The sequence below is a fragment of the Filicampus tigris genome, chromosome 8, assembly GCF_054856515.1.
Source record: "Filicampus tigris isolate MCC_2025a chromosome 8, RoL_Ftig_1.0, whole genome shotgun sequence".
In the NCBI taxonomy this organism is placed as follows: Eukaryota; Metazoa; Chordata; class Actinopteri; order Syngnathiformes; family Syngnathidae; genus Filicampus; species Filicampus tigris.
In genome coordinates, this window is record NC_141224.1 from 15,947,136 (window position 1) to 16,019,224 (window position 72,089).

The 72,089-nt window shown below is 39.4% G+C and overlaps 1 protein-coding gene across 1 annotated transcript; it reads left to right on the top strand.

Annotated features, from left to right (window-relative positions):
* Window positions 1-19,085: 19,085 nt before the first annotated feature.
* LOC147143911 (fucolectin-like) lies at window positions 19,086-22,951 on the top strand. Its single transcript, XM_086038174.1, has 4 exons — window positions 19,086-19,103; window positions 19,364-19,428; window positions 21,279-21,558; window positions 22,467-22,951. Exons 2-4 carry the CDS (start codon window positions 19,365-19,367, stop codon window positions 22,642-22,644), a joined length of 522 nt encoding a protein of 173 aa, XP_085894300.1. The 5' UTR covers window positions 19,086-19,103; window position 19,364; the 3' UTR covers window positions 22,645-22,951.
* The last annotated feature ends 49,138 nt before the right edge of the window (window positions 22,952-72,089 follow it).

Here is a 72,089-nt window from a genome sequence, read left to right on the forward strand (position 1 = left end):
TCCTTCAAGCGTTAACGTCCTCTTTCCCTCCACACAGGTGTCTTTCCTGTCTGCTTCTGTTTGACTGAGTCAGTAGCACCACAGCAGGAAGTGAAATAGCGCCAGAGGCAGGTAGAGTGGCAGATGGAGGGAGCGGGTGCAAAAGTGCAGCATAGAATTGCACCTGACAGCAGAGATGGGAGAGAAATATGTGACACTGCAAGACAACATACTGTGACACATGGGAGTCCACCTGGCCTTTTTGATGGTATAAGACCAGATTTTCTTCCTCCTGCAGGAAGATATGTGCAGTATTCTGCACCTCATAACAATTGGCAATGTGTGTCATACCACGTTTGAGGAACTCTGCAGGATATGAGTGTATGGTCCTTTGAGGTGATGGAAACACTGCGGCTGTGTTTGTTTGTACCAAGAGAGTGCCATGCAGAAGCAGCTGGAAAGACCTCCCTCTCTTCTCCTGTCATCAATAAATGATCACAGGCCATGTGGAGGGAGGGAACCATCAACCACCTAGACCTGGCAACACAACTAAAGATACGAATAGAAAGAGAGACAGGTAAGACAAAAATGAAGACATGGCGGAAGAGTGAATCCAAAATCAGCATAGCATAGAAATTGGTCAATATGAAGACAATATGAGGGCAAATACAACAACTGGTATTTACAGTACAAGGCAGCTATTAAGTGCTTTTTTGGATTAATTTTGTCACTGGATTTATTCCCAATACTATTGTCCAGCAATTGTTAGGAACTAGTGATTATGTCGGAAGATCAGAGTCTTGAGGATGCTGGAGGCTGCCACAGCTGACTGTGGGGAAAAAAAAGCCGACTACACCCTGGAGTGGTTGACAGACCTTTTATGACTGAATTGTTGTGTTTGATTTATGCTGATATTTGTGCTATTTGATTTGGGGGATTAGTGAGTTCATCAACCAAAACAAATATAGTGTGTGTGTTGTTGAGGTTCTTACTAATGATTTCAGAAAAGTTTCTTATTTTTGGTCTAGCCTTTAGTAACTCTTGTTAGAATTATTATTATAATTATAATTAATTATAATTAGACGGTAGTCGACTGGTTAGCACGTCCGCTTCACAGTTCAGAGGTTGTGGGTTCGATCCCGGCCCCGGCCTCCCTGTGTGAAGTTTGCATGTTCTCCCCGTGCCTGCGTGGGTTTTCTCCGGTTACTCCGGTTTCCTCCCACATTCCAAAAACATGCATGGAAAGTTGATTGGACTCTCTAAATTGCCCCTAGGTGTGATTGTGAGTGCGGATGTTTGTCTCTGTGTGCCCTGCGATTGGCTGGCAACCAATTCAGGGTGTCCCCCGCCTACTGCCCGAAGACAGCTGGGATAGGCTCCAGCACGCCCCGCGACCCTTGTGAGGATAAGCGGTATTGATAATGGATGGATGGATGGATGTTTAGTCGGACTTGCCGACGGACGGCCGCTTAAAATTAGACCGGCCTATCGACGGGTACCATTATTTTGCCCCCGGAAAAAAAGGCAAATGACGGATGACGGAAGGGTACCCACGCTGCAGACGGTTGACAAATAATGCACACTCAAGTTTTAGTAAAATGCCCAGCTCTGGTGTTCTCATTTCTCAATAGTTAGATTTAGATGTTGCATTGCAGAACACTTTGAGAGCAAAGCAAAGTGGGTACTTTTGGATGAGAAAGGCTATGCTGGAGTGAATAGTAAATTAAAATGGAAGCACAAAAGAATAGTACTTTGTATGAATGAAAAGAGATGGAACATGTATGTCAGATGCAAGCACGAGGAGTGACAGAGAAATAAATAAGCACATCCACACGAGCATAATGATGCCTCCTCCTTCCCTCCACACACTCAATTTATGTCTCATAGTATTTGTCTCATTGATCATGTGAGTGTGACATTATCAAAATACAAAAATGGATGATGTACACATCCCTGTCTGATCAAACAATGTGAATAAAAACATTACAAAACGTGTGCAGTGAACTACCATCTTTTCATGGTTCACCATTTCATGACTGCACCTATCAGTGTTTTTTTTTCAATGAAACCTAACTAACAGCTATTCCATGAAAATTTACAAGATACCACCCAAATGCCCCACTCCATCTAAGGTGCCATGTATGCGAAGGAGTAGAGTTGGCCTTCAGCTAATCGATCACAAACAACAACATAATAGAAGATTCCTGCAGAGTTCTGACAGGCAGATGGGGCCCCCTGTTGTGGTAAAGTATTTTCCAAAGCAAGTTTTCCCACCTCCAGTCCTCTTCAGAAGCCCTCGGCAAACATTGGCAAATACCTGGAAGTGTCTGTAAGGAGGTAAAATGGGGGAATGAACGTAATCCCCGGCACACTTAGTGCTGTTTTCGAGAAATAATGAAAAGTAAAGTGATACTGTACATCAGTAGAATACCAACATGTACTCCTACAAAACTATGTAAAAAAACTGTAACTTAAGCAGAATGTGACAATGCTTTGATGTACTATCACACCATGCCCAATCATTCAATATTTTCAACTACCATCTTATATTATATGTACATCACTCAGTATGATTTTGCAAAAAAAAAACATAAGAAAAAAGAACAATTGGACATTTTTGAGGACAATATCTGAATTCTGAGTAATGTGGTACTGGTGTACTGGTATATGTGACTAAATTTGTGTTTTTAAATATGAAAATACGGAGTTGAATGACTTGAAGGATGAAGAAATTGTTAAATGCTCCCATTCACTTGCATGTATTTATTTTCTTTTGAAAATTTGTAAAATTGTAGGTAAACTGTGTTTTTAGAATGTGAAAACTAAATTGTCCTAAACGTTGTGACTATTTTGAAGTTTGAAAAATTAGAAATGTGGATAAAGAATAATAATAAAGTGAGATGAAAATAGTACAATTTTTAGGATTAGAGATTAAAATGCTACTCTGCCTTCATACAAATAAACAGAAAATGTGTATTTATTGGCCCCACAATCCCTTTAGTCCCAAATACCAATTTTCAATGCCTAAAACTAAATGCAGGTACAAAATGTCACATCTGAAAAATATTTTTTTTCATTTCTAATGTGATAAACAATCTGACACACTTTACATGTTCACATTATGAAGTTAATATCAATTTATTTTGAGAAATTGAACCAATGAGGTTAAAGTCAAAGGGTTTGTCTTTCTTGTCTTCACACACATGCATGCAGACATGTATGAGAATGATGAATAGTTCATTCTTCTGTCTCCAGACTGGGCAATACAATGACAGCCATCGCTCTGCTGGGCAAGAGCTGCATATAATTGAATCCTCTGTGGCTACTTAACCTGTCATTGTTGCTGTGCACCGTGTGAGAGGAACATTTTCACCTTGTATTCACATATGGGTTCCCATCACAGAGAGACTGACTTGTAAAATGTCTGAACCAGCAGTTCACCCAGAGGAGCATCAGAGGCTCAAGTATTACAAAGGATGTTCAGCACAACTAAATTATCTGAATAAGATTTTAAAAAATAATTTAACATACCATTAACAATTCCACACAAGCTGGTCTTCAGGTTAGGTTTTTAATCTAGTGCATTATTAGACCACTTTGTAAAACCAGCATATCATGAACAATCAAAAAATACAAAATCATGGTAAAGTCTATTGTTGTAGACCTTCCACATAATTTTATTGTATACAACTGTAAAGATTAAACTGTGATTATGTTATCTCACCATCATATCCATTTGTGTGCATTGTCATCCTACTGAAGTATGTTATATTCCATTACTTTGTCTTTTGTGTTTGTAATTCCATTATGCCTTGCAGCTCTCTCAAAAAACATACTTTACATAGAACACATGAGACAGCAAAAACTTCTGCTGTTCCATTCCTCTGGAATGTATTCGTATACTTCTCCCCATATTTTATGTCACTGCCTTATTCCTAAATTGATTATATTCTGTACACGGGGTTCAAAAAGTTCACCACATTTTTTTGCAAATTTATTGGTGATAAAACAGCCTAGTACAGGTGTAACCAACGTGGTGCCCGTAGGCACCAGGTAGCCCCCAAGGACCACATGAGTAGCCCACGGGCTTGATCTCATTATTTTCTAGGAATGAGGTAGAAGTGATCATTTGTTCATGTAAATGCTGGCAGAGACTTATGGAAATAAAATGTTGCATATGATATTCATCATTTCCTTATTATTGTGCTAAGTCATTAACGTGACCAGTGTCTTCGCATAAAATAATACTATTAATTAATAAGAATAAAATATCAAAAAAAATGAACGGTAATTTGAGCATTTTTTCTCATTTTTTTCACAACTGTCTATCAAACCGGTAGACCGTCACATTAATCACGCGAAGCTCAAGGCCAAGTAGTAGCTCTCAGTTTAAAAAATGTTGGTGACCCCCAGTCTAGTAGAACATGTATAAGGGTACCTATTCACATCCTTTACATTTGGCAACATATCCTACCATATTGCTTGCGGCCATCATTGTTGTACATGTACATATTTTGGGCAAACGTGAACTGACTTTAGTTTATTTCTGCCCGAGGAACGTTTTTGCAGACTCGCTCATTCTGGCGCCTACGAACAGCTTTTGAGCGACACTTCATTTTTTTTCTCTAGAGTGCCAGGTTTTGTTGGTCTTCCAAGCGAAAAGGCACTGTTGTTTTAAGGGGTCTATAAGAAATTCCGAGTCCGTGTGCTTTCAGCCCTTTGTTGAACAGAGTGCCATCTAGAGTAATCACATAACGACTGGTTCATGAAGAATCTTGTACTAACACCTATTGACCAAAATTAGTATACTTTTCGTCTTATATAACCCCCAGAGTGTTTTTTATAAACCCTCTCAACATTTTTGACAAAATAAATTAAAACAAACACAACTGGGATTTGTGGGTATCATCTATGCCAAGGCAATATAGACCAAGATCCCTCCATCCATTATCAATACCGCTTATCCTCACAAGGGTCGCGGGGCGTGCTGGAGCCTATCCCAGCTGTCTTCGGGCAGTAGGCGGGGGACACCCTGAATTGGTTTCCAGCCAATCGCAGGGCACACAGAGACAAACATCCGCACTCACAATCACACCTTGGGGCAATTTAGAGAGTCCAATCAACTTACCATGCATGTTTTTGGAATGTGGGAGGAAACCAGAGTACCTGGAGAAAACCCACGCAGGCACGGGGAGAACATGCAAACTCCACACAGGGAGGCCAGAGCCGGGGTTGAACCCACGACCTCTGAACTGTGAGGCGGACATGCTAACCAGTCGACCACCGTGCCACCCCAAATATTTCTAATAAAAACCTAATTTTAATTGTTGAGGACTGTGATTACATAGCCTCCAAGGACCGGGTTAGTGTTCTACATTAAGCTATGGTAATCACGTGACATGCATAAAACTTGCCAGAGAATGCAGAAAATTAAACCTGAACTTGAAGTGTGCATGTGTGCATGCACGTGCGCATGAATACGTAAGTGCACATGTGTGTGTGGGGGGTTGAGAGGGGTTATAACCTCTGCCCCTCCAACTGAACCTCTTGCCAGCCCTTCTCCACCCCACGTAAAACTTTCTAGAGCCGCCATTGACGCCAAGCCACTCAAACTCAATAGCAAAGACACAGAACTCCCTGTTGTGTGTCCTAAAGCCCTCTGTGCCCCTAGTAGGTCGGTTTATCCTCCACATGGCTCTTCTACATCCCCATTCCTTGAGGTTTGCAACTTGAGGGTTGTCCTGGATTACACGTAAAATCTAGTCTCAGTTCTGCCCTCTTCCTTTTGAAAAACATCTCCAGACACCGGTCTTCACTGTCTGACTGTGGTTCTGAGACACTCACCCAGTCATTCCTTACTTTCACTCTCGACTATTGCAAGGAACTCCTGTTTTGGCTCCCAGGCAGAGCACTGGATAGACTGCAATATGTGCAGAACTCAACTCCCAGGATTCTCAGTCGGACCAAAGTTGGAAGCATATCACCCCCACCCTGATTGGGCTTCCAGTCAAATTCCGGTTGATGTACAGTATAAACTGATTCTGCGCACCTCCCAAGGCTCAACACCTGCTATATTATTTGTAGATAACCACTATTGTGAATAGTTTAAATTGCTGGATGCATCTTCCATTTTCAAGAGATTTAGCAGAATGATTAATGGTGCCTGAAGACAGAGTATCTCCTCCCCCCCGCCCCAAACACACACACATACAACACAACCACCACGAGCCCTCCATTCTTCCAATTTCTTTCACATTTTGTATATGCCATAAACATTGCCATTGTTAAATGGAATTATGATCAAAGAGTTTGTGGCTGCATATTGTGTGTCCTCACATTAGTCACACATCAGCGAGTTGCATTTTGATGTGCCGACAAAGAGAGAAAACAATGCACTCCGGTGCCAACATCGCACATCCCTGCCTCACCCTACCACCCTCACTTTCTCTCTCTTGCCATGTTCCTTCCTCTTGGTCTCCCTTGAAGCATATCAGTAAGCGCCTTCGCTACCACCAAGGGAATTGAGGATGTGTGTGGAATAGCAGAAGAAGGGAAACTGAGAGAATGAGATGAAGAGAAGGGGAAAGTAGGTTGAATAATGTGGTAATGTAATAGTGCTTGTCTTGTCTTTGTGTGGATGCTACTGAAACATCTCTTGACAAATGTTCAAGCATGCAATTCCCCACTGTCAAATGCAAAAAAAAGTAAAAGTGCTAAGAGGGTACTTTGTCAGGAAGAAAAATCATGTGTAAAATGTGTATATATTTCCCAGACTCAAACCTATGCAAAATATTCAACTTTTTTAGACTTTTGTGGCGACCCCTGAATAGAAAAAGGACTAAGCCGAAAGTCAAACAACAACAATACAGTTTGAGGAGGGGCAATCCAATTTCTATTACAACATGACTGTGCTCCAGTGCATATAGCAAGGTCCATAACCCGATGAATTTGATGAGCAACAAAATGAGAGCTAACCCTGACCGCAACCCCCTCAATTGTGAGCTTCCATGCCCTTTCTGAGGTACAGTACAATACAAGTCATACCTAGTGTTCCTCAGGATAAAGGGACACACACACAAACTCGTGCACGCACACACACACAAAAGCCTACAGACACACTACAAGCGCAAGCTGTTTTAGTAAAAAGGAAAAGCAAAGGACACCAATGCCATATGTCCATCTATTTTCACTCCTTTTGCATGTATTGTTCAGATTTCACACAATTTTCTCCTGTAGACAGAATTCTCACATTTTAACTAGTAAATCCTCTTGGCATAATACTAGTTATTATGGGACAATATGGAAGTTAATAATGTTTGTACGTGTTTGTGAATAACAAATATCTTCATTGCTATACCTAAAAATTGGTGATGGAGCTCATTAGATGGTGCAGATGTATCGAATACATTGGCTGTTGAGTGTGTAATGTATATATTTGCTGTTACATCATCAAAGCCCAACCTGTCAGAGAGCTGTGCATGCACACAATTTCACCCCTGCTTAACACTCCTGGTAACGTAAACCCCCAGGAGGTTCAACATTTGCCTCCTGTGAACTCATTAGTGTGCAAACGTAGATCTATTTGTTGTGTGTGAATTTGCACTGTAATGGCAAATCTCAAAGCGTAACTGAGTGATGGGTGAGAGATGTATATGTTGGAGGAAGATAATGGGCTTTTCTATCAGATGTTTGGTGTGTGTGTGTGTGGGGGGGGGGGGTGCGTAGGTGTGCATGTGTGTTTGCTATCTATTGCTTTCTAACAGAGGGAGAATGACCCTCCACAGGACCACTCCTCCATCTCTCTTCACTAGAGGGTATGAGGTCTTGGCCTGGGAGAGATAATTGGGACGATTAATACAGAAAGGCAAAAAATAAATAAATAAATAAATGGCAAGGCAATTGTAATTTATCACTTCACAAAAGGGACAAATCACAATCACAAATCCACCATTGATCTAAGCTTGGCAACTGATGAAAATTCAGATATAGATAGTTAGGATCATGTAAGAATTAAAAAATAAAGTAAATAACAATACATTTTTGAGATCCTTGTCTCAGGCACACAATCATTTGATGAAATGTGACTTTTTTTTTTTAAATTATTATTATCAACCGATACTGCAAATTTGTACATCAGCAATGTCGAACACTTACAATAATGTTTTTGGTTATTCATGCTTACATTTTGGAGAAAAAGCAAAAACCACCATTGAGTCAGGCAGAAGCAGAGGTGACCATACCAAACTTAAGTAACATAACCACAGCACATATGGGATTTATGAAACCACCCGAGGAGAGGAGAGGTTAAAGGTCACTTTGCAAGGAAAATAATTGCTCCAGTGGTAGACAGCCACACCAGGCAACTTGTATCCACATAGAAGATAGACTGACAGATATAAACTAGGCAGTTAGTAAGTCCAGAGAGGCCGGAGCAGCGCTGACCAGGCCAGATAGGATGTTGACAACATTTTTCTCACAAGGGGATACAGCGTATAAGATGTGCTGTGGGGTGAACACTAAAGTGAATGGCACTTATGGCCAATCATTCAAAAGGACCTGCACATTAACTGTAAGATTCTAATGGACCTTAGCACTTTTTTCCAGAAAATTGAGACACTTTCCTCCATTAAAAATATTATGTCAGACTTTAATACAACTAAGTAGCATCAAACCAATTATGATACAATACTGGGTAATACCTATTCCACATTGAAATGAGCTGGGAAAAAATATGAATTTTTGAACAAGAGAACAAAGGTTTTACAAATATCAGTTCATATGATGACTTCCAAAATCCACAAATTCAAGACAGACCCCAGAATGTACAGTCCTTTCCAAAAGTATTGATTATTTTGGATTACTTTGTCCTCTAAATTCCCATGAAAACATGTTTTGTAGACTTCAGAATTAATTCTGCTGCTAATAACATGAGTTACATCAGATTGTTCCGGAAGCAGCCATGCAAGCCCAAGCTACGGCATTCTCCACCATGCTTCACAGATGAGCTTGCGTGTTTTGGATCATGAGCAAATCCTTTCTTTATCTATACTTTGTCCCTTCTATCAATTTGGTAGAGTTTAATCTTGTCTCATCAGTCCCTAAAACTTTGTTACAAAACTTTTGTTGCTCATCTTCTCTACTTCTTTGCAAAATCCTATCTTGCCTTCTGATTCTTTTTGCTGATGAGCAGTTTGCATCTTGTGGTATGGCATGCATATTTCTTCTTTCGACGTTGTTATTGATGATGTTACACAAGGACAAACGACAGTGAGGTACAATGCGGTCTCCAGTTTCACACGTCATACACACTGCCAACTACATCATCTGAAAGGGAAAATACTGCAATTTACCTGCCAATGTCATGCATGAACTCCAGCAAGTCTAATTTTTGCTTTCGCAATGTCAAGCATGGCACACTTGGGCATGCGCTCTGTACCACCCTGATTTTGATGCTAATGGGTTGCATCGAAGATTGGAAAACATTACGTTCCATCCGACAATGGCGAACAAAGGCGCAAACGCCCCGTAACACCCAATTCTAACGGCGTTAAGTCTTGCAAAATACCCATAAAAAGAAAACTCGACCCATGTGCACAATTAGATTATGCTTTGTGGTAGTTTTGCGCCCGGAATGAAAATAGGGCCTGAAGAGTTCAACCTTGGTTGAGATCCTTGCGCAATTGAATGACATTCTAGTTCTATATCATCATTAACCCTGTAGAATTGCTAAAGCAAATAAACGAAAGGACTGTAAGACTTGCAGCGTAGCCGTATAGTTTTTTTTATATTGTTCTTTCACACATTTAGTGATATTCTGGTGAATCATACTTGTACCAATAGCCTTTACAAACATGCTTGCAGTTGGTGCCAGCCCACTCTTGAGCTGTCCATCCATCCATTTTCTATACCGCTTATCGTCACAAGGGTCGCGGGCGCGCTGGAGCCTATCCCAGCTGTCTTCGGGCAGTAGGCGGGGCACACCCTGAATTGGTTGCCAGCCAATCGCAGGGCACACAGAGACAAACAAACAACCGCACACACAATCACACCTAGGGGCAATTTAGAGTGTCCAATCAACCTACCATGTATATTTTTGGAATGTGAGAGGAAACCGGAGAACCCGGAGAAAACCCACGCAGGCACGGGGAGAATATGCAAACTCCACACAGGGAGGCTGGAGCCGGGATCGAACCCACGACCTCTGAACTGTGAGGCGGACGTGCCAACCAGTCGACCACCGTGCCGCCCTCTTGAGCTGTACATCAGTAAAAAAAAAAACTATTGTTGCAAAGTGTATGTGTGCTGCTGGTCCCGGAGGACATGGCTGAGACCAAATTACCTGTCACTGGTTGACATCACCTTCCTCCCAGCACCACACACACAAAGGGCAACCAACCCCTGGGCTGGGGCTACTGCAAACTACTGTATCAACTCAACTAGGTTTTCCCTCTTTCTTGAGATTCAGCACAGTAGTGAATAAAAAGCTACTGCAATGTCTCCCTCTGGTGCTAGTTACTATGGATTCCTGCTCACATGCAGGCATGCACGGTAGTGTTTTTATTCAGTAGAATGTCTTAAATTGGACGTCAACCCAAACATATTTTTTCAAGAATATGTTCTATGCAAGCCCACTAGTTGAAACAAGGCATTCTGATAAATATTGCGTTTGTGGAATAAGAGTTAATACATTCGTTTATAGCCACCTGTGTCACTTCTGTCGACTGAAAATGACATCACGACTACTTAGGGCTCAGGTAACGACCAATCACGGCTGACCTGTTTTCTTCTTCAGCACCTATATACCCAGCTGATTGTAATGCCAAGCAGGTGTGCACTGGAGGCTCCGCCCATCCAACAGACTCAGGGACTGAAAAAAAATAACAATAAGCCACAGAACATGACAGTGTGTAGCCAGCCTAAGAAAATGCTACCAATAATTAATGCCATTATGTTGCACCACATGCCATTGCCTATTAAATAAATATTGATTGATTAACTCATTCAATCCTAAAGATATATTTATATGTCAAGACATAAATATGTCCTTGGCAATGAATGAGTTAATTGTACAAAAATTGAGGCTCATCTAAATGGCCGTACGGACCATAGAAGTTGAAATTAGTCAAGGATTGACACTAAAAGATTAGTGTGCTTTTGTGCCTGAAGTGTACTACATAAGTGTAAATGTATAGTGTAAAGTAGAGAAGGACACGGGAGAGAAAAGACAGAGAAAAATGCTAATGCGATTGAAGAGCAATCATTTGTTCAAGTGATTGCATAGATGAGGGATGGTTCACTATGACTGTATGCCGAGCTTTCTTTGACTGAGACGAATTAGCTGTGCCCATAAACTGATTTTCAATAGATTAGTGGAATACCAATTTAAAAATGCTGTCCGTCAACTACTGATTCAGTGATTGCACTCAGCAGCCTCACTGAAAACCACTGTCCTGTAATTTATGACACGTTATTCCACTCACTGATATGTACATATATAGCCCCTGAAATAAAGGTAATATAGAATTTGTAGATTTTTATTGATTTATGTACATTACATTATATTTTGAAATATAATGTACTTTTAGACATGATAATTCAGAGAGTGAGAGTAAAAAGTAAACTGCATATCGTCGCTGTCCTGTGAAAAACACTTATGTCCAATTTTGGAAAAAAAATCAATTTGCACGTTAATGCGATGTCTGTAACACGGAAACACGATTCACGTAAAAATGAGAAAATTGAAAAAAAATGGACATTTTTCACAGGACAGCGACGATATTTCATACCAATCTATTCACACGTGATGAAATCAATATAACATAACATTGCTGTATAAACGGGTACACGTAAGGGCCGCAGCACACCAGGGACGTGCGGTCAGGAGATGCAAGTAAGGCACATTACATTACGTTAAATTATGTTCCATTTAAGTTCTATGGTGCATACTTTCCATAGATTTTTCTTTTAAATACAATCAATGATTCATCATTAAAATAGGTGTATGTTCATATACGTGGGCAGGATGTTAAGTGAAGCATTGCATTGTCTTTGCTTCCAGTGACCACACACATTCATTGCCGACTCAGGCTTCTGCTGAGTCGCGCTGGCAACTGCCAATCGGTGTTCGGAACATATTACGTACGACACATTAATCCACATTCACAGCACAAGCAGCGTATCTACTCGGGTAATGAACCACTCCTCCTACCTCTTGAAAACTAAAATAAAGAAATTCCATAGTAAAAAGTAGTTGCTTGGCTGGTTATTGAGCTCTGGTTAGTTAAAAAGAAGGACTTGGAAAGTTGTCTACTTCACGTCAAGGCAAGGGATATATTGTTGGTCTTTGAGGCGCGCACTTCTGCATATTGACGGCAGCATACAGCTGCAACCACCCGCTCTGATGTGACCGTTCCCATTGGCTCATCAGGTAAGTTCCCCCAACACATTTCTACCTCTTCCCACCTCGCTCTTTTGTCATTTGTCAAATCTGTGTGTGAGTGTCTCGTCATGTAGCTCCTTGCGAGTGTTTTTAATAAGTATTTCTGTTTGACACTTTGTTCCGTTCAATAAATGACTGACAGTGCAACAGTGTCTGGTGCTGTTTTTTTTTTTTCATATCTGAAGCTCACGTTTACCTCCAATTTTGGCTCGAACAATGCACAATGCAATAAGCAAAATACCAAAAAAACCCACACCAACACAAATCAACCAAGTGATGGCTCATAGCTGGAAAAACACATACATTAACAAAAAACAACAAACAAACAACAAACGCAGCTAAAATATCTACTTTCTACAATGTGTTGCCCTTAACCACACCTCCTTTCTAAATGTATGATTTGTCTATTTCATCAACTCTTCCATGCCGGTCAAGGAGAATTCGTTGTTTAGTAGCATTAACTATTCACCTTTTAATAATAACTTAAACGATGATAACTCAGAGCATACAGTTGGAAGAGGTTAAAAATAAACTCTAATCTGCCTTTTTGAATGAATATAATCTAATTTGCAGATTCCTTCCAGACAAACTGTCTTCTGAACACAGCTGTGTGACATGCATACACACAGAGCTACACAAACACACACACACACACACACATGGATGAAAAATCATCGTTGGACATGACAGGAATTGTCATGTGTAAAATGTTTATCCATCCATCCATTCACACAACCAGTTCATACGTTCATCTGTCTGCCAATTCGTTTATCGTCCCATCGATCCCCCCCATCCATCTGTCTGTTCATTCATCCCTCAAACATGGTTTGGAATTAGGGCCAAGGCGCCTGTTTCAACCTTGAGGCTTGTACAAGTGGCAGAAATAAACCATAACTTTTACTTACAGTATCTATCATTTAAACTATGCCATCTAGAAATGTGTAAATTATATTATTACTATGATGTGCAAGCTATAGCTTCAGAACTTGAATGATATAAAACCTGTAAGTACAACTGTAGTCCAGGATGATCTGCAAGCCATGTATTTAGTTTGATTTTCTTTACTATAGACATAAGATTATGCATTTTCAAATAGAACACTGAATTTCGATGAATTGAATACCCTGTTTTCTACAAAGATGCTTGTTTCGAGAGCATTATTATTTAAAAATGATGATAATTATTGATTAGAAAAGACTCATTCTGAACTGATTACTACATCCATGGTGACAAAAATGCAGGTAGGTCCACAAAAATGCAAGTAATCTGTAAACAATTACTGTACTAGTATGTTCATATGTGCTGCAATGTCATTTTGACTCACTTTTATTTTTGATGATTGCTTCCACACATGCAAAAGGCCTATAGCCTCCCAAAATCTAAGGTCAGACAACTGCAACACAGATGAGAATACTTGATCAAGGAGAGAGAGACCATTCAAATACGATTTCTGCAGTTGAAGCAAACCAATGCATAATACAAATCCCTCCATTGGTCTGTGATTATCTAAATGTAAGTAGATGAACTGGGGCATGGCACAAATTTAAAGCTACTGTATGTATTGGAATTCACAGAGAGAAAACACAATTTATGAAAGTCAAAGACACATAGGTCTACCATTATTAATAAAAATTCAAAACAACATACAGTATATGACCATTTTGTGAATTTTAGGCATCATACTGCTGGCCTGCTTTAATCATTCTCCTGTACACAGCGGAGTAAGACAAGTATGATTCTGTGTATGTATATATATATATATATATATATATATATATATATATATATATATATATATATATATATATATATATAGTGGGAGGGAGCTGGTGCTCACATCCATCCATCTGCCCTTTTCAATCACCTGCAAATTCAATTCACCACGATAAATACATGCCAAGTTAAGAAGAAATGATGTTGTTGCCTGTTTACTTCTACTCAACTACTGTACACGTAAGAGTGTTGTGGAGAGAGGTTCCTTTACACGATTATCAAAAATGCAAGACTGGAGTAAAATAAAACACTTTTCCTCTATTTGTGTGAATTGGCAAGCCATTGGATTTTACCCATCCTCTGAAATTATGTGTAAAAAAGCTCATTTCATGCCAAAATGGAATCATACTTATTGTTTTAAGAAACCAGTTATTGTTGCACTCATTTTTACATACATACACAGAGATATTGTTTTCTTGGCAGACTTTATTCACAGGCTTTCTGGCTAGGACACTTACTTACAGACTTCGTCGCTCTCGACTGGCTCTCTATCTCACTGTAATTATGCTTATCCTCTTTTGGGGTGAACCCCCCACCATCCCTTCCAGCTCTATTTACCCCTTCTTTCTAATCTTTATAGATCCCGAGCCAGTTGTCATGGAAACATGGAGTACACCAGGCACATGGCCTCCCTTTGAATACAATTAATTTGTAGCCTGATTCATGCTTCTTTCTTTGGAAGGGGTCCAGGGTGGGGCAATATTAACAGGGGTGGCTCGTATTTGTGGTAAATGGAAATTGAGAAATTAGGAGTTTTTATTAATGCAATGTAATTTTGAGGAGAGTGAAGGGATGAGCGGTGGTTGGATGGTTTGATCCGGAAGGGATAAAAATAGGATGAAGAAGCCTTCCTGTACATGTTTCCCTTTTCATTTTGTAGTTGGCAAGCACATGGATGTCTACAAGGGTGTTGTAAAAACAATGGACTGAAAGAGGGAAAGGAGCGCTTTCACTAGTTTGTTCCTCACAGACTAGCGAAAGTGTGAAGCTTTTTAGTGACAGTACAAGTTTTCACCCAATATGCAGTAACCAAAACGTTTAATTGTTTTGAGCTGTGTGTATTCTGCTGCAGGATGCAAAAGGACAAATAAAGAAACTGTGGTAAGCTGTGTCGAATACTACCCCTAGCAAAAAATTGTGGCATCACCATGTTTTTTTTACTTTTTAAAATTGTAGAAAAAAATCAGATTACAGACATGACACAAAACTAAAGTCATTTCAAATGGTAACATTATGTCTTTAAGAAACACCACAAGAAATCAAGGGGAATTACCAATATGGTAGTTTGGACTTGTTTAGACCAAGTAGAAGGAAAAAATGCTGGAATCATTCAATTCTGAAGAAAAAAAATGGTGTCATGAAAAAAACAAAAGAATGCTTCAACACACCACGAGTACTTTGTTGCACCACCTCTGGCTTTATAAAGGCAGTCTCAGAGGCATGGACTTAAAGTGGAAGTCAACCCAAACATCTATTTTTCAAGAATATGTTCTATGTAGGCCCAATAATTGAAACAAGGCGTTTGTTGAATATGGGTTAAGCAGCAAAATCCACCCGTTTTTAGCTTTCTCAGGGAATAGATGTCCCCCGGGTAAAAACGGGTGGATTAACTCTTATTCCACAAACGCAATATTAATCACAATGTGTTGTTTCAACTATTAGGCCCGCATAGAACATATTTTAAAAAAAATATATGTTAGGGTTGAATTCAACTTTAATGAGTGATGAAGAGTACTCTTCATCAATCTGGCTCCAATTTTGTCTGATTGTTTTTGTCAGGTCAGCTTTGCAGGTTGGAGCCTTGTCATGGACCATTTTCTTCAACTTCCACCAAAGATGACATTGTTTATGACATGACATTATTTGTCATAGGCCTTATTTGTCTTTTCTTCTTCAAGGACCCCAGCATCATCACCTTGCCCAGTGTAGATTCACCATCCATCACTGAATATGACTTCCATCCAGTCATCCATAGTCCACGATTGCTTTTCCTTAGCCCACTGTAACCTTGTTTTGTTCTGGTGAGGGGGTTAATGATGGCTTTGGTTTAGTTTTTCTGTATGTAAATCCCATTTTTCCTTTAGGCGGATTCTTACACTTCGGTCACAGACATTGACTCCAGTTTCCTCCCATTTGTTCCTGGTATGTTTTGCTGTGAATTTTCTGTTTTGAAGAGAAATTTCTTTAAGTTTTCTGTCTTGACACTTTGATGTATTCCATGACGACCAGTATGCTTGCCTTTAACAACCTTCTCATGTTTTTTGTACTTGGTCCAGATTTTAGACACACCCGACAGTGTACAACCAACATCTTTTGCAACATTGCGTGATGATTTACCTTCTTTAAGAAGTATGATAATCCTTTCCTTTGTTTCAGTTGATATCTCTTGTGTTGGAGCCATGATTCATTCGTCAGTCCACTTAGTGCAACAGCTCTCCAAGGTGCAATCACTCATGTTGAACTGCAAACTAAAAAGCAAATGTAATCTGACGCAGGTGTTAGTTTTTGGGATGGAAATTTACAGGGTGATTCCATAATTCTTTCCTTAGAATTTAGTGATTCCATCATATTTCCCCCCTCTGCTTCTTCTAAAAATGTAACTGTTATTGACTACAACATTTTTTTCTTGATTTCTGTTCGAGTTTGTTAAAAGCAGAAATGTGACATTTTAAATGACTTTTGTCAATTCTACAAATTTAAACAAGTGAGTGGACATTCTCTGAGAATGGTGATTCCATAATTTATGCCAGCGGTTGAATAGTTCTTACCGTAATTTAGTTCAATATGATGAACACCTGATTTTGTCCTTTGTAATCCATTTATGTTCTCTGCAACAATCTCAACTGTTTTCACTTCTCGCTTATACATCAGCTACAACAGAACAACACACATTATCCTCTCTCAATGGACACAAGGCGATAGGTCTTCAGCTACAACAGGGCCTTGATCTTGCAAAAAGGGGTGCCACGGCAGAGAAAGAGTATGTGGGGGAAAGAAGAAGGCATTGAAGAACAAGGGGACAGGAGGAATGAGAAGAGATGACGAGCGCAAGAGCCAGGTGACAGCCGCACAGAAGCAGCTGAGTGAAAAGATCCTAACACTTGAGCCAATTAATTCCTTCCACATGTTTTTAGACAAAGGCAGCTGTACTTGACCCCCTGGCGAGCAGAGGGGAGAGAGTGATGGGTGAAAACAATGTGAGGGAGAGCAGGTGACAAATGCAAAAGTAGTGCAAGGATTGAGAGGCTATAGGAGAATTTTTGTCGTGGCATGAGCACGTGAGTAGGTGTTGATGATTCTCCAAAAGTGTAATGTAACACAACTGATTCTTACATAAAAATAATTCGAATTTGATTCCTTAATTTGAGCATTTAATTCTTAGGCCTTGTCTTCTTTTTAAGGCAAACATAAAAAATGTGTTGCCTTAAAAATAAACAAGTAATTTGAATTGAAAAACATACGTGACATACGAATCAAAATAAAGACTACATCAGCCTTTGTTATATAATGTTTACCACAAAAAAACTGGGACTCCTCTGAATAAGTCTACTTTAAACAGGCATTTAAACTTTAAATATCAGGAACAAAACACTGAACCAGAATAATATGCAGACCCACTCTAGCAGTTTTAATTTCTTTTATCTGTCTTCTGAGCTTAAATGAGACACGCGAGTTGACACTCGGCTGCTATGATATTCGCGTGGCTGTGCCACAAGCTATTGATCTAGGAAATAGATAATTAAATGTTTCCACGTACCCCCTGAAATGTGTTCACGCACCCCGAGGGGTGCATGTACCCCTGGTTGGAGTAGATAGATAGATCCGGTCATTTGGCAGTCAAGGGAGGCAACCCGTTTGGGAAGGAAAGCAAATATACTTTGAAATGCTCCATAGATGTGTGGCAGGTGTGATGAGCTACATCAACTTAAATGCTTTTATTATCACTGTCTATTTACAAAGGGCAGAAAAGATCTCTATATTTATATTGGTGTTGATTAAGGTCCAAAAAAAACGACAAAATGGCATGTCAGGTGTTGGACATACCCATGACTTTCCCCTGAAACAGGTGTGTTCAAACATTTACGCCGAGGGCTTCATGCAGACAAGTTTAACGATGTTGGGAGCCATTCCTCACTTTTATTAGTTTATTGAAAATCAATGAGTAAGGCCTATATAGACCAACAATACTCAAATACAAATTATAAAGGGCCACAAATACATTTTTCGATGAGTCAAAACTGTCATTTACAGTATGAGTTTTGATCAGACGAATGAAAAATAATGAGTATAAATAATAACAAGAGGCACATGAGTCAAGTTAGCAACATTCAAGGTAAAATGTGAGCTAGTGCAAATATAACATGCTGATTGCTCTAATATTTCACATATATTAAATGTGTATTGATTTGATGTTTGTCCATCACAAAGGTGCACTTTTATTGCAGTTACCTTTTGATTAATGTATGTGCAATAATAATGCAAAATGATTCATACTTTTCTGCGCTTTTGACTTGATCAATAAATAGCAATATAAAATAAAATAAAAAATGTACACATCTATCAGTCAGTTTTTTAGTTGATGCATGTCATCCTAAAAGAGGCTTGCAAACAATAGTGTTTGAGTTTCGATATTTGCACTTTAATAGACAGCATTTTGCTGACTTGCAAAAGAAAACAATCTTCACATTTAATTATTGTACGTGGCTCACAAATATTCTGTTGCAGTTAGCATGACCAGCAACCAGCACTCAAGCCAAGGCACAGTTCAAACAGAATAAAACCAACACTCAGTATTTGACCCGGACCTTCCCTGATAAAACAGGTCGATCATACATTGCTCAAGAGTATAAAATAAGCATTCTCTAACCCAGCACCAACAGGGTACAGCTTTCAAGTTACCCGATATCCTCAGGTTGGTCTATCATCTAGATCTATAAAGTAGCTTTACTTTACTTGATTCAAATATGAGGATAATATTGCAACTTGAAAAGACTGATTCACATTGAAGGGTTATCATTAAATTGTAATCCAGGATAATTTTTCATTTTTTCTTAATGATGGAGTAATTAAACAAATTCATAACCGTGATATACTGTATGGCTATGACAAGCAGGCTACAGATGTGTGTGATTGAAGTTTAAACATCCATAACTTGTTGACCCTTTTCCATAGGATGCTCAATTTTGCAGTGGTTCTCACCTTGTTGGTTTTAACAGAAGAGGCAAGCAGTTTGAAACGTAAGTTTCTCCCTTCTTCTTAAATTCTGTCTTGCCTATTAGCAAATAGGACAACAACACAAAAACTCTACCCTTGTCTGTAGTGGGCTTATCTCTGTTGGGTTCCTCACTTTTCATTCCGGGCTTTCAGTCTGTTTCTCTCTCTCAAAGGTTTCTCCAACTTTTACTAGTATTTTACTTGCTACAGATAATTGGGTGATTGCTAGCCAGTTTCTGCAGACCCACAAGGTGCCCCTCTTTGGTATCCTCAAAATGATTCTTTGTGTGATGCCTTCTTTCCTTCCCTTAAAGTGACAAAGAATGGTTGTAACATGTTTGCTTCAAATGATGGGTCTTTCTTACATTTTAAAAAACAAAAGCGGAACTCGCTGAAAGGCTACAGTTGAAATTAAATATGGATGAAAACTTTTTAGATTGTTTTGGTAATGTTTTTGCAACATTTGCTTAATACACGGGCGGCACGGTGGACGACTGGTTAGCATGTCCGCCTCACAGTTCAGAGGTCGTGGGTTCGATCCCGGTCCCGGCCTCCCTGTGTGGAGTTTGCATGTTCTCCCCGTGCCTGCATGGGTTTTCTCCAGGTACTCCGGTTTCCTCCCACATTCCATGAACATGCATGTAAGTTGATTGGACTGTCTAAATTGCCCCTAGGTGTGATTGTGAGTGTGGATGTTTGTCTCTGTGTGCCCTGCGATTGGCTGGCAACCAATTCAGGGTGTCCCCCGCCTACTGCCCGAAGACAGCTGGGATAGGCTCCAGCACGCCCCGCGACCCTTGTGAGGATAAGCGGTATTGATAATGGATGGATGGATGCTTAATACACAATTGTGTTGTACCTACATAGGCTACTTCAAATACAATGGAAACTCTAAAGTTGAAACTCATTCTACTTCGATTTTTTGGGCTCCCAAAGGAAATAATGTGAACTGAATTAGTCCACTTCAGTGTCAACCAGTTATCATCTTATAACTTGAATTTACATAACTCTACAGGCAATTTTTGAAGAGTATGTTGCCATTCTTAACTGTCATACAAGTTTAATAATGAATTAACCACTTGTCGCTGACATGTGAAAAACACTTATCTCCATTTTTTTTTCATGTTCTTATTTTTACATGAATGTTGTTTCCGCATTAGAGACATCGCATTGATGTGAAAATTAAAAAGTTTCCAAAACTGGAGATAAGTGTTTTTCACAGGACAGCGACACACTGCTAAGAGAAATGTCCATCCATCCATTATCGATACCGCTTCTCCTCACAAGGGTCGCGGGGCGTGCTGGAGCCTATCCCAGCTGTCTTTGGGCAGTAGGCGGGGGACTCCCTGAATTGGTTGCCAGTCAATCGCAGGGCACACAGTGACAAACATCGGCACTCACAATCACACCTAGGGGCACTTTAGAGTAATCAATTAACCTGCCATGCATGTTTTTGGAATGTGGGAGGAAACCGGAGTACCCGGAGTAAACCCACGCAGGCACGGGGAGAACATGCAAACTCCACACAGGGAGGCCGGAGCCGGGATCGAACTCACGACCTCTGAACTGACGTGCTAACTAGTCGACCACCGTGCCGCCCTTAAATGACAAATGAATAAAGTAGTCCTAATTGTCACACAAGTGTAAAAAGAACCCCAAATAGTAAAACTTCAAACAATCAAGCAATTAATCTTTTGTGTGTTCAGAAGCCGACAGTTTTTGGGTGAATTTAGAGTTATTTTTTCCAAACACTCTGGTTGAATTCCAAATTGTACCACTTTAGGATTTAGAAATGTTCAAATGTAGATATTTTAATGTACATTAATTTGATTCCTCCTACAAAGAAATACAACTTTTTTTTATATTTTGGCAGATAACATTGCCATAGGTGGAAAAGTTTGGCAGTCCTCTACGTATGGCAACGCCGTTCCCCAAAGGGCCATTGATGGAAATCGTGCAAGCCATTGGTCACAGAAGTCTTGTACGCACACAAAGAACGATGTGAAACCATGGTGGAGACTGGACCTCCAAAAAACCTACAAAATAGACACTGTCACTATTACTAACAGACGAGATTGTTGTCAGAAACGGATTAATGGAGCTGAGCTCCGCATTGGAGACTCCCTTGATGACAATGGCAATACTAATCCCAGGTAGGTATTCTGTCCTGTTATAATAGCAGTAACCATGTACAGATATAGGGGCCTATTTTCATGCCCAGCGCAAGTCTAGCACGAAGTGCAGTCTAATTGTGCGCTTGGATGGAGTTTTCTTCCTTTGGGGATTTTGGTACACAGGTGCAACTAGAAAGGGGCATTTGCGCTGTTGTGGGAGGGAAAATACAGTAGTTGACTTGTTTGCCAACCAATCGAATAGGCTTTCCTCATTCCCTTTAAATTCAGCGCATGAGAGAGGTGCACGGTCTACATGGCATGTAGATGCAGGAGATCGGCGTGCACAAAGTACATTCAAAAGAAACTGCAAGAAGATCTCCACTTGCCGATGATGTAAAGTTGGCTGTTATGGAATGGGCACTCTAGAAGCCACCTTCTACCCCCGGTCGTGTGTCCGTGTCACCCATAGATGCGTTGCAATAATAAAAATACATTTAAGCTGATAATCATAATTAGTTCAATGAATTGATTCCTACAATAATTCAGAGGCATTGATGCACACTGCTGTCATTTTTATGAATGAAAAACAATGACATCCACCACACGTCAGCAGAATCTGTCTGCCTGAACCTCGGTCAAATCCACCAAAATCACGTTACACCACTTGCGCCACAACTTAGACCTGCTTTTAGCTGGTGTAAATTTTAGTCTATTTTCCGTCACAAAATTGTCAGGTGTGCCATAGGCATGTAATAGAAAACTCTCTTGGTCCACCGGAACGTCCAGTGCAATGTAGTCTGCCAAATCCTCCAACACGGTAAACTAGACTGAAAACGAAGATGCGTCCCTTTTTACGAAAGCCCAAGTCCTTCAGTCTAAATAGGATCCGTAGTGTTTTCTCACACCGGAATTAAACTTATAACTATTTTTAATATTGTTTCCTTTAGGTGTACTGTGATCTCATCAATACCTGCTGGCCGCTCCAAAACCTTTGTGTGCAATGGAATGAAAGGCCGCTATGTCAACATTGTGATTCCTGGAAGACAAGAATTCCTGACACTGTGTGAAGTGGAAGTACATGGGGAAGAGGCCAGTGACAATTCCAATGATAATGCCTGCAGCTGAGCCTGGAGCGATCCACAAGCCAGATTTCTCATACTGAGTTAAACTTCTGATAATATATCCTCTTTCAGATTTTTTTTAAATTTAATCTTACAGTACTGTCACCTTTAGAAGGACCAAGACCTAATGAAACATTAACTAAAAAATAAAAATGAATAAATAAATAAAAGTACCGTACTATAATTGTTACTTACACCTTTGACATGTTAATGGAAGGTTTGAACAAAGAGTGGGGCAAAATTTCCACAATTAGAGAATGAATGAGTTTTATGCTGTAACCTTGAAGAAATGTCTGTCAATTTGGAAGATGCATTCCACACATGTTTGGATTGATCTTTTTTTAACTTATTTCATTTTTTCCTCATGCATTCATCTACTTTTAGGGCGGACATTTTTTTGAGAATGTTTAACATATAATACTGTACATGGCGGATGCTAATGGGGCAGGTTTTTGGATTGAGCTCTTTCATAGAATGGATTTTGGTACTGCTAATGATCCACTACACACAAATACAATTACATATCTTACACCCTAGTGAAAAACAAAACAAAACTCGTTCCGTCTATTTGATGATTATTTAGTAGGACACTGTACAGATACTAATTATATTTATTTATGTTCAGCTGCCACTGCTGCATGTTTACTCAAATTTTTGGCTAGTATTTGACTCATCTTCATTCTAAAAAAAAATGTGTCTTTTTCTCGTTTGTGGCTTCTAATCTTTCCATTAAGATATTGTAATACTTTATTGTTTATGCAAAAGTAATCAAATTCAATATACTCAGTGATAGTGTGCATTATTTCAATGTTCTATTGAAATTGAGCATTGTACCTTTAAAGCAGACATGTTTAAAAGGATATGTGTGAAGCATCACATACCGCTTTTGGTGCATGTTGTATGGATTTTGGTAAATGTGGCTTTCCATCACTTCCCTCATTTTTGACACAAAGGGTGAGGAGATGAGACACCAAGGGAGATCTTTCCTCCAGCCATTAGTGCTTCATGCTCCACCTAGCATTTAATCACCCTACTGAAGACCTGACAGAAAAAGTCAGAATTGTCACAAAAAGAAAAATGTTATGAATGCCATTTTAACAAGACCACAAAACATTTATGTTTAACCTGTTGAAAAATGGTCTGGTGTGAGGAGATAGGAGATATTGCATTTGATTAAAACATCTGCAAACAGGGACATTTCCGGCGGTCACTCAGGACAAGGACATTCACAACACACAGACTTAGCAATCCATGAGTACAAGGTCAAGCCTGACAGCAGGCAGATGAAGAGCCACTTAGGGGACAGCTCTCCAGTCTACATTCCGGATTGAGCTCTTTAGTCAAAGAACATTTCTTAGGGGAATAAACAAGAATGTTATGGCTGTACTCAATGTCAGGCTGAAAATAAATATTGCATTGAAACGTAGAACATGATAAAGTTATGGTAAAACACACATATATGTGTATACATATATATATATATATAATATATATATATATATATATATATATATATATATATATATATATATATATATATATATATATATATATATATACACACATCCATCCATTATCGATAGCGCTTATCCTCACAAGGGGGGAGGACAGCTGGAGCCTATCCCAGCTGTCCTCAGGCAGTGGGCGGGGGACACCCTGAATCGGTTGCCAGCCAATCGCAGGGCACACAGAGACAAACATCTGCACTCACAATCACACCGAGGGGCAATTTAGTGAGTCCAATCAACTTACGTTTTTGGAATGTGGGAGGAAACCAAAGTGTATATATATATATATATATATATATATATATATATATATATATATATATATATATATATATATATATATATATATATATATATATATATATATATATATATATACACACACACACACACACACACACACACACACACACCCCACACACACATACCGTATTTTCTGGGCTATAAGCCTCACGTTATATAAGCCGCACCCACTCTATTCTTAGAATATTTTGAAAATAATACTAATAATAAATAAATAAATAAAATTTAAATAAGCCGCACCTTTGTATAAGCCGCACCTATCTATGTTGAAAACTTTTATATTTACTGCATTTACAGAACGATTATGAACTGTAAATGTGCATGTATGTACCTGAGCAAATTCTTTCCTAATAGTGCCTTTTAACACTGCAGCAACGTTGCTGATTAAAACAGAAAAGAACCAAGAGAAAATAAACAGTACTTATCTTCATTTCACTGCCGACTGCCGCTCTAGTTTGTCAGCTAATGTCAACCAGACTCCACCATCTATTGTTTTACTACATTCTACATATGCACCTGTCTTGTTTTATGTTAATAAAGTCAGCCAATCTAACACACACCGTGCTAAATCAACAATAGCATTTCACATCGAAACAACAGAACAGACGTAACATCGGCCAATCGCATTCATGTGCACTTCACGGACCCCTAGGAAAACATAGCATTACAGCACCTAATGCAATAACCTAGTCTATGGCGCCCTCGCTTGTTGAACTCCTCCACTTGCAGTCACATCCAGTTAATGGGAAATAAATTGTATTGAATTGTACTGTCATTCCGGTAAGAGCGCCCCGCAGTTGAAGAAAAATCCACAGAATAGCCGCACCGGTCTATAAACCACACGGCTTAAAATCTAGTAAAAAGTCCTGGTTTATAGTCCGGAAAATACAGCATATATACGTCCATCTTTACCACGTAATCCTCACGAGGTTCGCAGGGGTCCTGGGGCCTATCTCATCTGTGTTCGGGCAGCAGGCAGGGTACACACTGAATTGGTTGCCAGCCAATCACAGGGCACACAGAGACAAACAAACATACACATTCACAATCACACCTTGGGGCAATTTAGAGTGATCAATTAATCTACCTAATTTTGGAATGTGGGATAAAACCGGAGCACCCGGACAAAACCCACGCAGGCACAGAGCGAACACACAAACTCCAGACAGGAAGGCCAGAGCCTGAATGGAACCCATGACCTCTGAACTGTGAGGCGGACTTGCTGACCAGTTGACCACTAGTGGGCATTTTGCTACTTTGTGTTGACTGAAAATGACATCACAGTTGCTCAGGGCTCAGGTAAAGACCAATCACTGAAGCTGTTTCCTGAAGCTGAGCCATGGTTGGTCGGATATTGTTCTTCTTTGCGACAACAACAAACCAGACTGTGATAGAAGAACACAGGACTGATTCACTGACTGCTCTATAGAACTACCTTTACAGCGACTGTAGCAGTACAGTACAGAACTGTGGCTGTTCTTCCTCAGCAGCAGAAAGTACATCCTTTGCTGGGCCTTTTTCAGGATGGTGTTGATGTTCATCTCCCACCTCAGTGGGTGAGAGACAGTAATTACCAGGAACTTGAAACTCTTGACGATTGACACAGGGCAGTAGGACAACATGAGGGGCAGCTGTGGGAAAGGAAACTTTCGTGAAGTCCAACATTGTCCCGACAATCTTGATCATGTTCAGTCCAGGGTGTTTAACTTCACTTTATTGATCCCTTGGGATGACTCCCTTGGGAAAATTAAAACTCCAGCAGCACACATAATAAAAGCACATGATAGGACAGCAGCACACATGTAATAAATGGGCAGATATACTTTGCAAATATCCCAAATTATGAATTATAAATAGGAGATGTAAGGATATAAGTGGAATAAAGTCGGTACAAAAAGTTATTGAATCCAATGGGTCAATCCAATTTTTCCACCCTGCCCTGAGATTCTGTGTTTAGTATATTACTTTGATTAGTCATTTTAAATGCATTCTCTTCAACAATCTGACCGAGTTGATTTTCCTCCTCTCCCCAGCACACAAATGTGGCACAAATGTTTCAAAAATGGCCACGCACATGAGTACCAGTCAGGGTGACACTCCACTACAAATATCACTGACAGAGGGACTTTTTTGCTCCATATTTTTACCAACTCTTCTATAATTTCTCTAATCTCAGATCTTTTGAATTCAGGTTTTATGATGATGGCTCTGCTTGTTACGCTTCACCTACTCCACACCCAGCATTCAATGTGCAATGTGGTACTTCATTCCATCAATGCCCTAATACATACTTGCAGTGTGCCTGCATGACCTTTATGCAACATTACCTTCTAGCACCAGGTACTATAAATTCACATTTGCAATATCACAACTCGTCTTTATTTAGTAATTGGAGATCCCAGCCAGAGATATTACAGCCCAGGGGGTCATTTGATAGGGTAATGACAGCAACATGTCAGTGTGTTTGGGTCATTGTCTCTCAACCCCATCAGTCAGCTCTTTAGATTGGACAATTTCTTCTTTCATGGTGGTCAAATTTGAAGCTCAATCTGACTGTCTACAACTTGACTGTGTTTGGATTTCTTTTTCATCATAACATATAGAGTTTGTCCGTTATGTTACAAGTGGTTTAATACATCTTTTTAAAAAGTCGTTGAAATGCCTGTGAATATTCTCATTCATCTAGGTCATTTCATTCTGCGGGTTTCATTCGCAATTGGACTGTTTTGGTTGTCTCAGAATATATGATCTTAAGTCACTGAAATGGTATATTTACAACTGTGTATATTGTATATTGATCTATATGAGCTTGCACCAAGTTTTGAACATATAAAGTTAGCGATATGTCTAAAATAATATAGGATGGCATTTTGCAATTGTAACTCTCTTTTCCGTCGATTTATTTATTTAAATATTAACTACACGCTCTACTCAGCTCTCTGTGTGTGAGTGAGAGAGTGTTTTTTTTAACGACAATAGCTGTAATGTCTTTTTGCCATTATGCAAGATGAATGCCTCCCCTGATGGTAGTACTTTATTGTCTTTTGTGTGAACCATTCTTTGTAAAGGCCATTAATTTATAGTAAACCCAAGGCAATGATCTCCGTGATACTACAGTAATATATGCATTGTGGCTTCTATGTACAGATTTATTTAGTGATTTCAGGGAGCACTTTGGTATACAGCATTCTGTTGTCCAGGCAGTTCCTTTTCCCCGTCCATGGTGATTCTCTTAATGTATTGCAACTAATTCCTCCTTGCGTTGCTGCTTCCTTGTTCTTCTCTACGGTTTTCTCATTCCATCATATATACGCTCATGTCTTTTAATTTATACTTCTTCAAACCACCTCTCCCTCTCTCCATCTCATAATTGCCTCACATATATGCACACCATTTGGTTTTAATGTATACCTCATATAGACCAAACAGCACTATCATTAATCTTAGCCCTTTGTAGCGCAAGCCGTGTAACAATAACTGGACAAGACATTGTTTCCTATTTGAGCCAATGTATCCACATAGCTACCATCAGCTCTTGATAAATTATACCTAGAATAAAACTGTGCTCAGGTGTGACTGTGCCTTGTTCTTCAGGGTTTTTCATGTGGAAGAATGAACATAATGCAAAAACATTCATTATTACTGTATGCTCCCATCTTGCATTAATTTCTCCTTCACCCTTCATTTCTATTAGAATTTCATTCAACCCATATGTTTCAAACTTTCGACTATTTTAATAATCATGCTAATTATTTTTAAAAAGTACAATACAAAACCAGCTGTTGGACTACCAGTCAGTCAGTCAGCTAAAACATCCATCCATTCACCCATTTTCTAAATCGCTTTTCCTGTTCAGAGGTGTGGCGATCTGTAGCTTTATATGAAAGGCAGACCACACCCTGGACTGGTCGTTATTCTTTCCCATGGCACCGCCAAACAACCATTCACACACATTCTCAGTCTCACTGAGTGGGAACTGAATCAATGCTACCTACTTGGAAGTCAGGCGAGTAACTCCAGCAAAAACATATGGCATAAAATATCAAAGCGGGTATTTTTCATCAAAGATGTACAAAGTATGTTTGAAAAAAATAAAATATACGTATGACTATAATACAAATGCATTAGCAAACAGGCATAGACTGCTTTGTTTGAACAAAAGAAAAGGTGGACGAGAATGGCATAATGGCAAAAAAAAAAGGTGGACGAGAATGGCATAATGGAATGTACTGCTTGGTTGTTATTGACAACTACATTTCATAAGGTATGAGCCAAATGAGATTAAAAAAAATATACAAACCCCAATTCTGAAGAAGTTGGAACGTTGTGTTAAAGGTAAATAAAAACATAATGCCATGATTTGCAAAATCTTTTCAACCTATGCTCAACTGAATACATTTCAACTGTGCATCGCAATCATTTTCGGTTGTGCCGATACCCAGAATGAAGACCCCCTCCCCCAACTTGCCATGTGACAATAAATAGTGTCATCAGCCCATTACCATTACCATTTGTCTATGAAATTGCTCTAAGTATACCACTGCATAGCACTGTTTGATTTTTACCAAAGAAAACAAAAAAAATAAATATTCCAACTTACAACAAAGAATAGCCTCATTAACATGTTATTTTAGTCCGTCAAATAAAAGGTTTGTGAAGAAGTGCGTCAATTTGCCTGAACTTAAAAAAAGATGAGAGAGCCACTGCCATCGACTGTAGGAAATGTGAAATTACTCCCTATTCTTGTGTGGCTAAAAAAAACCGCGAGGAGTAGAGCCCCTCCTCCTGTTCGCTCGAAGCAACCCTGATGTAGTCGCCCTTGCAAACAAACACTCGCGAGACAAGTGGCGCATCACAATATTTCACCTTTGGTCTGACCATAGCATCAGAGATAGGGTGGCAAGCCCCCATAAGCGGGAAAAAAAATGGATGATGGACTTAAAAATAATTATGACGCCAGAATGTAACAGAGTGAAAATTTAACAGAAAGCACAGGTCCAAACAATAATACAATTCTACATTTATTTGGAAACCCACCTTCATGTTCTTTACTTAACACCAATACAGCTCTTCATAATAACTGCATCAATCCATATCAGTATACTAGTTGATCATATTAACTTTGTTTTCGTCACAGCGAGTATACAAAAATAATATAAATATATAAATAATATAATAAATATATTAAATATAAAAATATATACTGCACAAATAAGACAACAGACAAAAAAGTAGTTTTAGGAAGAGCCTACTGATTTTTGAACAAAATGGAATCCTAAACGTGTTGTCACTTCAGTTTAATCAATAACCTTCCAACGTTCACTTGCCTTCTGTGACTTTTCAATTTTCTACATCATCAAAATCCATTGGGGCTCACTTTGGTTGATATGGCTACAGTAAAAAAAAAACAATCGTAAAAGCTGTCCTTTGGTGTCTGTAATGACCAGTGGTTATAGCAGCCTGTTTGTTGCTATTGTAACCTACTTCTCTGTTGACCTGGAGACTTTTAACCCTCTTAAAGATGATGTATTGCAAATAGGAATTATTTTTAATTGTCAGCTTCTAGGTGCACGGCAGATTTGTTAAGCCATTACTGGAAATCAATACTCAGCTTTTAGGTGATGAATTAATTAATGAAGTGTGAATTTACTCCAAATGGGTGTCTATTGATGAGAAGAGAACGAGGCACAAGGACACAAATAAAGGAGAGACAAGGTTTAGGTGGAACCTGATGATTCCATATGAGTTTATTTGGGTCATTTTTTGCACAACATTAAATGGTATGATTTAGTGGTGTTCTTTAAATTGTTGCACACAGAGAAGGGCAGGGAATTGAGATATTTTCTCTGCTGTATGAGTCTGGGAACTTCACATTTTGTCTTTCACAGCTAACCTTTCACACTATTTGTAAACATGTTTTGCTGGACTAGAGGCTATATGATTTATACAGCAGTGCATATTATATGGAAACTTGAAATTTGGCCTTTCTGATATAGAAAGCTTTCCACTAAATGACATGGACTGTAGTAAATTACATCACTACATTGACATTAAAACAATGTGTTTTGTACATGGCTTCACATGTATGGATATAAAATTGAAAAAAGTATCAGAGTAAAAATCTGACAGGATTTTCCCAAAATCGGTCTAAATGCTAAGTCTATTTGGAAAGGCCACTCAACTTGAGTACAACTCAACCTGAGTACAACGCATCAAGAATTTTGAAAACCAGCTGACGGGTTCTGAAAAAAAAAAATCTATTTGCATGGGGAAAAAGATTGCCTTTGCTAATCAGAGGCACAACAGCCAATTGAAATGAATGTTTGTGACCTGCAACACGTTCTACATGCAGAAGTGGATACATATTTTTCAACATTAGCAAAACATTTTCACAGGATGTCTCATTCAATCCTGTGTCCAAATTAAACATCCTGTGGCAGAAATGACACTTTTTTCCTCAAAATGTGGTATCTTCCAACTAATAGTCTCCATTATTCATGGCCCTACAGCAGAGGTCACTGCCATGGGGTTTACTTTTTTTTTACCTCTTTAAATTGGAAGTCAAGAGAAAATGAATCGAGGCACCCACACATGGAATGAGCTATAGGTTTGACTTTGACTTGTCCTCAAACCGCAATGTGAAAAGATAGTTTCATATATGTCATTTGGAATGTTAGATTGTGCTGTAGGTCAACAGGTTTATTGTTGTTGTTGTTTTTACTTTAGTATCATGATATTGACATTCTAAATCATAGTGTTTTAACCCATCTTGACATTTTTTGCTATTCAATCAAGTCCTACAACCAAACAGAAGGACATTGCTTCAAAATAACTGACATGTAGTACAGCACTAGCGGGCACTTTATACTTAATAACTGTGTCATTTGCATGTTTTGTTGTTGATAAGTATTAATGGATTACTTGACATTTCATATCTATAAATGAATACTTGTTATAATGGATATTTCGGTGTAGTACAAAAGTGTCTCAACGTACTGATTCTGATGATTCTGATGTACTGATGAAAGACTCTCTTTAAAGGTGAGTAAAACTACCTAACTGATGCATATAATTCACCTCAAGTAATATACCGGACAAAATTGTAATCTTCCATACATCTAGCAAGAGTAAGCCATCTACGAGAACGCGGATGTAGTGTAAATTGGTGAAATCACCAGTCTCTTAATTAAGGTGATGGGTTGAAGCCTGGAAATTGTTGTCATCTGTGAATTTTAAGGTTGATTAAAAGCGAAACTTTTTGGCAGCAAGGCTGAAAAATCCTTTTGCTCCAGCAATCACTGGTGAATGTGACATACATACCAAACATATAACAGAAAGGAGTTGTGATTAATCAACTGGCAAGCCGTAATTGTATGTACGAGTACACAAGCACACTCAAACACTCACATATACATGCACAGATAAAACATTCCACATCTATAATTTCAAAGGAATCTAATAGACAACTTGAGATAGAAAATGAATTGCCCCTCCATACTGTCTAGGATCAATTAGAATCCTATCCATATATCCTGCCCCTGAAATAATGCGCAGTCAACCATTTCATTATATTTCTAATTACAGGCAAATGGTTAGGTCTGATAAGATTTTGTCTTTATGTAGCTCCAAGGTCTGTCAGGCAAGATGAATTCCCCCTGAGGGAAAGCAATATATCACCTATTGGAAGTCCATATATTGTCTTAAGCATGAGGTAATGTTGCTATGTCACTTTCTGCCATTAGTAAGTAAAATGAATAGTGTATTGTATTGCCAAAATTGCATTCCAGTCAGTGGTCCTCTCTCTAGACCATGTCATGTCATGTCATCTTCCAAACCGCTTATCCTATATAGGGTCGCGGGGAGTTGCTGGAGCCTATCCCAGCCGTCAATGGGCGAAGGCAGACTACACCCCGAACTGGTCGCCAGCCAGTCGCAGGGCACACATAGACACTGTCACTGAGCGGGAATCGATCCCACGCTGCCCGCACACAACTCAGGCGTGTGTACCACTACACTATCAGCGGACCCTCTCTAGACCATATATATATTTTTTTAATTCCTTATCATATCTTATATTATCCGCCATCAATATATATATACAGCGCTGAGCAGTCCGTGGCCTCATCTCAACCTACTTAGTGAAATGGGCAAATGACAAAAATTGCCTCCGAACACTTCAAACGGGCCACTAGTTACCCAACAACGCAGGAGATTTTTCAGCAGGAGATACAGCGCAAGTTCTACTAGTACGACAAGTGATTGAGACCCAGTAGCGCGAGCAGCGTGAGAGCCAGCACACCGGCGAGTGACGCTAGGGTTAGGGTTAGGGTTAGGTACACTGGCATGTGGCTTGACTGTCCGCTGCTGGAGGAGTATGTAGCTTTAGGTGTGCTAAAGGTAATGCAAACAAATATTGCTGCATACCTGTCAAGTTGTACGCTTTCGGCGTAATTTGTACAGGTGGAAAGACCTTTTCAAACATGTACGCCGTACATCGCGAATCTGTACGGCCAATGTCAATTTTATTAGAGTTATCTGTTCCTGTTTTTATCGCCTAACGGCAGTCGGTAAACGCAAGAGGAGATCGTTCTCCAAGGCCAGAGTTGGCTCCCGGATCGCGGCCGTTGTACGTCGTCGAAAAGGGGAGCCCAGTAGCCTCACAACACACATCAGATGGAGACAAGGGGTCTCCGCGCTCTTCCTCATGCATGCGCACAACACACCTACTACACAACTTGTCGCTATTGCCACAACATTATGTTTTTTTTTTTTTTTAACTGATTCCCAATCACGTGACAGCAGCCATTCGAAAAAGCATGTGTAATGTGTAAGATTATATACAGATATGTACGGGCAAATTACAACTTTTGTAAGATTCAGTACACCCCGGAGTTGACAGGTATGTTGCCATCTTGGCAAAAGTTCAACAGCTGTAAAAAACTACTGAAAGTAAACACATACAAAACCCCCCTCGCTTAACGGATTTGTTATGAACACATTTAGCAGCACTGAAACTGCTGGAGGGGAAACCACCGAGCCAATCAGCAACCCGAAGGGCTCACCAATGTAAGCGCTCCATGGACAGGTCTTGTTTTACATATACGGTATATATATTAGATAGATAGATAGATAGATAGATAGATAGATAGATAGATAGATAGATAGATAGATAGATAGATAGATAGATAGATAGATAGATAGATACTTGTTATATATATATATATATATATGCTTTGCCTTCCCGTGCTGCATGAGCAGCCCAACGGAGTGCTTGTGGACAGACTTTGTGCCAGGGAAGATGAGCAATGGTGACCAGGCCCCAAACTATGCTTGCATCAAGAAAAGTGATGGCTGCCGTACCTGGGACATGCCCGCTATCTAACACCAAAATGGATGAACTGCTATTCAAAATAAAGAACATTTAATTATATATATATATATATATATATATATATATATATATATATATATATATATATGTATATATATATATAACAAGTATCTATCTATCTATCTATCTATCTATCTATCTATCTATCTATCTATCTATCTATCTATCTATCTCACCGAGATGTTCCCAAGTTTAATACCAGCTGTAATATATATTTATGAAGCCCTCCTCTGCACGCTGATGCCCAAGTCACCACAGCAGCAGGTGTTTGCTCAATGTAGTATACAGCCATGTTATCAGGCAAACACACACACAATGTGACACAGAGATGAAGTGTAACATATTACACCAAAACTAAAACACACTTGGATCTCAAGTACAAATTTCCTAGAGGTTGACAAGCTCCACTTTCTGGTACTTGCAAGGTCAAAAAGAAGTCAATGTCTCATTGCAAACTACAGGTGATTGAAGATTAATATCCCTAGTCTGTGGCCGTATGTGTGTCTGTTGAGAAGATGTCTTGTGTGTCGTTGTGTACTGGAATGGAAATAAGCCCTATGAGTATGGCTAAAGGGCTCTCTCTCTCTCTCTCTCACGAGATAGGGTCTTAACAAGTCTCAGTGCAGAAGGTTGTGTAGGTCTGCCACTGAATGCGCATGTGTGTGTTTGTCTTCGGGACACAACAGTTTTCAGATTCTTATTGTATTAAATCAGAAAGACAATTCCTTTTGGTTTTGTAACTTGTGGCATGGCCAGGGGTGAGGATTAACTTAACCTCCTTCATGAAATATATAGCAGTGTATTTTGGAGTGTATTGCGGAAACTGCTTGTCTTCCCAACAAGAGTGGAATTGTATGTATTATTTGCAGGTTTATTCTTTTTTGTTTTTTGTTTTGATTGACTAAAAACAGTGTATGTGTCATCTGCATTGTCAAGACTCACCAAACAAGCATTGATCTGCCAACCATATGTGCTGGGTCCAGGCTGCCTAACTGCTATCAACAATTTTTGTACCCAAGGAAGCTTTTGTTTTCACTGTGACTACAAGGGACAGAGAGTTGTCTAATGAAATGAAAGGATAAACATATTGAGCTACAAACTTAGTATAGCTTGTCCACCTGTGAATAAAGCAGCACCTTCGTAATTTCAGGGTTATCTCTGTAAGGTTATCTCTATCCAATATTATGACCAATCAAAATCATTATGACCTACTCATCAGTGAGATATGGCTGACGGAAGGTAGCTGTAACACTATTCTAAATGAGGCAGCAACAATGAATTTTAGTTTCTTGAACAAATGTTGCATTGGCAGCAAAGGTGGGGGAGTTGCTGCTATTTTTAAATCATTATTTCAGGGTAAAGAAATTTAATTGGGTGACTTTAATTCCTTTGAGTATCTCATTGTTTCCATAAAAGGTGATCAAAGGGTTATTCTTGTAATCATTTATAGATCTCCAAGAAAAAATGGCAAATTTATGCAGGAGTTTGAACAAATGCTGTGAGTAATCTGCACTGACTGCAACGTTTTGGTCATAAGAGGAGACTTTAACGCCCACGTTGACAACAATTTGGACAAGAATAAATTAGCATTCTACTTTTCTTAATAATAGAGCTGGGCATTTTACAAAAATTCCCTGGTCTGTTTATCACCTTCCACCTGCAGCTGGGATACCCTTCCGCCATCTGTCTGTCTGCCATTTGTCTGGCCGGACCAAATAGTAATCGCCTATAGGCCGGTGCACCTACCATTTTAAACGAGCTACCGCTAACCTTTCCATCTACCAACTTTGACCAATTTCCACTGGCTGGTTTTAAAAATTATGCTACTGGTCTATAAATCACAGAATGGCGTAGGTACATCACAGCTGGGTCGTTGTCAGCTGTGATAGATTAAAGGTGAAGTCAACCCCCAAATTTTCTTAACAATAAGTTCTATGCGCCCCCAGTAGTCCAAACACGGCATTCTGATTAATATTGTGTTCAAAGCAAACATGGAGCATCATGTTTGTTTCACGAAAATGGAATAAGCTGCCAACAGCAGCGAAGTTAGCCATTTTTAATCATGTATGTTCTTTTAGTAATTTCAGTTAACCATTATTTATTTACTGTTTTTAAATGTCTTTTAAATTCATCCATCCATCCATTATCTGTACCGCTTCTCCTCACAAGGGTCGCGGGGCGTGCTGGAGCCTATCCCAGCTGTCTTTGGGCAGTAGGCGGGGGACACCCTGAACTGGTTGCCAGCCAATCGCAGGGCACACAGAGACAAACATCCGCACTCACAATCACACCTAGGGGCAATTTAGACAGTCCAATCAACTTACCATGCATGTTTTTGGAATGTGGGAGGAAACCGGAGTACCCGGAGAAAACCCACGCAGGCACGGGGAGAACATGCAAACTCCACACAGGAGACGGGATCGAACCTACGACCTCTGAACTGTGAGGCGGACGTGCTAACCAGTCGACCACCGTGCCGCCTCTTTTAAATTCAGTTGCCTTTAAATGTTGTTTTTTGCCTTTAAATGTTTCAGAACGTTGTGAAGGACATTGAGCGTGTGAGAAATGCACTATATAAATAAAGCTGTCTTGCCTTGCCTTCCCTTAAACTAATAGAAGTATGTTGACCTTCAATACAGAGGAATTTGCAAACAGAATCAATACAACGTAACTGCACGACTCAAGTGGTGCGTCATAATGTGGACGGAGAGAGGAAATTGTGATGGTGGGGTTGGAAGTGGTTGGAGTAAAACATACAGACTGAAATGAGAAGCAATTTACAGAAGGTTTTCACTCTTCATTTAACAGGCAAGCGTAGACCATTTTCAACAAACATGTGTCATGTGTCATCTTCCAAACTGCTTATCCTGTAAAGGGTTGCGGGGAGGTGCTGGAGCCTATCCCAGATGACAATGGGCAAAAGGCAGACTACACCCCGAACTGGTCGCCAGCCAGTCGCGGGGCACACACACAGACACCTATCCCACGCTGACCGCACACAACTCAGGCGTGTGTACCACTACACCATCAGTGACCCCATTTTCAACAAACATCATACAACAATGTTGTATTGTTGGACTTGCAAGGAGTGATTTCAGTATGCATCCTATGAGACTCCATTTTGGATTCTCTGTGCTTATTGGAATTGTGTTACATATTTCCCTTGTGTTTTAGCTCGGTTTTATATTTCGGACCCAAAAAATTACTTGCTGTGTATGTGAGAAAACAATTCCCACTGGCAGCAGAGAATTTCTTGATAGCCTAACCCTGTTAGCTTGTTGCACAGTGAAATAGCACGGCCAAATGACAGCATTAATTTCAACTACCTAATTCACAGAAGCAAAAAATATTGATATTTTAGCAAAGCTCACCTAATTTAAATGGCTACAGTATTTAAAAAACATACCCTTATATATGTCATAACACTCGGGTCACTGACGGTGTAGTGGTACACACGCCTGAGTTGTGTGCGGGCAGCGTGGGATTGGTTGCCGCTCAGTTACGGTGTCTGTGTGTGTGCCCTGTGACTGGCTGGCGACCAGTTCGGGGTGTAGTCTGTCTTTCGCCCATTGTCAGCTGTGATAGGCTCCAGCACCGCCGAGCGACCCTGTGCAGGATAAGCGGTTTGGAAGATGATGACTTTATAATACTATAGGTGTATTAAACGGTTGTTTCCCATTCTACCCCGATACAGTATTACATGAATAATGACATTAAGATGTGACTGAACTTAAAACTAAAGATTTTGAGATTTCGAGACATATTTTAAATGTCCATGGATATACAATTAACTTGGTTTATTTGTCATTGTGTTCTGAAAAAGCACAGTATCCATTGCCATGTTCAATTATTCTGGCTGAGGGCAATATAATTTAATGATGAGCTGATTCTATGAGTGACGTCCCCTGCTTTGCTAGCCCGAGTGGCAATGCCTTTTCCACATGTCAGGGTCGAGGTTCTAGATGTAATCTGAGGCTCATTACAGCTGGTGAGGCCAAGAGCAGAAGCGGAACACAACTTCTCCCTCCAGCACTGAATTACTTTGCAACCATTGGGTTTCCCTTTCCTTCATTCAATGCAACTCTCCTTGTCTCAGCTGCTTCACTATTTGTCTTTGATCTCTCTCTCTTTCCTGGCTTATCCAATGCCTCCACCTCCCTCAATTTCAATATCTTGTTCTCCCCCCATCTGCTTCTTTATTTATATTGTGCTCCATGTTGTTAGAGCTCTTTCCTCTTGCCTCTCTCCCTTCGTTCCATTTCAGCACTTCTCTCGAGACCAAATAATTGGTTTTGGAGTTTTATTGAGTTTGCTTGTGGTACTAGCAAAGACTATTTACCAATAAGGTCATGATGAGGTACATCAACACGAACAACAAATCCTCAAATCCACACTAAATCACTGCTTATGTGTTAGTACGGTATATTAGTTTTGTAGATGGGGTGTAGCCAGAAAATCTTTAGTCGGGTGGCTAGGATGACACAACACCTCAGTGAAGGGTGGCATGGATGCGTGTGTGCAACATTATTTATCATACCTTCCATAGGGTTTCATTAATTAAAGTTCACATATATCCCGAACAATGCCCATCACATTCATAATCACTGTGGGGTGTTACACAAAAACAAGTATAGACAATGAATCACTTTCGTGATCTTATACATCCATCCATCCATCCATTATCCAAACCGCTCATTCTCACGAGGTTCGCGGGCATGCTGGAGCCTATCCCAGCTGTCTTCTGGCAGTAGGCGGGGTACACCCTGAATTAGTTGGCAGCCAATGGTAGGGCACACACAGGAAAGCAAACATTCACACTCACAATCATATCTAGGGACAACTTAGAGTGTTAAATTAACCTACCGTGCATGTTTTGGGACTATGACAGTAGTACCTGGAGAAAACCCCCGCAGGCAAGGGGAGAACATGCAAACTCCACCCATTAACCGGTCCTAACCAGTCAACCAACCTGATCTTATGCATACTGTATTCCTTAAAGGGACGGTGGGGCCGGGATGGCCACGTTTTCACTAAGAAGTTCATTTGATATATTTTTTGATCAAGAAAATGAAAAAAGTTGTCATTTTCTATTTTATCAATAAATTTGGGAGAAATTGGGAAATAAGTGACTCTATGAATAACGCCCCTTGTTAATGAGCAGAATGGGCGAGCCCCCTACCGTTCTTGTTCGGCCGGAGTCACGCGAGGGACCGATTCCAAACTCTCCATTGGAAATCATTGTACTTTCATTGCTTACAATGTCCAAAAACGGCGATCAATTGGCACCAAAATTTATGTGGACATCTCTACTAATGCCCACTTCAACAGATCAAAATGATTAACCTCTCTGTGGCAGATTTATATGAGAATGAAGAAATCAGCAGAGCTACATAGGCTGGAACCAGCGCACACGTTTTCTTTGCTTGAAAAAACAAAACAAAACACTGCTTCTTTGCTGACCACGGACGGTTAGGACAGGTGAAGCATTAAACACCAGTCAGGATATTTACAGAGACTGAAGTGGAAATGAGACGTGCACATTTATTTGGATGAGGAGTGCCCCAGATTTTTGGCTTACAACGCGCCGTCCAATTTGGAAAGTAACAGCCGAAATGGCACGTTCCAATGCAGTCAGCCTCGCTGGAACTTTTTGTTCGCTGTTCGATGAGGGCTTTTGTCACTCTCAAGCCGCTTCACTAGGACAGAAGGGGGCTGCAAGCAAAAAGCAGAGACACCGCGCGGGACTGCTTACGAGGCGACATGAAGACACAGGCTCATCTTCACCTCCACACGCTGGGCGGACAGTAGGGAGCTAATGTTGTTGTGCTAACGCCTTCTGTTTTAACGACTTGAAGCTAGTTGTTGCTAAACCTCCGCTGTCCCAATCCTACCTTTAACCGGGGAAGGAAGCGGGGGGCTCCAATCTGCCTGCTGCTGCTGCAAGCCGCGTCTCTCTCCCTCCTTAGACACGAGTTTAGCATCGCTAAATGTCCAAAATATAACCAGTCAGGGTTCGTTTGCACATTCATGTTCTTGTCCGCGTCAGCTTGTGAAAGTGGAGGAGCAATCGCCACGGTATTTTTGATTTTGTGGAGGTGATCATGATGAGATCACGTTTTATGTCAATAAATCCAAACTATTGTGCAGAACACTTTTAGACTTTCACAGTTTGAAGTGGAAAAGAGTAGTAATGTGCATTTGCATTTTGGGGGCGATCTGTCACCGTTTTAGACAACAGAACTGACAAAGCGAGCAATATTACCAAGCATGCTTTCCTCGCGTGACGTAGACCGCTGAGACCGAAAACATAATATAAGCCAAGCCCCTTTTTGGGGCGTGAAAATTTGTTGTAAACCAAATCACAAAAAAATACCTTAAATCACTACAGATTCTTTTGAGGTGGGCATTTTAGTACTAATGTCGTTTTTACATGCAAACCTATTATGTAAGTGCCAATGTTAAGCTCACCCAAGTGTGCCTTTAATAATAGTTCAATACACTTTGCAAAAAGGTTATAGAACATGTTACAGATGCTGGGTTTTAAAACTTAAAAATGGAAATACATAGTACATTATGTAATACATGCACCAGATGTATGTCAACTTTATTTACTCCTGCCAATGATACATTTAATTAAGAACGTTTGTTGACCGTGGGGTAATCTGAGGTGACTTCAGGCAATTGCAGCTATCTTGTTTGCAGTGGTCAAAAAGAATTGTTACAGTCTATTTGCATCACAACGTCCATACGTTCCCGCTTAAATCGTGTTATTCAAATGCAGGAGTAACTCTGTCATGTAAAAGGGTTATTCTGAACGTTTCAGAAATCAGAATTTTGATCTTCACCCAAATATCGACTGCTTGTAAACGTAGTCAGCTTAAATTCACAATCACAATTATTCCACAACTCCTTTAGCTAAGATATTATCGGTAGTTATCGGTCCCGAAGGTCAGAGAGAGAAGCTTTTACCAAAACTACACATTTTTAATCCCTCACATTGTGTGAAGAACCTTGGCGTCATTTTTGACTCTGAGCTCAGTTTTATTCCTCATATTAAAAATGTAACCAAGATTGGTTTTTATCACCTTAAGAATATCACCAGAGTCCGCCCGTTTCTCTCTCAGGCTAACACGGAAGTGCTGATGCATGCCTTTATTTCCTGTCGTTTAGATTACTGTAATGCCCTGCTCTCTGGCCTCCCGAAAAAGAGCATTTCACCACTGCAACTACTGCAGAATTCAGCCGCTCGTGTGCTGACGAGAACCAGAGGGCGGGAGCACATTACGCCAGTTTTGAAATTGCTGCATTGGCTCCCTGTGTGTTTCAGGATCGATTTTAAAGTACTTTTATTAGTTTATAAATGTGTTAATGGTCTTGGGCCATCTTATTTATCTGATTTGCTTTTATCATACCAGCCCTCGTGGATCCTGAGGTCCTCTGGCGCCGGCCTTTTATTTATTCCAAGGGTGAGGACCAAAATGCATGGCGAGGCTGCATTCAGCCGTTTTGGTCCTCACCTTTGGAATAGCCTGCCGGAGGACGTCAGGTCTGCAGAGACTGTTGATATTTTTAAGAGGAAGCTCAAGACACAGCTTTTTAGTTTGGCTTTCAACAACTTTTAAATAATTTATCTTTTCTTTTGATTGAAGATAATTCTATGTTTTGCTTTGAATGGTTTAAAGCACTTTGAGTTGCATTTTTATGTATGAAAAGTGCTATATAAATAAAATGTGATTGATTGATATATCTCTGCCTCAAATTTGTTATGTTCTTTTTTTTTTTTTTTAAATAGCTGGTCCCAGAGATGGGCATTCCGTCAGACTGACAGACCGGTCCGGTCACTGAATGACAGACTAAGCAATATCGGAAGTGAATTTTCGTTCGTCAGTATAATTGTCACTAACCGTGTCCATCAGTGACGCTCCGTAAGTCTGTCAGTAACAGTTCGTCACTGATGGACACTGTTTTGCTGATGTATTTTTTATTTTTATTTTTTGGCCTCTGAACACAATACTAAGGAAGCATATTTCATTTACTTTAAACAAATATTGTTGAAAGAATCTTGCGACTTTCGGCTCAAGTCACTCGCATGATTTGTTTGGTCCATTTTTTAGTTTGGGAAATGTGGCCATCAGAGATTTGACAAGAAAAATCACAAAGACCAAATGCTGGCTCAGGACTGTAATACTGTATTGCACATCAAAATATAGAAGGAGTACACAAGTTTTGCATCAACTCCCCGAACTAATGCATTTAACACAACCAGATAAAGCATTGGACTTATCATTCTAAAGGCCGAAAGGCAGTGCAATGGGCCCCAGCATGAAAATGCATACAAGAAGAAAAACTGTACGTTTTAATGAAGGCTTCTCTACACAGTTTCCAATATATTGGGCCTTTTCTTTTACTCTTGTTTTACCTGCACACTACACAGTATAGGAAAGTTTTATCTATGTGAGAAATGCAACAATGTAGGATTATGTAAAAGAGTAAAACTTTTCTTGAGTCTTTAGGCCATGTAGAGATAATTCATTCTTTACGGGGATTTGTGTCTATCAAACACAAGTGACATGTTATGTAAGAACACGATTATGTCGGAGGAATTTATTCAACTGAAACTGAGCTATTGCTTGTCTTAGCCTTTATCTCGTGCTATTTGACAATACAAAACCTCAAGAATTGACTAGCAAGACAGTTTTTCAACATTTGAATGTGTAAGTCAGAATAAAGGTACTTGTATTTGTTTAATATTTATGGTGCACATACTTGATGGGCTTTCAGTATAAGATACCTTATGATAATGGGAATGACTTTATACTAGCAATACACTCAACTGTAGTAAAAATAATGGTAGGGAAAAAAACTGTTACGACTGGTATGTTCTATATTTTTCTATATTCTATATTTATATGTTCTATAATGTATTTTTAACATCAGTTTGTTTTCAATTTCTGTTCTCACCTTTGATGGTTTATATATTTGGATGCAATTGGCAATTATCCTGTGAATATTATAATCTACCTTTTGTCTCAAAAACCCTAAATAAAATCAACGCGTTAATCTCGTTGCATGTTTAAAAATTGAGATGACAGATGTTCCAAAGGAGTCCTTGTGGTTTGTGATATATAGGTGGCTCGGCCTTCGTAAAAGTTATGGTCAATTTGAAAGCTTCACAACTGAGCCGGTGCTGGGATTATAAGGGAAGACCTTGGAGAACAATAAACTAGGAGGTAGTGAGATGATACATGAAGGAGGAAACAGAGAGGATAATAAGCAATACAAAGGTATAGACAGAGGAACAGTAAATGCAAAAAAAAAGCATGTATAGTCAACAGATGTTCTCAAACTCAAAACTTGTAATATTAATGATTAAGAGGCCTTTTTAAGAGCCCTTTATAGTCTTAAATTGCATCAGTTTCATAAACAGTAGTTACCAATAAACTGGCAGAATGTCAATACAACACAACATCGTTTGAGTTCCATGCTGTCCATATTATGTTCATACGTCGCCAGAAAAAAAGTTACGTTCATTTCCTTCTGTGTCCACAAGATGCCACCGATGATCTACTACTTTAATGTACTGTATACTTCCATCGGAACGACTTCAGTAAGTTGAACCAGATGTTCAGTGGGATCCCAGCAAAATACAATGTTAACATTTTTTTTTAAATCTTTTCTTTTTTACTCTAATGGCTGAGTAAGCCATGTAAGTAATGTCAAGTGTGGGGTCTAGTGTTATTGGTAACACACGTTCAGTAAAATAGATTGATAAATCATTTCACGGTAGTTGCACATACTGTACTACCGTATTTTCCGTACTATACGTTGCTCCGGAGTACAAGTCGCACCAGCCATAAAATGTATAATACAGAAGAAAAAAACATATATAAGTCGCACTGGAGTATAAATCGCCCCACCCTCCACCCCGTCTCAGAATCCAAGTTGTCTCTGGCGTGTAACGCAAATAAATGTGTCCAGATAAATCACATTAATAAAATTGTGCGCTTAGTACACATCATTTCCACCGAGCTACGATGGTAACATTTAGCTAACATCCACACATGTAGCATTACAAGAAAGTCACTGTAAGATAACTTTAAACTCACCAAAACGGTCGAAGATCGATTAAATAAGTCTCTACATGTAGAACGTTTCCAAGTGTCAGTTCAGTTGCAAGTATTACGTATTTTGCGAAGTCAACGATCATTTGGTGGTGTCTAGCATGCCTCCAAATTAAGGAACGAAATGAAGAACGGCCATTGTTCACCCTTCACAGTTAATTTTCTACATACAATTGGTAAATTGTACCAGTTTTAAAATTAATATCTTTGTATGAAGGTAATGAAGCTGTTCAATTGTGAAAATAATTTTAAAATGTGTATTTCATTCTACTGCTCCGTGCTAAGTGCCCAGGTACCAAGTGCTTATGACACAATGGAGTAGACCACAACATTCAACAATCTATTGTGAACAATAGTGTTGGGTCGTTCGCGAACGGATCACACCCTCAAGTGATTCATTCTTTTCTGAGTTCATTTGGGTTCAGACACGCGCATGTCATCAATCTTCGCGATCGACCAATCAGCATCTAACGAAAGATTTGGTGAACGAATCTTTTGATCGGTTCTTTTGATGAACTGATTTTAATGATTCAGTTCACTTAAAAGAACTGTCATGCCCATCACTAGAAGGACTGAGTGAACTAGCTTTATTCATTCATAGCACACTTCAGGAAGGTTTGATTAAAGCATACACTGTATATAATTTTTAACTGGTTTTGAACAAGTTTTTGGGGGGCTCTTATGTCCACTCCTTGACCATGCTTTCTAAGAACCACCGATATTTATTGTATTCTAGCCATATAATTTCCGTAACATTTCACTGCTTAAGCTTGCTATTTTTCTAACTATGAAAATACTGTCTTGGAATTGTGTTGGGACTCACGGCTGTGTGCGTATACCGGTAACCATTGCCTGCCCTAACATTAAACCTTTGACCCCATCTCGGAGATCTCTCTTATTATTGCTGAATCTAGTGTTTTAAAAAATATTTGTCTGAAACCGACACTGAAAGTGGCACCCCTGGTGGGAAAGAGGATTTGTGGGAATGGTGCAGGACAATAAGTCAACTCAACAATAATGTATTTATTATACAATGCAGCCCAAGTTCAGCAGACAGGACACTGTAGGAGATTATGCTATTGCCTCGATTATATATTTAGTAGTTCTGGATTGTTGGTATGGTTTTTAATTTTACTCTGTATCTATGATGCAACCCTACAGCCATTTGCACTGTATTTTCTATATTTTCACTAGGGAGTAGGAATTAACATTGTGTCATGATTTCAGTTGTTTTGTTTTCTGTTGCAGTACTGTGAGCTAAGTGGGCGGTACTGTCAGCGACGCACCTGTGGTTTTATTTTAACAGGACATCCATCCTAGTCAAAATGACACTGGCCTTTAAACTAAAAGGCCTTAACATAATATCAGATACGCTAAGACACTTCTGATGTACCGATTATGAAATACTCTAATTGGGGAGGAACACGGTTGCATAGTCTGAAACAGGAAAAAAACAGTAGTCTGAAGCGTTGAGTTGCCACCCTTATTCCACTCAGCAGGCTACAAAATCATTTATGTTTGCTGAAAGTGTGCCCCCTCCTCATGAAAAAAATCCATAAATTCATGAGCATCCACAGAAAAGAGATTGAGTTGAAAACAGAAAGTGATGGATACCAAAAGTGCAAGAGGGACCAGTAAAAAAAAATGGGTAGGGAAGGCAAAATAGGTAGAGAGAAGAGTGAGAGGAGACACACAAATGGTGAACAACAGCATGACTGCTTGGAGGGACCCAGCATGTGTCTGCTCTGAACCACCAACAGATTTAGAGCAGGAAGACACAGACGGAAGAGCAGACATATCAAAATTCCTTGTTATTACAACACGCCCACTGACAAACTGAATCAACCACAGGAGGTGATTTTGTCAACACATAAGTCACTTAATTCTTGGCTTTAATTATGTGACTTTAATTCATGCACCTCATTACATTAAGGAATTAACATCATGTTGATAAAGGGATGTAAATAAAGTGGGCATTTTATTTTTATGGTTATTAAATATTTATTTATGGGGTGCATTGTAGACACGCTTCGATTGACTTGTTTCTGTGGAAGAAAGGATTGAGTAAGTAGTTGATGGTATTTCTATCAAGAAAAATATTTGATTATCATGGCATGTCACAATTTTAAAATAACTTTCAATGTATTATTGCTAATCTATTGTACAACATATGGCCCAACAAGACTTAAAATAACCTTTGTCATAACTGACATGAGAGTGAATTTAAATTTAGGCGGATGTTGAGAGCGGTACATCAAACTGTCCTTCTGCAGTTAACTGTTAAATGATGTCATGATTGTTTGACTGTATCCATTCTTACAAAGGCCTTGCCTGCCTCCCTTAGGCTGGTTAGTAAATGACACCCTTCTTGATGTTAAGAGGTAACAAATCATATTGTCTGACCTTAGTGCCACTAGGATGTTATCAAAAAATATAAGGATAGTGCAATTTTTTTCATTGGGTATCTCTTTTGATGCTGCTGTCACGCTTCCATTGTGATAATTAACGGCTGCCTGAGATAGACAGAACTGATAATGCAGCTAGAGAAATGACAAAATTCCAGAATAGTTGAAATGTGAGGTACATTTTTGATATGGAGACAAAGAAACAACGTTAGCCATGTTGTTCTGGTCAATGTAAGATCAGGCCACACATGATGTTTGATGAACTGAGAAAATACCAATTGATAACAGAAAGATTCAGATGGTTAGTTAATGATCAATCAATCAATCGATCAATCAATCAATCCATCCATCAAACTAAATAAGATAAAATATTCAAATGATTACAAAAACAAATATTTAAAAGATGTTAGCATTTCATAGGGTGCACTGGAGGCAAATGCGATGTGACAAAGTAATTAATATAATGTTATATGAGTGAGTGACGAAAAAGTTGAGTGGGCAGGCTGTTACAACAGCTCTGCAAATGGTCTCCTGACTGTAATTGGTACCTTACCACCATATTTTGTTTTGTAATGTTCGTTGTGGCTTGTTCTAACCCATTTTGGATTGTTTTCAACGTTTGTGTCCCACGGCCGCCTTCTGACCCTCTTCCAGCGGCGGCCATCAAAACCATAGGCCTGGCCACTGCATCAACACGAGGTCCTGCTTCTTGGCCCATAATGCCCCCTGTCCTTGGCAACCGGGCCGTCCTCCTGACCGGCCAGCTCAGGCGCATTATGTCTGGTGTCCCGGACGCACACTGGACTGGCTATGTCATGATCTGTATTTGGACCTTTGTGTTGTTTTTTAATTTTAATTTTATTTTGAATCCTAGCAATAATTGTGTTTATGAGGAAGTTCAATGATTAAGTTTAAATTACTTTGATTTAAATTGGATCATTACTCATTATTAAACATTGTAAGAAATGTGAATTAATTTCCCTTTTTTTGCATGGCTATGTTGTTGTTGCTTAATTCACTAAACTAAAAGCCTGAATCACCAGCTCCCCTTCTGGTTGTAGCCAAGTGGTACACCATTATGTCTCTAATGCTTCAAGAAATGGACACGGTTCACCTCACAGTTCTGATGAGGCATATTGGAGTTTGTTCTCTCCGTGCTTACTGGGTTTTGTCAGGATTCTTGGGGCACTCCGGCTTCCTACCACATTCTGAAAACATGCATGTTAGGTTCATGAGACCTCCCTCCCCGTCTCCCTCCCTCTCTCTCTCCTCTTTCTCTCATTATTTGAGTTCTATTCATTTGAAAGCAACATTTAGATAACATTATTTTCAAATTGAAGTGAGGCTTTTGCCATCTGGTACAGCTGGCCCAAGTAAGTAAGAAGGGTAAATGATGTCTAATTGGATCATCAAGTCGTCCGTGTGTCACAGTTTAGATGGGGATGTTCCAATTTATCACAATTGCCATGTATACAGGACTAACTCTGTCTGCTCATAAACGTAAATGGGTTATTCTGAATTTTTCAGATATCGTGAGTTTAACATTAACCCGAATGTATTAGGCATATAAACAGTCAGTGTCATTATTACTGCACTGTCAAAACAAGATTTTGTTGCTGCAACACACTATTGAGTGTTGAACATTTAACACTTACGTAACTGTTACTTAAATGTGTGATACTTTGCCGGTGTTAAAACTAACAACACAGATGTTGAATTAACACCAGCATATTTGCAGTGTACTGGTAGTTATTACTTGTACCACTGTCCTATTTTTTTATGTGCAAAGGAATTATCATTGGGTTTATTTCAAGATATACAAAAGACATCCATCCATCCATTACCTCTTATCCACACAAGGGTCGCGGGGCGTGCTGGAGCCTATCCCAGCTGTCATCGGGCAGTAGGCGGGCGACACCCTGAATTGGTTGTCAGCCAATCACAGGGCACACACAGACAAACATCCACACTCACAATCACATCTAGGGGCAATTTAGAGAGTCCAATCAACTTACCATGCATGTTTTTGGAATGTGGGAGGAAACCGGAGTACCCGGAGAAAACGCACGCTGGCACAGGGAGAACATGCAAACTCCACACAAGGAGGCCGTAGCTGGGATCGAACCCACGACCTCTGAACTGTGAGGCAGACGTGCTAACCAGTCGACCACCGTGCCGCATACAAAAGACAAAAGATAAATAAATAAATCACACATTTCTGAATGTGTACCCATTATTTGGGAATGGCCAAAGACTCATTGAATTTGACAACACTTTTACAGTTCTACTCTATAGCAGAACAAACCGATTTGCACTTTCATTGACTGGAAGAAAATGTCCTTGTCATCAGTGAAGACTCTGGGAAAGGATAAAACAGAAATGCAAAACTAGCATTCTTCTGTTCTATTAGTATGTTACGTGTTATATTTCTTTGACTATCTTAATGATTTTAAACTATAATTGAATTTAGACTGTCATTAAAAATGTGACAAGGTTGTAAAGAACTCATGCTAATGAACAATCTCCTTCTTCAATTACTGCAGTGGAAACAAATTCAAACAAATAGTCTCCATGGTCATTGCTTGTCAATTGTTAATTCTATATTTTTTTATGAATCAAATTAGGCAAAGAACTAATTGATTGTAATGGAAATGTGTTGACCACTCTTGTCAGAAAAATGCCATTGCGCCGTGGCCCCAATCGCGCTGTCTTACACTGATGGCTAATTGTTAGTCTGATTTGCTTAGCCCTCCAGTGCTGTGGTTCTCGACGCTAATGGACTCATTATTGAACAACAATGTAGGCCTAGATAATTCAATCGCTGTAGACATTAATGGACACACCAGCCTATAACGAGCATTTGCAAATTTAATTGTGTTGCTTCAGTATTTGACAGAATCAAAGGAAAATGCCAGACATACAGAAACTATTGAAACCAACAAACATTGTAAAGGAGGACTGGATGAGAAGAAATGTCTGTTTTGCAGGTTTTCTTATAGTACAATAAAACCTCTACCTCATGTAAATACATACTTAAAAAAAGGTTTCAGTCACAGCATTTTTGAAATTTTGGAAAATTCAGGAGCATGTCTGGTACTTTTTGTTTTAAAACTCATGGACATTATTAGAATGTTCTAAGCTATCACTGTATATTTTGTTATATAATGATTTGTGTTCAAAGGCGAGTGTAGAAACTAAAGGCAGGTTTCACCCCTTTCTGTAAGAAAATTTTACATTAAATGTGTCATTAAATAGTTAATTAGTAATTACGGTTGGTGTTTTTACTGCAGAGCTGAAACAAAGGGACCTAGATGACTAGACGATGCATTTAATTGTATTGCGAAATTGATCAGGAAGTTGGCAGCGAAGGAGGTACGAGCGTGTGTAGGCTTATTTATACACACATAAGTGACGTAACACCCACGCCGCTGCCAAACTAGTTTGCTTTGCAGCAGCAACTAGCTGCAACGAGGTGCTTATCCTCTCCTCTGTGCTGAGAAATAAATTGCCCTGAAAAAAACAGAGCCGGGGAAAACTACACATCACAGCAACATGTGCCATAATGAATGAATCACGAGAGAGAATACGCACACCGTCACACACGCAACAACAATTTCTGACGTGTACGCGCCATGTGTTCCAGACATGTCGCAGACCTGCCACGCAGCGCAACACGTCGGTCACGTGATGCAATGAAGAAGTTGTCGCCCGCTCGTGTAAAGGGCCTTTAGTTCTCTCGTTTGTTAACAAAAAATACACATATGGGTTACACCCTATCAAAGCAAAATAATTAAACATCATTCAATAAATAAAGCATGAAAATCATTTCTATTTCGTACATTCGGCAGAGTAATAGTTTTCCCAAAGTGAGATCCTGGCGAGCGACAAACCTGGGAGTGTGACGTCATTTCGAGAACAACAGTGGCAGAACATGGCAAGTTTACAAAGCCAGTCAGAAATTGATATTTCAGAAAGCGATATTTCAAACTCATCTGAGGGGATCTAGGTATATGAAGAGTTGGAAGAATAGGAGGGTGTTGGCATGATGTATGTTGGACCATACATGTACGAGCCAGATGCTCAGAATGCCGAAAATGTTGTGCCCGCATGACCGGACATGGAATGGAGACAAGACCCATCGAGATTGGAAGAATGGTAAGTTATGTAGGCTGTGGTTACTAGCCGACCATTATTGTTTGAAATTTGATGCTGTGCCTCGCTGTATAACACACGTGATGATATGCACCTACCTGGTGCATTTATTCTGCTAGCACTGTGAGCACACTTTCATAGTGGGTTGATGTCCTACATTGCATAATTTGCTTTATTCAATGGTCATATTCTGATGAGTAATTGAGTACTAGTCGGCACCAAAAAGGTATATTTAGCCCTTTCAAGCACAGTCGTCGATACAGTGGACAGCTATTTAAAAGTTGCTTTCGCCTATATTAATCTAAAAAAAAATCTTTATATTATAAATCATATCAAATCAGAATTCATGCATGAAAGGGTTAATGAATCATAAAATCCGAGTGAATTTACAATGGCGGCACGGTGGTCGACTGGTTAGCATGTCCGCCTCACAGTTCAGAGGTTGTGGGTTTGATCCCGGCTCCGTCCACCCTGTGTGGAGTTTGCATGTTCTCCCCATGCCTGCGTGGGCTTTCTCTGGGAACTCTGTTTTCCTCCCACATTCCAAAAACATACATGGTAAGTTGATTGGACACTCTAAAAATTGCCCCAAGGGGCAATTAATCCTAAAAATATTTTCAAAGCACTATCAATGCAAGTAACGGGAGCGTGCTTTAATTGGCCGGGAGTCGGCTCGTTCCATCCCACAATGGCGCACAATGGCGCAAACGCTCCGTTACACCCAATTCTACCTGTAAAAGTCGAGGGAAATGCCAAAAGAAAGAAAGCACTACCCTTGCGCACAGTTAGACTGCACTTTGCGCTAGACTTGCTCTCAGAGCGAAAATAGGGCCCCTAAAATGAAAACCCTTGTCTCCACTACTACCATCATCTTCCCATTCTCCCCTACAAAAATCAACACCCCATAATGGGGTAGCCTACTGGAGTCTGTCTATCCATTTTTCTTCCAAAAGAGGAGGGAGCAAAAGAGAGACAGTAAGTGAGAGATGGAGCGAGAGAGAACAACAGTGAGCTCATCATCTTTGATTAGGCCTGTCACCACCAGGTAGGAGACTGCAATTAGCCCTGGCCAAGCCTGTTCCAGTGAGACATGCACATGCACACATGCCCGCACATGCTCTTTCACACACACATGCACAATTACGCCACTGCAACTGACACTCACACAGGCACACACCCATACACTTGGGAGACCGACTGAATGAGGTCGGCATCTGTTAGAGAGCGATTTGGCTTGTGCATTTAAGAAAAAATGGCTGGATGGATGCATGGTGAGCAATAGTGTGGCACCATGGCAGGGAGGGATGAGGAAGATGAGGGAAAGTCATGGTGAAGGACAGAGGACAAGGAAGGCGGGGGAAAGTTTATTTTAAAAGGTGGAGAAGAGGTGGACAATGAGAAGATGAGGGGAGGGACAACATTTTGAATAATGTAAGGCTTTGTGACAAAATTAACAGGCAGTAGAATGGGGTTTAATGAGTTAAAGAAGACGGGAGCAAGGAGGAATCGGGAAATAAATGAATAATGCTGCCAGAGTAAAATCGATTGAATTGGGACAAAAGAGGGAATGATGAAGAAAGACCAGGAGGTGGGGTGAGTGATGAGGTGGCGGTTGGGAGAGAAAAAAAAAAAGCATTGGAGTGACAGTGGGAATTGAATGTGAGAGGACAGATGCAGTGGGGAAAGAGGTAGAAAAAAAAAAAAAGCCAAGAGGCAAGGGGTGGGCTGAGAGGGCGGGGAAAGGTTGTTGAGACAGGGACAGGGAAAAGGAGATTGGTCGTTAGGTTTTGATAGCATGTGCCAAATCGATTGTATCTGACTAATCCAGTTAGTTATGGCAGAGGCATGCAGAAGAAGCGCTTATGGGGGTGTTAGGTTGTAGTGTGTGTGATGGTCCACCTATTTGTGATTGTGTTATACCTTTTTTCTCGACGTGTTTGTTGAGGCGTAGCTAGACTGACATCTGCTCCTTTGCCGAGGTTTAAATATTCTTGCATAAACGTCAAGTTAAATAAAATGTTAACAGTGATTGTGATGTAATCGTTTTATTGACTGACAATTTGGTTCATTTGTTTGAACGGTTCAGACTATGAGGATGACATGGAAGATACGAGCAAAACTTTGAAGATCCTAAGGTCGTACAATTAGTAAAGTAACAATTAATTTCAGGAAAAATGTGTGAATATGAACAAAATCCTAATCATATAACCACACGGGTGACACGTGTCAGCAAATCATGTGATTGTTCACATCCGCTCGTGTGTTTTTTTCTTGATTTTGTTTGCGTTTTGTAATGTCACCAGAGAAGGGAAATAAGTGTGATTACCGTATTACCAATGGCGGATACACCTCTGTCCTTGCAGCTCGATACAATATGGACAAATCAACAGTAAGCTGTCGTTAATGATAGAAGAGGCTGTGTTTAGTCTTCATGTGAAATGATTCCCCTCAGAGGACCTTTAAGGCGGCACTCTTGTAGAAATAAACTTTCTGCATTGAAACAGAATTTTGCACGTTTTACGGTTTAATTTTGTCTTTGATATCACGTAAATAAGTTGGCAGAAAAAAACCTCATAACAGCAACAGTGCTACAAACGATCTTACAATAAAAAAAAGTCATCGTATGGCTACTACGACCTGCACTTCACAAAGAGCCACTTTTGCTGAGAAGGAATGCAGCACTGTGAAATCACTTCATCTATAAGTGCCTACATTTACTTCTCTTTGGAGGGCAAAACATAAGAAATTCTCCCAGGCCCAATAAATGCTACGACTGAACGTATTCTGATTAGGGTCTGGGGGCTCAGGAAAAGATTTGACGCTCATTTTTCACAAACAATTTTACCATTTTTTCTTCGCAGACAGTTGGCATTAGATTAGGCCCGGTTTAAGAGAGGCATGGCTGCTAGCAAATTGTGCAACTTGAAGGGCAAATGCCCCTCTGAATCTATCAACTTATAGCTCCAGTGAGCTGCGAGGGATGGTGATGACCTTAAGATACCCTCCTGAGGATGGTTTTTACCATCATTCCATGTTGCATGCATGTTACAGAAAGCTGCAGCCTGTCTGACTGAGCATCATCTTTCCCCCTCTCACAACCCCCATACAATTTGGTACTGACTGTTCATATTTGCATTGTTCATACTATATAAGCACTGTTGCGATTATGTTCTTGTTTGTGTGTATGTGTGTATGTACTTTTCATCCTGCTACTAATAACAGTGAACGGTGAACCTCTGACTCATGATGTGGTAGTATATATATATATATATATATATATATATATATATATATCAATCAATCAATCAATCACATTTTATTTATATAGCACTTTTCATACATAAAAATGCAACTCAAAGTGCTTTAAAACATTCAAAGCAAAACATAGAATTATCTTCAATCAAAAGAAAAGATAAATTATTTAAAAGTTGTTGAAAGCCAAACTAAAAAGGTGTGTCTTGAGCTTCCTCTTAAAAATATCAACAGTCTCTGCAGACCTGACATCCTCTGGCAGGCTATTCCAAAGGTGAGGACCAAAATGGCTGAATGCAGCCTCGCCATGCATTTTGGTCCTCACCCTTGGAATAAATAAAAGGCCGGCGCCAGAGGACCTCAGGATCCGCGAGGGCTGGTAAGATAAAAGCAAATCAGATAAATAAGATGGCCCAAGACCATTAACACATTTATAAACTAATAAAAGTACTTTAAAATCGATCCTGAAACACACAGGGAGCCAATGCAGCAATTTCAAAACTGGCGTAATGTGCTCCCGCCCTCTGGTTCTCGTCAGCACCCGAGCGGCTGAATTCTGCAGTAGTTGCAGTGGTGAAATGCTCTTTTTCGGGAGGCCAGAGAGCAGGGCATTACAGTAATCTAAACGACAGGAAATAAAGGCATGCATCAGCACTTCCGTGTTAGCCTGAGAGAGAAACGGGCGGACTCTGGCGATATTCTTAAGGTGATAAAAACCAATCTTGGTTACATTTTTAATATGAGGAATAAAACTGAGCTCAGAGTCAAAAATGACGCCAAGGTTCTTCACACAGTGTGAGGGATTAAAAATGTGTAGTTTTGGTAAAAGCTTCTCTCTCTGACCTTCGGGACCGATAACTAAAACCTCAGTCTTGTCCTCATTGAGCTGTAGGAAATTATCTGCCATCCATGACTTGATATCTAAAATGCAATTTAAAAGGGTATCAATGGGTCCTGTGTCATCAGGAGACACGGCAATATACAGCTGCGTGTCATCAGCATAGCTGTGAAAGCTGATGCCGTGTCCCCTGATGACATCCCCGAGGGGAAGCATATAAAGATTAAAAAGTAAGGGGCCTAAAATCGAACCTTGAGGAACCCCACATTTGATTTCATGAGTTTTAGAGGAACAAGTATCCATACTTACAAAGAAATATATATATATATATATATATATATATATATATATATACTACCACATCATGAGTCAGAGGTTCACCGTTCACTGTTATATATATATGTTTTATATATATGCAGTATTTGGTGTGGAATTTGTCAGTGTCCTATGATGATTAACACATAGGGCACCCCATAGAAATTATTGAAATGATCAGTAAAAGAAAAATGATTATGATGATAATAATAGTGCCGTCAAACGATTAAAATATTAAATCGTAGTTAATCGCATTTTTCCATAGTTAACTCGTAGTTAACTGTTTTATTTATTGCAAAATTATTGCCATTTTGTCACGTCTTTTGACTGAAAATAACATCACAGTGGCTCAGGTAACAACCAATCACAGTTCACCTGTTTTCTTAAACTAAGTCATCATTGGTCGTTATTTGAGCCCTCAGGGCATCTGTTATGTCATTTTCAGTTTCATTTTCAGACAGAAGTGATAAAATGGCCGACCCCTGAGATGGCTAGATTTTGCTGCTTGACTCATATTCCACAAACACAATATTAATCAGAATGCCTTGTTTCAACTAGGGGGCCTGCATAGAAAATATTCTTGAAAAATTCTTGTTTGGGTTGGCTCCTCTCTTCAATTTAAAAAACAAGCATTGGATTCACCCCACACAAATAGCCCTCTCAAACACACGCACACACACCTACACGCGCCCGCCCGCACGCAACCACTCGTGTCCTCGCATGCACACACCCACACACACAATCATTTACATTAGTGTTGTTCTGAAAGATATGTTTATTTCGTATTGAGCGTGACTTGTTGTTCAAGCGCCGCTTGGATTTAAAACTATACGAGAGCAGTCATTTGTACGCACATCACTTTTTATTGCACTCTGGCAATGACTTCATCGACTAAAAAGATTATTACTCGCTGCTCGAATGTCTTATAAAGGTATTTTGTTTATTAAAATTCTGTTGTGGGTATATTTTAATGTAAATTGTGTTAGATAAATGAACGAGAAATAGGTGGTGTACCGCTGAGATTGTCTCGATCGCGCTGCATGGTTAGTGTTGTTATAAAATACAGCTGCTTTGGAAAAAACGACATATTATTTTGTATATATAATTTTTCTAAAATGTTGCAATATTGTTTTGTGGGTATGTATTTCTTTATGCATATTGTGCTTGTGCTTAAGTATTTATTCCTTTTTTATTTGGTTTAGTACGGGGCTAAAAAGAAACAAGAGAGAGGTGAATTAGAGCGAGACTGTTCACGTCTGACTCACAAGACTCAACAAAACACTGTCCTGCCGTGTCGGTTCTCTTTGGCAAGGAAGACGCCAGAAAAAAATAGATAATGTCAAACCTATTGTAACCCGCCATACCACGGCCTCCGAAGATAAGGAAGAACAACTTTTAAGCGTTACATTACCAATGCGTACTATCACTGCGGGGCAGGGAGGGCTTAGCCGTGCATGTGTCAGCTGAGAAATTCATCCTCATCGTCAATATTTATAAGCAGATGTAACGCCTCCTCTACTCTAAAGCTTTCTTTTAAATATACATGTACTCTAAAGCTTTTTTAAATATACATGTATAGATCATGGTGACCAGCAGCCTTTATCAATCCAGCTGCCAGTTGCTATGGAAACCATAATCACGCGATCAAAAAATTGACGGCGTCAAAACGGGGTTGAGAATAATGTGCTAAATTCACAGCCTTAGATAATAATAATAATATAGCAATGAAGTTACAACCTTCACTAAACACTACCTCCAGCAGAAGCAGCTCAATAAAAGTAAAATATGACAAAATAAACGACAATAAATCAAATGTGTTATTCTCAGTGCTGCAGCATATCTGTAGAAAAAATTGTACATATTTGTTTTAACGTTATCTGTGCATTTCAGTTCCAACATTGTACATTTTTTATTCAGGGGGACTCACCTTTGGCCTGACTTGAAAATATCTTGGCAAGCATATCCTTGACCAGTTCAATCTACCCTTGTACACTTCAGGCACGAACTAGATTGACATAACGTCACAAAGCGTGGCGTTTGAGACACCAGCGCATATAACGGGAGAGGAACATGACTGATAACTGCATAATGAGAATAACATTGCCACATATAAAAATATGGCATGGTTATATTATGCTGCTACTCGTTTGCAGTAATTTAACGTGATCATGATTATCCTACAATATAGCTGAAACATCAAAACACCAATGAACAGTTTGGACTGAAAAGGTCACGCATTAAATGAAGAAAAAAAGCAGTTTAGTTGTATTCCACGGTCACAAACAGAAGGGCTGTAAGGAAATCAAATATTAAATCAAGTTTCCAAGGATTTTGAAATGTATTTTTCAAGATTAAATGCTCTAGTTACAAAGATGCTCTTTTAATTAAATAACCAAAGCTTTTGAGCAGTATTATCATGGTGACGTTCAATAACCCTTATGGTTATTTTTTTTCATAACATGAGGATGAGAGGACCTGTGCACGGACGCCTACAGTGAAATGAGGCAACAAGGAAGTCAGAGAGTGCCAATAATCAATATCATCCATCTATCAGTCCATTTTCTATAGCGCTTGTCTTCAGTAAGTCCAAGTGAAATTACGCCTATCCCAGCTGATGTTCGGCAATAGAAGGGCTACGCCTAGTCCCGAGGCTTTCGAGGCTTTTAGCAAGTACTGCACAAGCACACAATAAACATGCAAACTCCATACAGGAGGGCATTACATACATTAAGGCTTTTGGTTGAATTATTTTACAGTTGGAATCAAGGGCCCACAAATATAAATGGTTTGTTATAAACTGCTCTACAGTGTGCCTAAACTTTATAATATAGTTTTTAAGTAAAAAAAACAACTGAATTAACAAGTTCAACTTAACAGTACAGTCATATTTGTTGTAAGTTTCAATTACAAATAGATGTAAAATTGAACTCTAAAATTTGTCAAGAATAATCCTGACAGAAAATGATAATTATATAACACGCCAGCAAAACTTACTAATGGCGAAGTCATTTTAAACAACTGTTCCTGAATACATATGAATATGTTGACAATCATGATCAATGTTGGCTTTCATTTATAATGCACGCACTGAAGCTTGGTGTTATAGCAATCTGCACTGAGGTGGCCTTCCCTTATATTGCCAATGCCTGAATCTCAAAATCAGAATCATCATGACTTCATATTCGATAAAGATATAACATAACCATTCACATACGCACATAGTCCATAAAGCACAGTCTGGAGCTGTTCCAGAGGTTGTTTGAGTTTGATACATGTGATCATTTGCTTTCTTTGGCAGGGTGCATTATTTTACGGTTTAATGTAGAACACTGGAACACACTACACATATGGAAATGCATGCATGTTTGGAATCTTGATTTAGATAAGACACATGACTAATGGAGTCATCTCACACTGACTTTTTGAGTCAGTTTAATGAAATTGTTATAGTCTCACTCTCTCTCTCTCTCTCTCTCTCTCTCTCTTCTCTCTCTCTCTTTCTCTCTCTCTCTCTCTGTCTATATATATATATGTATATATATATATATATATATATATATATATATATATATATATATATATATATATATATATATATATATATATATATATATATACCTTTTTATATACGTTTTGAATTGAAGCATTCTTTAAAGTAGAAAATCAACCCAAACATATTTTTTTCAAGAATATTATCCCTGCAGGCCCGCTAGTTGAAACACGGCATTCTGATTAATAGTGTGTTTGTACAATATGAGTTAAGCAGCAAAATCCACCCTTTTTCAGCCATCTCAGGGGGGGCGGACATTTTGTCAGTTCTGTTGACTGAGATTGAACTCACTACTAACTACCCAGGGCTGAGGGAACAACCAATCACAGCTCGCCTGATTTCTAAAGCTTAGCCGTAATTGGTCGCTACCCGGGCCCTGAGTAGTTGTGATATCATCTTCAGGCGACAGAAGTGACAAAATGGCCGCCCTCAGAGATGGCTAAAAACGAGCGGATTAACTCTTTTCCATAGAAGCAATATTTACCAGACTGCCTTATTTCAACTAGTGCTCATCAAACATATTCTTGAAAAAAATATGTTAAAATACATAATGTCATATGTCAAAAATATGTTTGGGTTGACTACATCTTTAAGTTATCTTAATCAATCAAACATTCTAGACAGTTAAAGGTTCAGATATATTTTGAGACATTTATATTATTATCAGTTGTTACTATTCTGCATGTGAGAGTGTGAGAAAGAAATCCCTAGGCATACATTGCATTGTTTTATCAGCACCAGGTCAGAGGCTATAATAGTTGACTTTTCAACGTTTCATACAGTAATTATATTGCTGCCAATGTTTCCATATATCTTGTTGAACAGTCAAAATTATTGAGAAATATAATTTGAGAGCAAGAGAGCCTGAATATACAGTTTAGTATCGTACCTACTCATCCATTCATTTTCTTCCGCTCAAACAGGGTCGGGTCGCAGAGGCAGCAGCTTCAGCAGCGAAGCCCAGGCTTCCCTCTCCCCAGCCACTTTGTCCAGCTCTTCCGGGGGAATCTCAGGGTGTTCCTGAGGCCAGCCGGGCGACATAGTCTCTCTAGAGGGTGGCATGGCTCAGTAGTAGAGCGGTCGTGTCCCAATCAAAAGGTTGTGGGTTTGATCCCCGGCCATTGTGACCATGTCAAAGTATCCTTGAGCAAGACACTGAACCCCCAGTTGCTCCTGATGCTGTATCATCAGCAGGTAGATGAGGTACAGTGTGAAGCGCTTTGAGTTACCAAAGGTAGAAAAGCGCTATACAAGTGACAGCCCATTTAGAGTGTCCTGGAAGTCCCCTGGGCCTCTTTCTGGTGGGATGTGCTCGGAACACCTCACCATAAGGCGTCCAGGAGGCATCCTAATCAGTTAACAAATGAATAAAAGCAAGGTAAATCAGTACAGTGATTCAATTCACTATATGAAAACCTTGCAGAGTTCTGTAATCAATGGATGATTTCCACCGTTTCATGTCCTGTGTACTGCAGTGTCAAATGCAATCAAAAGTGTCAAAACGTGATTGTGTGTACGGGTGTGCGTGTGTGCGTGTTTGTGTACGTGCACACATGTATTTTATCCTGGCACTCAATATCCACACTCCTCGCTCACCACACTGCACCGAACAACAAACGGAAGCAACCACTGTGGTGAGAATCCAATTTTCAACACCCAGTAGGTGACATTGTGTGCCTTATGGTAACTTCCACTATGCCCATTCCATTTGCATCATTGTAATTAAAACACCCTTTTCCTCATTAAATCGGAAGTTAAAATGATGTCTTACAGAATTTGGATTGATATATAGACATACACTTGTATTTCTAGAGCTTTATTGTTGCTGTTCATCCTAGTCAGAATGCTTTGCAGAATGCAGAGTGCCAGTCAGCATAAATAAGAACAACACATGCCTAATAACAGAGTGTTGCTAAAAAGTGAATACGTGATATCCATTAATATATATTTCATATTTTCCTTCAGATTAGTTTTGTTTTTCATGTGCTTGCTAATGGCATTACATCTCTTTGCAATGTCTCGCTGTGGCAGACAGCAGTCCCTCAGTAATTAAGTGCAAATGCTAAGAGAGAAAAGCGAGTGAGCAAGAGAGGAAGAAAACGAGAACAGAGGAGGCTCAGCTGGTTCCTTGAACATGAAAATAGGTCTAATTAACAGCGTTGACTTCACACATGAGATTGACTCAAAGGGGAGTGAATTTCAGGCAATTACTCATACAGCAGAATATCATTTAAAGGCAATTCATTTGGAGACTTCTCCCAATTTAATACCCTTTAGTCCTGGGCTGATTTAAAAAGAAAATAGATGTCCTATATTTTATCAACTTTTCATGCGTTTTACATAGTTTGTCTCAGTATAATAACATCATCTGCTGATGTGGAACTTCTGAAATTGTGGTTAATTTCTAGTGCAAATCATGTACAAAAAATAACATTTGAAGGTAAAAACAGTTAATTTCAACCGGCTGTCTCCCATCCATATGAGGATGTGTTAAACGATTATATTTCGCCTAAAATGCTGTATACCCCTTTTGTTTCAGATATCCATCCATCCATTATCTGTACCGCTTCTCCTCACAAGGGTCGCGGGGCGTGCTGGAGCCTATCCCAGCTGTCTTTGGGCAGTAGGCGGGGGACACCCTGAACTGGTTGCCAGCCAATCGCAGGGCACACAGAGACAAACATCCGCACTCACAATCACACCTAGGGGCAATTTAGAGTATCCAATCAACTTACCATGCATGTTTTTGGAATGTGGGAGGAAACCGGAGTGCCCGGAGAAAACCCACGCAGGCACGGGGAGAACATGCAAACTCCACACAGGGAGGCCGGAGCCGGGATCGAACCCACGACCTCTGAACTGTGAGGCGGACGTGCTAACCAGTCGACTACCGTGCCGCCTGTTTCAGATATCTACAAAGTTAATTATAAAATTTCACAATGTGGTGTTACCAATATGTGTGTATTCTGCTTTGTCAGCAAGTTTGTCTTACATGAGATTTAAACACCCTCCAACTGACAAAAATCCCTCTTTTACAGTGAGGTGTGATAAATACCTACTCAGCATCCCACTAGATAATATGAATTCAGCGTTTGCTGTCTGTCCATGTCTTTCCTTTCTGTTTGCAAGTATATTCTATTTTTTATTCTTTCTCTACTCTGTTTACTCCACGCAGCTGTATTTCCTCGCATTTTAACCCTATCTTCCCTGTGTGCAGAACATCCATATCTCACTTTTCCCCTCTCTTTCCATCACCTCTCCACTCCCTACAGCAACCCCGCCGTACTTTGCCCACCAACCCCAAGCCAACATTATTCTAGCAAAGGAATCGGTGAGGGTTAAAAGGCGACTGCGGCCTAGTCTTCGAGGAATTAAAAGGAAAGAGCTCGGAGAAGCGGGGGGGATAAAGACGGGGCCTGTTTAAAATTCTGACACCTCTCTGCTATAAAGTAGGATTTCTGAGCCACTTGGGGCACAGGGAGGAGGAAAGAGACTTAAGCAGATGCAGGCGGTAAATGCAAGGCTTTGTTATTTCTGACAAGCACACAGAATGGAAATGTCATTAACTGACTGCAAATATTCAAACTCCATCGCTCACCCTCTGATGGAGGTTTTTACCATGTTGTTTTGTCTTTAGGCATGAGCATAGATAATCCACATTGTGCACAGGGAGGAAATTCTTTGAGTCTTATATCAATAATTCAGGCATATACTGTAGGTAGAAAAAAAAAAGAAATGCCTACCCACATAGAATTTTTCATCTCGCTGCTTGTTGTAAGTTTGAGCCTTTTACACTTGCAGAACTTTTAAATGGGAGCAATGTCTTACATGGTGTAAAAGGCACTTGTGATGAAAATGTATTCTTGAAACTGTATTGTTATGCTGAAATTGTCATAAGTATATTTAATATTTAAGATGCTTTTGAGTCTTGAGTGGTGCCTTTAGGGTTTCACTTAAATAATTTCAGCACGCTCCAAAAGATAAGAATGATTAGCAGTGTTAGGGCTTTTTGATTCAAATAAATAATACATTTATCCAAGTAGGACTATCATGTGGTCCGATAACCTTTTGCATCAAGGTACAAATTTATTTACTCTGTATTTTAACACCACACAAAATTGTTGGTTAAATCCATTCATCTTAAAATGTTGACCTACTCCTGTGCCTTCGTGAATGTCACAGTAATTTGGTATGCAAGTAACTACTTTATTTTCTTGGGGTGGTCACTTAAAAGCTAAATCATAGGTGAAAGCTTTTGTCATGTGACTCAGCCACCCCTGTCACCCTCAGGGAATTCTTCTTCACCATGGTGAAACTCCACTGGTTTCATAAGGAGTCATTACCCCATTTCAGCAAGACTGACATGTTTTACATTGCTCACCTGTTTTCTGGGTTTGGTCACGTGACATCTTCAATGAGAGTCGAGGGATCTTTGACTTCAATTTCTGTCGACAGCAAGCGGCAGTAGAATGTGAAAATGGCTGCTTCCTTTGATAGATGACAATAGATGGATTAATCTGATTTGTTTTTATTCCACCAATGCAACCTTAATCAGAATACCTACATCATCAATAGCCCAATCCGCGAGGGCACGGGAGAGTGTTTGAGCGGGAGACTATTCTGACAATCGTCCGTAAATATGCAAAATTGTTTTGAATAACACTGTTGAATTTAATTTAATCCGACCTGAAACATGAATCATAAAGTTGACATATGTGGTGAACGTAGTAAATCAGCCACGCGGACGGTTCATGTATTACAAGCGTTAATGACGTGACGTCAACTTTAGTACATTTCTCCATAAAATGAGATCGAGGAGCCTCATTTCTCCAAAATATTTCTACCTCCCCCCTCCTCCCTACTTTGGCAATATGAAGTGATAAAAAGATGAGCCACTACCCTCGGGAACATTTTTACATTCCGTAAACACTGTGCCATATGACGTAGTTTTTTTGGGTCACTCATTGTCGTGCTTTGTGCGCATGTGTATCACATCATGGACGCGTTGCGTTCACACCACAAGGCACGTTTGTTTTTGTAATGCGAACGAGTACATAAAAAGATCGGATTTAACTAAAAAATCCCAATTGGGCATCACGCTCTGCAGTGTGTTTGTAAACATATTGAAAGGTTATTTTTTTTATTTGTCTACCCCTTTCACTGAAAAAAAGATCTGTATTTTGTGTTTTTGTTTTTTTTCCAACTTAATGTAAATTAACAGTTCCGGAGGCCTTGCAATCCACTGTGGGTGTGCTATACATGTTCATGTTTGTATTTATGCTATAGCTACGACTGTCACCTTAGCAGTTGTATGAGGAAATAAAATCCAAGAAATACCAGCACATGACTAATAGAAGATTACAAAATAAAGGTGGGAACAAGAAAAAACATAAGGGTACATATCATGCTACATATAGTTGTAAATAGAACATTGCAAGCTCGCCTGCACAGAGAGTAAAGCAATTGAAAGTAGATACTGTACACAAATAAACCAGGAAAAAAAGAGGCAACCGAGCAGATGACAACATTTTCAGCCAACATCTTCAAGGACAAATAGAATAGTGCTGGCAGCCACAGAGCACCTGAGGGCAGCCAGCAGAATCACTCTCCACCACCAACAACATATATTTGTCATTTAGCCTGTGGCAATTCGGTTCCCCTGAGACATTTGGAATGCCTCATCAAATGATGCCGATGTTCCCTTTCGCTGGCTTTGTGTTGTGCCCAAAAGCTGCAAGGCACATTCATCTTTGGAATAACCCAATCCCGCTTTTACTTCCTCCCCTTGTGGCTATGTTGGGAGGCGTGCTGATGTGGGTTATTTGTCCCCTCATCCTGAACACACATTTTAAGTGTATATGGGCTACTGTTGTTTCAAGAAATGTTTATTGGGGGTAATATATTTAATTTTGCAACATATCACCACTAAAAATTAATAGATTGGAGACAGTGGTAAGTATAAAACAAACAAAAAAATTCCCCAAAATAACTCTACCCCCATATTGCAAACAACAAACGCAATCTGAGACAAATAGAGTAATTGCTGGTTCATTTAAAGTCGTATATATTAACTGTACACTCAGCAACTATGTAAGTGTGCTGTGCATGCAGCTAATTACAAAGAATGGAAAGGCAATGAACATCAGTAGCATGCATGGCTTCTTTTATGAGTCTTGCACAGTTAAAATGGTGACATTTGGCCTTTAATGGGCTTCATGAAAGCTCAAATTCTTTCTAACTACTGATTGAGGACTTCTAATGAATGCCCAACCAGGAGAGAGGTTGTGTCCGGTAATCACTGAACTGAGACACCTGAGAAGAGAACTATTAAGGTTCCCAAACAATAAGTATGCATGTTTTCACCCCTGTTTTTAGAAGCACAGCTTCACACATTAAATATGGTAATGTACACTGTATGATAACAATTGATCCATAACGAAAGTAACATTTCAGGAGATATGCGTTATTACAACAGATCTGAAAATATTGGTGGGGCAGTAGTAGATGCGGAAATCACAGTCCAATACTATAATTGTGTTTTCCATTTAAAGTATAAAAATACAGCAATTATAATTTTCCCAATGTTATATGTTTCTGGAGTGTTCCTGAGCCCAAATGGTAATATCATTTACCCTGACTGAATGCAGGCAGTCAATGTTGTTTCTCCTTTACGTGCAGAGATTTCTCCAGATTCTCTGAATATTTTGGGTTATAATACAGAGTGCATGTGAAATCTCTTAATTCCTTACAGTTGAATGTTGAGAATAGTTGTTCTTAAACTGTTGGACCATCCTGTTTTGTGAAAAACTTAGCCTATCAGGGATGCCTCACCTGTCACCTAATCATGACACTCACCTATTTCTAAATAACCTGTTAACCTGTTTTTTGAGCATTCATTTATTTTCTCATTTTGTTCTTGCCCGTGTCTCAGTTTTTTTGGAATGTGTTGCAGGCATCAAATTAAAAGTGAGTGAATATTTGCAACAAAAAAAAACCCACCAACATCAATAACATCCATCAGTTTGAACTATAAATATCTTGACTTTGTAGTGTATTCAATTTAATATAGGTTGAAAAGTATTTGCAAATCATTGTATACAGTTGTTTTATTTACATTTTACACAACATCCCAACATAAATTGGAATTGGTGTTTGTATATACTCTATGTATGTATACTCCATTTTGGCTGTGTATAAACCATTATTACAAGAAAACAAAATGTCTTCACCACATTGCAGCCATTTTTGCAACTTTTGTCTTTGTCCCATCAGTGATTGATACATCAAATCCCTAGCACATAGCATGGAAGCATGGCTGTAATGGCAGGTTATTTTCTTTCCAAAAAAAAAAAATTAGAACTCATCTAAAATTAAGGGCTCTATTTTGGTGATCGGCATAAATCAGTGGAATCATTTTAAAGTATGATAAATAATAATAACAACCATCATCATAATGATGATTTCAATTAACTTATTCCTACAATAATTCATAGGGTTTGATTTCCACTGTTCACATAACTTTAGACCGACCTTTTGCCACCAAATTGTCGGGACACACGCTTTCTCTGACAATGAAAATGGAGCCCTATTTGTTATCTATCAAGCAGATGCAGGAGGCCTGTATGCTTAGCACTATGCCCCTGGACAGAGAGATGATAGGAACAGCATGTCAGAAACATGCACACACAGGTGATTATTTAAAAGACAAACACTGTTGGGAATATGTGGTGTTTATAACAGTTATTAAAGATGTATTAGAAACAGCCCCATGAGAGCTACCACTGACCCCCTAGCCCTAATGTAAAGTCAGCACCATATTGACTTTTTCGTCACTAAGAACCGAACATTGGGACCAGCTCCGACTCATTGACTCAACCATCTGTAAAGTTGCTGATGGGAAACATTTACCACATGTTTTATGCTCTACCATCACTTCTCCTGCCTTAATTTTCCAGCGATGGTCTGTGGTATTGATCTGCAAGCGACCTGATTGGACGGAGCGATTAATGACCGCAGATGAAAGAAATAATTCTCTGAGGTCCATCCCTTGAAATGTCACGAGATAACATCTTCTCCCTCCACCAGAGCTTTATCATCAATACAGATAATACAGTGGCAGGAGGATTGAACAACCGATGTCCCCCTGTGCCACAAGAGAGCACTGTAAGTGTAGATATAAGGTAATTTTTGTGAAGAGCATGGTCTCTCTCGCTCTTTCTGTTATCCATTCATTCCCTCACTCAGTCTACATCCTGATCTCTGTGTCCTGTTTTCACTCCCTTTCATTACTCACCCCTCCTTTTTCTCCTGTTCAAGTCCTCAATTATTTTCAGAGTGCCAAGCAAGGCACTGCGGGGTCACAGGGGACCAGTTGGACTTAGTACATTAAAGAATTCATGATTTGAAACCACCATGGCCCACCCTGACGACTTTATGATATGACTTTCCAGTGCCTGAAGCCCCTTCCTGTCCCCCCACCCTTTTCCACCAGACTGGCTTTCATTCCCCCTGACGACTGACATTGATCTATCCTTGAGTCTTTTAGCTCGGGGACTTCCACACCGTAAACTTCTGACTCCTGACCATTAAAAGAAACAGAGCAGCTGATATTTATGAATCTGTCTGTAATGATTCCCTTGTCCGTTTCTTGTGTCACCGTCTGTAAATTGGCCTGTTGGTATCAGGCACAAATAGTCACATACATGACAGCAGAGGTCTGAAAAATAGATGGAAGGTCCCAGTGTAGAAAAAAAAAATCTGTCACAAAATAGTACAGTTATTGTTAGCATATTGTGTGTGAAGGCCTTAAAATATTGTCTGCTGTGGTTTTTGTCTTTTATTCATAATTAAAATAAACAACAATTGATATCATAGACAGCACACCTCCACCAAAGGTCATCAACATATTTCAATTAGGTAATATTTGTATTTGTGTGTGTATATATATATATATATATATATATATATATATATATATATATATATATATATATATATATATATATATATATATATATATATATATATATATATATATATATATCGATCCCGGCCCCGGCCTCCCTGTGTGGAGTTTGCATGTTCTCCCCGTGCCTGTGTGGGTTTTCTCCGGGTACTCCGGTTTCCTCCCACATTCCAAAAACATGCATGGTAAGCTGATTGGACTCACAATATATGTATTTCAAATAAGTCTACACAGAGCTGGGCATTCCGCCTATGTGACGGACCGGTCCGCCTATCCGCCTATGACGGACGCTCATTTTGTGGGCGATAAATGATAGACGGTAAACGTAAAAAAAATAGTTGGACTAAGCATAGTTGGAAGCCCATTTTTTTACGTCTATGTGATCGTCTATTTTCGCGGTGAGGCCCCCACGCTGGGCAATATTTTAAATGAAAGACTCACCGTGGCATGGAAGCCTCACGACTAAATGCTTTTCCTTTCAATGTTTTTAGCTCTGGACAACATACATAACCGTGAAACCTTGATTGCTGCCTTATTCTTAATTTAGTCCATTGGCTTGGTTAAAAAAAAATTCAAAATACTTTCATCAGTGGCTTCATTCACCTTGAAGGTGCATGACCATCATTTGGCAGCGTAGTTCTCATGAAACCTCAGACTTTTGCTTTCGGAAAAGTATTTTTGCCACTCAGCATTTTTTAAGTAGGCTCTAGATAGATTTAAAAATGTACCTGGCTCCGGATTTTTTCATTTTGTGCAACCACCCAACAAAATATAACTGAGTAAATTCAACCATCCTTTTTTTCAGTACCTGTACCGCCATGAGATTATGCCGAGGTCTTAACTGTTTGAACAAACCTTTTATGTTTCCTCAGTGCGCTTCTCCCTCGGGAGATGACACCTAAACGAAATCAATTAATAGGCGGAAGCAAGCAGCTTTCCTCTGTTATATCATTGTGAAACTTCCGCATCTCCTCGTTGCCATGGTCACTCAGCGAATAGGGGCTCCATTCATGCTGTCTTTTCATAGTTGTGGTGCACGCGTTTAACTACAGGTGAAGGTACTCTGAGTTGAGTAAACTGATTCAAAACAGCTATTCCTGATCCGGAAACTCAGAGTTTCCTATCTCAAAGTAGATCAACTCAGTCTTCAGGATTAGACTCAGAGTTTGATAAATCTGTTTTGTGAGATAGACCGCTGCAACACAATGTGTTACGTTGATGTTTGCACTGTGAATGAAAGAAAATGAGTGCGTTAGACATTGAACGACCCGCAGGTGTTTTTTTTGGAGTGCATGCGAGTTGGCCTTGGAATGCTGTATCTGCAAATACGGGGCACTCCCTTGTTTAAATGTAGTTTTGTCATTGTCATGATGCCATCGTTCCACCAAAATACTTGAAGCTCACCACAATACACACAATCATACGCTCTAGTTATGTTATCATTTAACTAATATTTGATTGACAATCAAAAGAAAGAAAGAAAACGTCTCTAATACAGCAGTTATTGGACACAACAATGTGTGTTTCTTCATAGTATTTGAGTGACTTGCTATGAGCCGGCTAACAAATAAAAGATGAATTAAATAAATAAATAGATTTAAAGCAAGTATGTTTTGGGGTTAAAAAGCTGAAACTAATTTGTTTAGTTATGTATCTTGTCAGTCAGTAGTTTCTGAAATGGTGTCATTATGTGGCAACACAACATCACGGCCAGATACAGAAGTCTGTGCTTCTCCAGAGAAGACGACATTATCAGTTTTCTATTAAAATACAGAGCTTACTTTGTTGTGCGAGCAAAGTCATTGCTTGGATATCAAATTCATTTATACATTCCCATTAGCTCTATGAACAATAAGCAGAGACTTTTATTATAACAAATATTTAGAAAATGTAAATTTGGCTGTGAATATTTTTTTTAACCCTGACCCTCAGTGAATCAGCATGTACACCATTAGTGGCACAGTGGAGCAGAGAGGAAAGCTGCCTTGCTCAACGGCAACTGCTTGCCAATGTCAAACCTGAGATTATTTTTTTTCACACACCATATTTTTAGAAAGTAAAAATATAAATTTTACATGTAATCATTGAAATCATTGCTGTCTTGAAAGCTTCAAGCAACATTTACAAACCTAAACTTACTTCTGGTTTGGTAAATATATAAAAAAAATATATATTCCAAGTACATTTATAGTTACCGAAGGGTTTATAAATCAAGATGTTTGGAGTGCAAACTGTATATAAATGCCAAAGGGGAAAAAGTTCAGGCATTAAGGCAGTCAGTAATTTACCATTCAAGCCCTATGGGGCATCTAATTTAAATGTCTCCTTTCAGGAATGCTGCATATCCATGATTAGATTAGGATGAGAAAAATTTGCAATACAATGGTAATATAGTGGCATCTTCTGGACAAACTTGGTACTTTCTTTTCGATTAAAACCCCGTCCATGAAGATTGGCTGCAGGTTTGAGACATCTGGTTGCAAATAACATTGCTCCTGGGAGTCTTTGTCAACTGCCCAGCATGCTGTCTCTACTTCACTGCGACATTGTGAGGAAAAAGACATTGCTTGTGGAGAACATGGAAAAATACGACCTGCAGTTCAATGCTGTAGTCAAGTACCACATGCTCTTGCATGTCTCAAATGTAGAAGACATTCTTTCATGGCATGGCTGTAACACCTCATTCAAAACAAGCTGTCCTCAATGTGGGCGGTGTGCTACTCTCAGTGTGAGTTCCCTAATGGCCATAATGGAGGACAAGACCATTTATTATTACAGGGGGTGAGGTACGTATACAGCTACAATTAAGGAGAAAAACATCCTGGTGCTTGTAGAGGGCAGTAATGTGACTCTGGGAGTGATGGATGCTTGGGGAATGAGTCTCACGGACCAATGGGAGTATCTTATTATCTGAAGAAAGTGGGGGATCAGTCATTGAGGTAAATTAGAAGAAGGAGAGCAGGAGGAAGGAGAGGACAAAATTGAGTCAGAAGAAGAAAAGAGATGGTTCTTTGGGGGGAAAAATGAGGGAAGTAAGATATAGCTAAGATCAACAGGAAATGTCTGCAGCACACTAAACAAATATTCCACATTTACTAGGATCATCATCTTATCATATCTTCAAACCAATGGCTCAGTGTTTCATTAAAACAAGTCTTTCCACACTATTTTTTTGTGTGCCTATTCAAATTACTGAGGAACATTTATCTTGCAAAAAAGGTTGAATCATTGTTTTATACATTATACATCCACCTATTTTGGATAACCGCTTATCTGACTAAATTATTGGTTATTTATCACTATTGCTCATATACATACGCTCACAGGTGTTTGCATGTTTGCATGAATGCATTTATCTAATGGAGCTTACTGTATCACTGGAGGTTGCCTATAGCAATTAATGTTTCCCTGGAAACACATACATACGCATTTAACTCTTACTATTTGAAATATGGCCTCCAGCAGTATGTATTGCCATTATTACACTCCAGGGAGTGTGTCAGACTGACGATATGGGTGGTCAGTAACAAACAAATCTCAATTATCCTGACAGGTGACAGTGCATTAAATATTGTTGTACCGACACAGAGAAATACACAACCGTGTGTGTGTGTAAGTGTGTAGGTGTGCACTCGTGTGTGTATGGATATGTGTGTGTACATTTTTGGCATGAACAGTGTAGCATGCTTGAATTTTTTTCTGCTGGACAGCAAATGCCAATGGGTTCCTTAACAGTTATGCTCTGACAAATGAAATCATCAACTCACTTAAATGGAGATTCCAAACAGTAAATTCCACAGTGTTAAATATGCAGTGTCAAAGTTGATTGACTCTCTCAGGGCGTGTCAATGTGACTCTGGAAAGCCCCACCCACGTCTTCCTTGTTCAAATCGCAGATTTTGGCAGTGCCATCATTTCGGAGGGAAACACAACTATAGTGGTGTTAAATGTTTCAGAACTGATTTCAATCAGCCAAGTGTATTTTAACACTGTCTTAAATGGAAGACTGGGTTGGAGTTATTTGACAGAGTTGATTTGTCTAGTGTTAACCAACTCTGCATAGAGTTCATCAAAGTAAGCTCCACCCACTCAATAAGAACTGCTCTGCCGCAAAGACTTTTGGGAATGCAAAGTGTTACAGTTAAATGTACCTGTTCCTTTTTATTAATAATGTTATGTTTATGTTTGATTATTAAACAACCAAAGATGTGTTAAGTTCACTCTTACATCAGAGTTGTAGTGTTTTGTTTTTCTTTTTTTTTTTTTTGTAACAGAGCACTGTGTCTGAAAGTGGCAGTGTTCATGTTCCTGTCATGTAATGGTTTCATACTATTGGTGGAGTGAGTACAATCAATTCACCTAAAACTAATTTGTGTAACGGGTGTTATTGCCATGAATTAAAAATAAGTACAATCCATTAAGATAGTTCAACACTTTTGAGTGAAACTAACACGAATCAGGTTGCTAAATATATCTATATATGTCTTTATTCAACTCTGTAGAGTGTGGAGCTATATAAATCCAGAAAAAGTTTTGAAATTGACTCCGTGGGAGTCGTTTTTAACACTAAACTTTTTGATGTGTAAAGTAAATAATCAACAGTGCCTGGAGTCATATTTACTCTCACCAGTTATTTGCCTGTGGCGTGC

Excerpts from the sequence above, each read along its gene's own strand:
- LOC147143911 (XM_086038174.1), top strand. The coding sequence starts at position 19,365 with ATGCTCAATTTTGCAGTGGTTCTCACCTTGTTGGTTTTAACAGAAGAG. Across the intron at positions 19,429-21,278 it reads AGAGGCAAGCAGTTTGAAAC|ATAACATTGCCATAGGTGGA; the intron begins GTAAGTTTCTCC and ends ATATTTTGGCAG. Across the intron at positions 21,559-22,466 it reads AATGGCAATACTAATCCCAG|GTGTACTGTGATCTCATCAA; the intron begins GTAGGTATTCTG and ends TGTTTCCTTTAG.